This window comes from Peromyscus eremicus, chromosome 8a (genome assembly GCF_949786415.1).
Source record: "Peromyscus eremicus chromosome 8a, PerEre_H2_v1, whole genome shotgun sequence".
Lineage (NCBI taxonomy): Eukaryota > Metazoa > Chordata > Mammalia > Rodentia > Cricetidae > Peromyscus > Peromyscus eremicus.
Genome location: NC_081423.1, coordinates 80,478,670 through 80,550,758, shown reverse-complemented (window position 1 = coordinate 80,550,758; position 72,089 = coordinate 80,478,670). Strand labels below are relative to the sequence as shown.

Genomic DNA, 72,089 nt, shown 5'->3' with positions numbered 1-72,089 from the left:
CTCGATGTCCCTCTGCATCCCAGTCCTCTCGATGTCCCTCTGCATCCCCAGTCCTCTCGATGTCTCCTCTGCATCCCCAGTCCTCTCAATGTCTCCTCTGCATCCCAGTCCTCTCGGTGTCTCCTCTGCATGCCCAGTCCTCTCGATGTCCCTCTGCATCCCCAGTCCTCTCGATGTCCCTCTGCATCCCCAGTCCTCTCGATGTCCCTCTGCATCCCCAGTCCTCTCTATGTCTCCTCTGCATCCCCAGTCCTCTCTGTCTTCTCTGCATCCCCAGTCCTCTCGGTGTCTCCTCTGCATCCCAGTCCTCTCGATGTCTCCTCTGCATCCCCAGTCCTCTCGATGTCTCCTCTGCATCCCCAGTCCTCTCGATGTCTCCTCTGCATCCCCAGTCCTCTCGGTGTCTCCTCTGCATCCCCAGTCCTCTCGGTGTCTCCTCTGCATCCCCAGTCCTCTCGATGTCCCTCTGCATCCCCAGTCCTCTCGGTGTCTCCTCTGCATCCCAGTCAAAGAGAGTGAAAGAGAGCTAGGCGCAGTGGCTCGTGACCCTAATTTTAGAAATTGACAAGTGGACGCAAGAGGATCAGGAGTTCAAGGCCAGCTTCATCAGCTACATGATGAGTGAGAGGCCAGCCTGGGCTACACGAGACCCTGTCTCAAAAAAGCCAAACCAAGCAAGCACACAAAAGGAATGTTTTCTAGGAGCTTTAGCTAAGAGCCCAAAGCTTACCAGTTGGTCCACTGTTGTGCCTCAGCTAGTGTAAGCGTGTTAGGCCGTGTACCCAGTCAGAGTACAGGGCAGCCATTTGCTGGGACAAGAGGAGATAGTCTGAGGTCAGGATAACCAGTGTGTTTAGGCTCATGCAAAGCCACAGAAGCACTACAGATTGAGTACTGTGTGCCAGGCCTGTGCAGGGGCTAGGTATGTTTGCACCAAAGTTGGAAGCCAGAAACTATTCTTGTTACCATTTAAACTGGGTGTAGAAGGCTTATATAACAAGATCACCCAGACAAAAATTAACGGGAGGAATTTGCGTTCCTTTCAACCTTCTCTCTTCCTTTTGTGTTTCTATCCCCACCTCGTGTGTGTGTGTGTGTGTGTGTGTGTGTGTGTGTGTGTGTGTGTGTGTATGTGTGTGTACAATCAACCTCAGGTGTCATTCCTCAGTGACTCCCACCTTTGTTTGATTGGCCTGGAACTTTGCCAAGCAGTCTAGACTAGGCAGCCAGCAAGCTTCCTGGGACCTGCTGTTTCTGCCTCCCGTCTTTCCATCCCTGAGATCACAAGCACACAAACCGAACTCAGGTCCTCATGCTTAAGTGCTTTACCCACTGGTCCTCATTTTCCTTTCTGGGGTACTGGAGATTGAACCCGGGGCCATGAATATGAGACTAGTTTACCACACCCCTAGACCTGAGAGAGGGAAGTTGAATCCAGTTCTGTTCTGTTCTTAAAAAAAAAAAATCTGTGCTTGAAAAAAAATTAACTTTCTAAAATTTAATTTTCTAACCTACACAAAGGCCCCATGAGCTGGTGCCATGAATGAATCTACCCATCAACAAGGACAGTAACCATCAACAGGGGCTGTCATAGCTCTACCCACCTACCCTCTGTCACCAGGTTGATACACGTCTTAGACACCATGCTGTTTCATCTGTAAATAGCTTGGCACTCACCTCCGAAGGATAAGAACGCTCTTCAACCTCTCAGAATTATGACCAGGTATGAAAGTTTACCAAGAAAAGGTCCTATTGTTCTTTGAAACAGAAAGATTGCTCAATGTATGTCATCAGCGGGGAGTAAGGCAATCCCTCAGCTCGGTGGCATGTTAGCACAATGTGGTGGCACAGCCAGGGTCTGCCCAGTTCAGGAATGGCCGCCTGGCGGCCGCTGTTCTCCTAGCCATACACAACAGCTCTCTTCCTCTCATTATCCCCAGGCAATATGGACCCGTCCACAAAGGAAAGCGAAGGAGAGACGTCTATCATCGATCCAGCTCTTTCCAGCTCAGAGGGAATCTTTTCCACTGATGGTTGTGAGACTGTCTTAGGTGTGCATGGAATAACACCGACATCGACCGAATACACCTACTATGTGTCAGATACTGAGCTAGGCATTTCCATGTGCGCCAGCAATGTAACACTTGGGTTTTCAATGTTGATTCAATTTTTTCATGGTTCGAGTTTCCATTTGACTAGGAATTTCAGCCTACATTGAAATGCCACAGAAGGCAATAAACCACTTTGGGGCTGAAACCCTTAATCAGTGTTAAAGAAAGTGTGGGCATGGATGCGCATGCATCTAAACCATGAAAGTCATCCTGGACAGTATGACTCTATCAGGTCTGGGATACGGTTCCTGTCCCGTATTGCCCTACCTCACCACAGTAGAAAGCGTCCCAAATTCAAGTTTACGGTCACCTCCCACTTCCATGCTTCAGCGCTTGTCCTAAAGAGTTTGGGGGTCAGCCGGGCGGTGGTGGCGCACGCCTTTAATCCCAGCACTCGGGAGGCAGAGCCAGGCGGATCTCTGTGAGTTCGAGGCCAGCCTGGACTACCAAGTGAGTTCCAGGAAAGGCGCAAAGCTACACAGAGAAACCCTGTCTCGAAAAACCAAAAAAAAAAAAAAAAAAAAAAAAAAAAAAAAAAAAAAAAAAAAAAAGAGTTTGGGGGTCAGACAGGGGAAATGAAACAAAATACAGCCATCACTTGATGTCCACAGGGAATAGAACACAAGGAGTACCAAAGTCTGAGAATACCCAAATCTCTTGTATAGAACGGCAGAGTATGTGCATGTAGTCCAGGCATGCCCTGCCATCGCTAATTTACTATAGAATGCCCAACACAGCATATATGTTCTATAGTGTTTGTACTTTTTAGGGAATCATGGCAAGAAAGTTCATGCATGCTCATTTCTTAATACTTGCAATTGGTTTAGTTGTATAGTGGCTGGAGAGATGATTCAGTGGTTAAAAGCACTTATTATTCTTCTAGAGGACCAAGGTTTGATTCCCAGCATCTCGAAACCATTTTTTTTTGGGGGGTGGGGTGTTCGAGACAGGGTTTCTTTGTGTAGTTTTGGTGCCTGTCCTGGATCTCGCTCTGTAGACCAGGATGGCTTTGAACTCACTGAGATCCACCTGGCTCTGCCTCCCAAGTGCTGGGATTAAAGGCGTGCACCACCACCACCCTGCCTCACAAACATTTTTAACTCCAGTTCCAGGGGACCTGACACCCTCTTCTGGCCTCCAACAGCACCAGGCACACACATGGTGTACATACCTACTAGCAGGCAAAACATTCACACACTAATACACCTTTTAGTAAAAGCTTTAAAAAAATCATGGATGTGGAATCCATGGATATGTAGCCAGTTTTACATGTAGATCTGGCTGGGCATGGTGGTGCACACCTTTAACCCAGTTCTTGGTAGACAGAGGCAAGTGGATCTCTGTGAGTTCAAGGCTAGCCTGGTCTCCAGAGTGAATTCCAGGCCAGCCAGGGCTACACAAAGAGATTGTTTCCAAAAAGGGAGGGAGGGAGGGAGGGAGAAAAAGTAGGTCTACAAAGCAGAGGGTACCAACGGGCATGGCAGATGTGGAAGTCAGGGGAGGCAAGAGGGATGCGCCACAGTAGTGGTGTGGGAGGCAGGAACCGAGAGGACGCTGGAGAGGGCGGCAGGGGACCCTGGATATTTCCCAGGACTGTGCATTCACTCCACAGGCATGCACAGAGCTTTGTGTCACACACTTGACGGCTCTCCAGCTCCTGACAGGCTCTCCAGCTCCTGACAGTCACACTGGTGAAGGTCTTTACTGAGGGCGGCTGGCTTTGCTCTTATCTGTATTCTTTCACAAGCCTAGGGTGCTCTGGGCCATCGGTCTCCTTCAGCGGGGCTCCTGTTGGTAGCGAAGAAACCGTGGGGCATGCTGCACCTTTCTGTGCCTCTAGAAGAGGGTTTGCCCATCATAGGTTTTCTGTTGTTGAGAAAGAAAAAGGAAGTCCTGTTGGCCAGAAGGATCACATCTGCTGGGGACAGACCCACATGTTAACAGCTGTGGGGGCTCTGAGAAAAAGATGCAGGGATGGGAACAAGGTGTTTTCAGAGCTCTGGAGGGCGGGCTGTGGTGGAGGGCGGGCTGCGGTGGAGGGCCGGCTATGATGAGGAGTGAGGGGAGAAACTAGGTATATTAGCTCTGGTGAAGCAGGCTGAGGCACTTTATGAAGATCTGAACAAGCATGCTGAGGCCTTGCTCTGAAGAAGGGTCCTGGCAGAATTGTCACAGGATCTACGGAATGTTTCTCTGGTACAACAGAGAACATGAATTGGGACAGAGGAAGAGTGGAGGCCAGGGAGAGCAGGCAGGAGGCCCCGAGGATCCTCTACTGTAACTGTCCCTTGCTTCTCTCTGGCCCACTGGAGAGTGAGCCTAGACATAAGCCCCTTCCTGACTCTCAGCATCCTGGGAACAGCCATGCAGGACACCGGTTTCTTATTTCCCGGTGCTTGGCACAGAGTATGTGCTCAGTACATATTTGTTATGGAGGGCTGTGGAGGTGGTTTGGAGGAGAGATGATGAAGGCCCTCTGCAGGACACTGGGAAGTCAAAACGGGCAGTCTAAGATGCTCTAATGCGACCACCTACTTGTCAAGAGACTGAATACACAACAAGAGCATCTGATGGCTAAGGAACGACAGAGCCGTTCACGAAGTAACAGAAGCAGGAGCGGAAATGGATGCATGGGAAAAGACAGCAACAGGATGCTTCTAGGTTGGGACAAGGCCACTAAAAATATCTGTCCAGCAGCTGGACACACAGAACTCCAGATCCACTAACCTTATGGCCTGAGAGGGGTCCCAGCTTTATTTCTATTATTGTAATAAAACATTCTAACAACAATCAATTTAAGAAAGAAAAGGCTTATTCTACTTATCATTACAGGTTATAGTCCATTATTTCAGAGAACTCAAGACAGGAACTTAAAGTATCACATCCATAGTCAGCAAAGAAGAGAATAAGCTGGCTGTCATCCATCTTTATTCTGTCTTATATAGTTCAGGACCCTCTGAGTAGGGAATGATGTCTCCCCTAGTGGGCTGCATCTTCCAACCTCAATTAATAATCAAGGCAACTCTCCAACCCGATCTAGATAATTCTCCAATAAGATCTCTTTCCAGAAAGGCTGGAGAGATGGCTCAGTGGTTAAGAGCCTGTATTATTCTTGCAGAGGACTTGAGTTACGTTCCCAGAACCCATGTTTTTAAAAAGAAATGTTTAACTAGATTCATTCTAAGGGCTGGAGAGATGGCTTGGGGGGTTAAGAGCCCTGGTTGCTCTTCCAGAGGTCCTGAGTTCAATTCCCAGCAACCACATGGTGGCTCACAACCATCTATATTAGGATATTCTGGGATGCAGGTATACATGCAGAGCACTTACACACAAAATATAAATAAAAAAAGTGAAAAGATTCATTCTAAGATGGATCAAGGTTATGTCAAGTTGATAGTTAAAACCAGAGCAGGAGGCGTATGCAAAGAGTTGCTAGTGGTTGTCTTGGGAGAGGGTGAGGCCACGGGGGGAGGGGGGGGGTGGCGGGAGGGAGAAAAAAGGCAAGAGGCCCTGGGTAGAGCCTTGAGCCAGCATTGATGAGAAAAGAACAAACAACTCACTGTTAGGGAAAGAAAAGGAGAATCAGGCAACTGCAGAGTCAGAGCAGACAGGGAGGAGTGGCCCAGATCAGGAGATGACCCCAGGATGCCCCAGAGATCTCCAGTGAGCAAACCTGGGCTTCCTGCCACCCAGCAGCAACAAGAGAGTTCTCAGAGGGCACTGTGATTAGGCTGTGGGAGGGCAGGATCCAGATTGTGTTGGTCAAGAAAGAAGCGGGTGTGAGGACTGCCAGGGGAGCCAGGGGAGCCAGGGGAGCCCTCTGAGAAGGGGTCTGGCAGGATGAGGAAAAGAAAAGAAAGTCCCGCTTCAGATGGAGGTGGGGCTGGGGAGGCCTGTGTCCGGAGCGGAGCGGGAGAGAAGGGGAGAGGTGAGGTGGTGTTGGAAGGGGGAGAGGGGCATCTGATGGTGTGGAGATCCCGAGGGATCTGAAAGGCAAGAGAGTGCACAGTCAGGCTTATGATAGCTCAGCGCACGCACGCCTAGCTTGTGTCAGAACCTGGATTTCATCCCCACAACCACAACAGAGTAAAAGCATGTAGACCAAAGGAACACTTCATAGTAGACATAGTCCTTATATTTGAGAAGCTGTGGAGAGCAAGCTGACAGAGCATTACTGGTTTCTCTTCAATAAGGGCATATTGTTTCTACTAAAATGCAAGAGAGTTAAGTGGATCCCCCGAGATCACACAGCCTATCAGTAGAAGAACTTGGGATCACAGAATCAGTTAAGAGAAGTTCATAGGCTAGAGACAGAGCTCATTTGGTAGATGCTTGCCTAGCATGCGTGAAGGCCTGGTTCAACCTCCAGCAGTGTATGAACTGGGCATGGTGGCTCAAAATCCCAGCACATGAGAGACAGAGGCAAGAGGATTAGAAATTCAAAGTTATCCTCGGCTACGTACTGAGTTAGAGCCTAGCCTGGTCTACATGAAACCTGTCTGATAAAGAGAAACGTGTAAGGTACCAAAGACCCAAAGAGAGCAGGAAGTGGACAAGCTCACAGGCTCACAACCATTATCAGTAAGACTGAGCTCCACCCTAACTAACGAATAAGCTCCACAGCTGCTCAGAGGGTATGCCCAAGTTCAGCCAGGGAAAGGGAGAGGATGCAAGAGCCGGAGGAGTTCAAGAGGAGGTGACCTTTGACCCAAGCCTGAAGAGACCAGAAGGAAAAAGTTGGCTGAGGAGTGAGTGACATTCCCAACAAATAAGACTAGTAGACACAAGCCTGAGCCTCTGGGAACTGTGACCAATTCCCTCTTCCGGAGCACAGGGTAGGTGTGGCTGGGTACAGGAGAGCAGTGTGCCAAGATCGAGGTGGAGGAAAATGGCACACTGTGCTGAAGAATTGCAATGTTTTTCCCTTGATCAAGCAAAGAAAAAGTATCCGATTTGCATTCTAGGGCAATAGCCTTGGAGGTCTCCTGGGGGCAGCATGGAGATTAGATGAATGGAGAACTATGGGAAGCCAAGGAGCCAGGGACAGTATGTTATGGTAGCCTAGGCAAGAAAGGATGGACAGAGGCAATGGCATTTGTAATACAATAGAGACTGAATATATATATATATATATATATATATATATATATATATATATATATATATATATATGTTTATGTACATACATAGTAAGTACGTGTGTGTGTGTATCTATACATATACACAGTGTGATGGCTTGAATGAGATGTCCCCCATTGTCTCAGGCATTTGAGTACTCAGATCCCACTTGATGGCATTGTTTGGGTAGGTTTAGGAGGTGTGGCCTCGCTGCAGGAAGTATGTCATGGGGAGGAGGTGGCACTTGAGGTTTCAAAGCTTTGTGCCATCCTCAGTTCACTCTGCTTCCTGCTTGGGGCTCAAGATGTGAGCCCTCAGCTTCCAGGTCTAGCCACCATGCCTCCACTCTGCCATGGTGGACTCTTACGCCTCCAGAACTAAATGCCTCTATAAGTTGCCTTGGTTATGGTGTTTTAGAAATAAAGCAATAGAAAAGTAACTAATGCACACAGATACTCGCATATATAAACATACACATATGTGTACGTACAAATACATACACGTGAAGACAGTACTGAGCAGCCTCAGAGGCGTCTAAGCTGATGTAGATGGTAGGTTCACTCCTGTAGTCTCAGCAATCGAGAGTTGAAGCAAAAGGATTACACTGTGTTCAAGGCCAATGCAGGCTACAGAATGAGATCCTGTTTCAAAACAGACAGACAGACAGACAACATGATTACTAGGTCTGGTTTGAACAGAAGCAGAATGGGGAAGTGGATCCTACAGGGTGGGGAATTGGGAAGAAATCAATCCAGGATGCTTTGGTTGAGAAACCTTTGGGTGTCCAGTAGGAAGTGTTAGGCAAACAGGTGGATGTGAGGGTCTGGAACTCCAGGGAAAAGTAGAGCTGCACGGGAGAACCTATCATAAGGTAGAGATTGGAGCCACTTGTGGGCTGAAGATAGCAAAGCCCCGCCCCCTTCTGAGCAGTGGTGGCATTTATGGAGTAGATGGAAGAGAAGAGCCGGGAGAAGGGGAAGCTGAGAAGTAGGAGAAGGAAAGGAGAAAAGGATTCCTCTATCAAACATACAGAGACCCAGGGTCACATGAGAAGGTGCTACTGAGAAGGAGACGGGATAGGGGGGCGGGGGCGGGGGGGCGCTGACTTGCTTCCTTTGGGAAGAACAGCTTTCCTAGTAAAGGGGTAAAGGAGGCCCTTTTGCACTAAGAATGGAAGAGCAATAGAGTCCCTCCCCTCCCCTCCCCTCCCCCCTTCTCCCTTCCCCTCCTCCTCTCCCCCCTCCCCTCCTCTCCTCCCTTCCTCTCCCCCCTCCCTTCCCCTCCTCCTCCCCTCCTCTGTGCTGTGTTGCTTGACTCTGGCTACAGTAAGCAGTACGTTCACAGAAACTACAGCATGGTATTTAACAAAGGCACTGAGTCAGACGTTCCAATGTTTCCATTGTGTACTTCAAACTAGACAGGCTACAGACAGAGATCATCCAATACGATCATGCTGTCCTTAAGAACGTTCCTCTGATAATCATTAAACTGTTCTGTTTACCAGAAATGTTCACAGGGAAAATAAACAACGGGGCCATTTAGGAGAATTTCAAAATTGAAGTTTAAACCGTAAGAGAAAACAAGAACAGGAAAAAATTTTTTAACTGAGTGAATGTTGCAGACCTCAGCTGCCCTTGAGTATTTTTCTCCGGCTAACATTACATAATTCTTCATCAGCTATCGGTATCAGATGCTAAAATTCAGTGTGCATGTCACACTTAAGGGACAGAATACTGAAAAAAAACAAAAACAATATAACCAGGCAGTGGTGGCGCACGCCTTTAAGGATGGCCTTGAAGTCACAGAAATCCACCTGCCTCTGCCTGCTACCCAAGTGCTAGGATTAAAGGTACGCACCACCACTACCTGGCTCAAAAAAAAATTTTTTTTTAAGTAGTGACTTTTTTAAGATTTTTTTGAATTCTATTTTATGTGCGTTGATGTGAAGGTGTCAGGTCCCTTGGAACTGGAGTTACAGACAGTTGTGAGCTGCCATGTGGGTGCTGGGAATTGAACCTGGGTCCTCTGGGAGAGTAGTCAGTGCTCTTAACCTCTGAATCATCTCTCCAACCCCTCAAAAAACTTTTTTTAAAAAATTAAAAAAAAAAAAAAAAAAAACAACTACAGGAGACATGGCTCAGCAGTTTAGAGCAGTGGCCGTTCTTCCAGAGGACCCACTTTCAATTCCCAGCACCCACATGGCAGCTCACAACTGTCTGTAACTCCAGTTCCAGAGGATCCGACACCCTCACACAGACCCACATGGAGGCAAAACACCAACGCACTCTGAAAAAAATAAAAATCTACCTACAAAAACTAAAATAAATAGAGGATTATGGTATGTTCACATATATCAAGACTGATGTTTGTAAAAAAAAATGCCACATCTCTCAATTTGAATCAATACAATCTCAGTAACAGAAAAAAGCTGTAAAGAATATGAGAAGCTTATTCAAAAAACATAGTAGATCAAAGGCCAGGAATAACAAAGACAAAAAACAAACCAAAAAACCAAGACTTCCCTCCCAGATCCAGCCTTTCCAGAGGCAACAGTGTCTAAAGCAGTGTGACACCAGAGCAGGGACAGAAAAACAGCCATGACAGACAGTGCTCCATGGCCACCCGAGTCTCCCAGATAAGTGGGGCAGACAGGGGACATTTTTTACACAGGAAAATAAAATAAAAATTGGTACCCTACTTCTCACTATTCTCTTCCAAGTGAGTCCAAGAGACTGAAAGGTGAAAGGAATAACCAGAATGATTTTCAAGATTCATTTTTATTTATATGTATGTGCGTGTCCATGTGTAGTGTGTATGGCACCTGTATGTGGGTGTGTAAGGAGGCCAGAAGAGGGCGTTGGATCCCCTAGAGTTAGAGGTGGTTGTGAGCACTAGGAACCAAACTTGGGTCCTCTGGAAGAGAAGTGTGCACCGTTAACCACTGAGCCATCTCTCCAGCCCATAAGGATTTTAGAAGAGAATGTTTTCATGACCTCAGAGGAAAAGAGGGTTTCTTAAAAATTACCAGCTCACTGGTTGTCTCAATCAGGGGCAATTTGGTTCCTACCTCAAAGGAATATCTGCCCGTATTGGGAGGCAGTTTAGGTTGTTACAATTTGGCCCAATGTGTGCTTTTGGTATTAAGTAGAGAGACTGAGCTCTATAAGCTTCCTGCAATCCACAGGACACTCATTCCTACACACACCAGAGAGATATTCCCACACATGTCAGTATTACAGGACTGAGATGTTCTACCCCACTAGCCTTCGTGAGCGTCCATTCCTCAAAACACACCTCTAAGAAACTACAGAGTAGGGCTGGCTCAGTGGGTAATGTACTAGCTGCTCAAGCCTGACGACCTGAGTTCAGTGCCCAGCACCCACAGAAAAAGCTAGGCATGGTGATCACGCCTATAACCCCAGCACTGGGGAGGCAGAGACAGGCAGATCCCTTGGGCTCTGTAGGGAGTCATCTTCACCTAATGAGAGATCCGTAGGTCAGTGTGAGACTCCCAATGCCAAACAAACAAACACCCTCCAAGACGGACAGTGACTGAGGATCCCGACTTTGATTTCTGACACCCCTACCCCACTCCCCTATCCCCAAGGAGGGAGGGAGGAGGGAGAGAGAGAGAGAGAATAAAAAGTTATCGCAGAGAAAGTACCTTACACAGAAAGCAGAAGGATCTAGGCTCAAATCTAGCAAGGCTTTATCTAAAAAAAAAAGGGGGGGGCTGGAGAGATGGCTCAGAGGTTAAGAACACCGACTGCTCTTCCAGAGGTCCTGAGTTCAAGTCCCAGTACCCACATGGTGGCTCACAACTACTTGTAATGAGATCTGGCACCCTCTTCTGTATACATAATAAATAAATAAATCTTAAAAAAAAAAATAGTATTAAGCCAGGCAGTGGTGACAGACCCCTTTAGTCCCAGCATTTAGTGGAGAGAGGGCTCCATGGTTAAGAGCATTTGCTGCTCTTCCAAAGGACCCAAGTTCAATTCCCAGCACCCACATCAGGCAACTCACAACTGTCTGTAAGTCCGACACTAGAGAATCCAACACCCTTTTCTGGTCCTCAAGGCCACTTACACACATGTGGAACACACTAACACAGATGCACACACATACATGCAAAAAAAATTCTTTAAAAAGCAAACAAAAAGAGACAGCTAAGAATAGTCTATAGGAGGTCTGGGTCGTCATCATCATCATAATCATCATCATCATCGTGTATATATGTGCGCTCACGCTTGCTCACATAGACTTGTGTGCTATGGTGTGTATGTGGAAGTCAGGGGACAACATTTTAAAAGTTGCCACAGGGCTGAACACTTAAAAGTAGTTGAAATGATGAGTTTTATGTTGTGTGTACTTTCCCACTATAAAAATGGTTAATATAAAACCGCAGACAACAATCGTCTCTGGGATGGAGGGAGGAGATGCATCTGGTGATACATCCTCCCGTGACTTCCCAGATGTGCTGCTGTTCGCTTTCTTGGCTGGCCACTAACTCATTCCTGTTCATTTTATCGCTGTTTTTAAAGTTGTTCTTTTCTGGGACAAAGCCGTGTGGCCCAGGCTGGCCTGGAACTCCTGGAATTCCCCACCCCTTCCCCATTCCTGCCTGGAATTGGGAGATTACCGGCTTGCAACACCACGGCCAGCTTTTGCACATACATTTTCCTGTATTGTTCAGTACACATGCTGTACTACTGTTGCTAATTTTGTTTCATTCTGTGCTTTTGTTGTTTTTTTGAGGGAGGGTTTCACTGTGTAGCCCAAGCTGGCCTTGAACTCACAGAGATCTGCCTGCTTCTGCCTCCCAAGTACTGGAGTTAAAGGTGTATGCCACTGTGCCCAGCCTGTTGCCATTTTATTATTATTATTATTATTATTTATTTTATGTGTGGTTTGCTGGCCTTTATGTCTGTGCACCCCATATGTCCTTGGTGCTTTAGGGGGCCCAGAAGAGGGTGTCAGATCTCCCAGGACTGGGGTTACAAACTCACCCAATGATCTCGGTCCTACCAAGTTCCTAAGTAAACATGGTAGCCAGAAAAGACATTTTCTCTTATTTTCTTTTCTTTTCTTTTCTTTTTTTTTAAGATTTATTTATTATGTATACAGTGTTCTGCCTGCATGCCAGAAGAGGGCACCAGATCTCCAGGTGGTTGTGAACCACCATGTGGTTGCTGGGAATTGAACTCAGAACCTCTTGGAAGAGCAGCCAGTGCTCTTAACCTCTGAGCCTTCTCTCCAGCCCCAGAAAAGACATTTTCAATACTATGAGTCAAAAGCTCTATATATATTAGACTAACTCTTCTTTACACGATCCCCTGGCCAAAGGAGAACCCATCCTCCTTTTGAGTTCTGTCAGTCTCTCGAAGACTCCCGAGTACCTACAAACTGAGCTGCTCTGTCTTCTGGTTGCATTCAACCCATTTAACAAATGCCTCTGGTTTTTTGGGTTTGGTTTTGGTTTTTTTCCACAATGCATAAAATACAGTCACATAAAAATTGCCTGTCATCTTTCACAAGGAAGACATTTCTAGGCTAAAGTACCAGATATCTCTTCTCTTATATTAGAAAGTACGCAAGGCCTGTTATCTTGGGAGCTCACAGGGATGTTTGGCTGACCCACATAGTCACAGAGAGTCTCAATTGAGATCTTCGGGCTTTGGTATAGCTTAGTGGTACTTTAATGAACTCAGGCAAGACCCTGAGTTCTTTCCCAACACAAACACAGTAAAAAACCCTTTAGATAACTGGCCTCACACCCAGTCAGACTACAATACAGTGAAAAAGACACCAAAATAAGCTGAAACAAAGACATTTGTTATACAGATTTAAGGACATGTGCAAATACTGGACCCTACACTTCCTGTTGTGTTCTATGGGTTAATGGCTGACAAATTGAACAAACAAATGCAGAACACTAGGTAAATTTTAATTTCAGGTTTTAAAAAAAGTATAATGTATGTGGGTGTTGGTGGCACACACCTTTAATCCCAGCACTTGGGAGGCAGAGGCAGGCAGATTTCTGTGAGTTCAAGGCCAGCCTGGTCTACAAAGTGAGTTCCAGGACAGCCAGAGCTATAAACTGAGGCCCTGTCTTGAAAGGAAAAAAATAATTAATTAATTTTAAAAGTATAATTTAAAGATGAGACTCAAAAAGGAAAAAAAGTCAGGAGGCTGAAGCAAGAGGATTAATTTGAGTTCAAAGCACGTCTGGCTGTAGAGTAGCATTCTGTACTCATTTTCAAAAAACAAGAGCAACCAAACAAAACAGGGCTAGAGAGAGGGCTCAACAGTGAAGAGTCCTCGCTGCTGTAAGATGAGGACTGGAGTTTGGATCCCAGCACCCACATGAGGGCCTCCCAAAGCTTGTAACTCCAGCTCCAGAGGACCTAGCACCCTCTTCTGGTCTCCTCAGGCACCTGCACACACACACACACACACACACACACACACACACACACACACACACTTTGAAAATAAACTAAAAAACAATAAAGATTAAAAATTGACTGCAGCTCCCTGGTAGCATGCTTATCTAGCATGCTCAAGGCCCTGGGCTCTTTCCAGGACTGGATTCATTGCGAAGTTCCAGCCAGTGAGAGATGCTGTCTCAAAACAAACAAAGGTAGATGAGTTGTAGGCTAGCCAGGGCTTCCCGTTAAGACCTCATATCAAAAACAACTGAAACTAAAACAAACAGAAGCAAAGAAAGCTAGGCAATCTCTCTCTGTGGCTGTTTCCTCCATAAACTGAGGATGCTGTGTGTCTGAGTCAACGCAGAGGTTGCCAATTTTCTGCCTTTTAGATTCCACCCGCTCTGGAGAACATTATTTCTTACACAGCTCTCTTCTGCCACCTGCTGGACATGATGCCACATACAGTTCCCAACCTGTTTTCAGTAACAACGGTCCCTGTGGCTTGTTTACTAAAGGTTTCAGCCAATTCATGAGAAATATCATTTTCTGGGTTTTCCATTTTTAAGAGTTTCTAGTTTGTAATTCATTTCAAATGAGTCAAGCCTGAACTTTGCCCATCTGGAAATTAGTATTTTAGCAGTTTTTCCCATGTTGGAGTGTTTTTCAAATTGTCTGGCGTCTTGCAGTGACTATCCTGCCAAGTTGACTCAGAGAATTTGCTTTGATAATTTACGAGAACAGAAGAACACTGTTTAAAGTTTATGTTGTATTTTTCACATAGGGTTTCATAATATAGACCAGGCTGGCCTTAAACTCACAGCAATTCTCCTGCCCCAGCCTCTCAAGCAATGGAATTACTGGCAAACAACACCACACCTGGCTTTAAATTATCTTTGAAAGATTTCTGAAGATGGGTCTGGCGGTATAGCCTGTGACTCTAGCATTTAGGAAGTGGAGGAAAGAGGATCAGGAGTTGCCTGCTAGCAACTTATATCAATTATGAATTGCATGGCTATGGTCTATGGCTCCATTTTCTTGCTATCTAGCTCTTATAACTAAACTCAGTCCATTTCTATTTATCTATATATCACCACATGTTCCATGGCTTTACCTGTGTGCCATGACATGCTCCTTCCTGGATGGTGGGATGGTGTCTCCTCTGCCCCTGCCTTTCTTCTTCCTGTCTCTGTCCTGGATTTCCTGCCTGCCTCTAAGCTGCCTTGCCGCAGGCCAAACAGCTTTATTTATCAACCAATCAGAGCAATACATATTCACAGCATACAGAAAGATATCCCACAGCAGCTCTGTAGACCAGGTTGACCTCGAACTCATAGAGGTCCACCTGCCTCTGCCTCATGAGTGCTAGGACTAAAGGTGTGTGCCATCACTGCCTGGCCTTTCTCTTATTTTTCAAAAATTATTTTTCCATTTCCCCAGGAGGCTGAGGCAGGGAAATCTGGAGCTTGAAACCAACCTGGGCTACATAGGAAGACTGTCTTAGAACACAAGGGGCAGAGGAAAGAAAGGAAGAATGAAAGAAAGAAAGGCTAAATTGTCTTCCCAAGTGGTTGAACTACTTGTATGTCCACAGCACCAAATGACCCTTCCCCACTCTTTGCACACCCTCTGGTCATTTGTGTTATCGGTGTTAGGGATTTGGCCAGTCTAATAGGTGAAAACTGTATCTCATTGTAGTTTAAATTTTGTGTTGCCCCCCCCCAACGTGTGTGTGTGTGTGTGTGTGTGTGTGTGTGTGTGTGTGTGTGGTGTATTTTTGTTGGTGGAATGTATCCGTGTCGAATGTTGACACTGGGTATTTTTTCTCCACCTCTCTCCATCTTTGTTTTTTGAGACAGGGTCTCTCAGTGAGCCTGAAGCTCATGTGTTGGACTAGGCCGTGTGGACAACGAACTTCAGGGACTCACTGAAAGGATGAAAAGGGTTGAGGCGTGTGGCGCTGGTTGAGGCGTGTGGTGCTGGTTACCGCATGGAAAGGTCACAGTCATGACAGAACCCAGTGTCAGTTTTCAGAGTTTTATTGGGAGGGAAAGGTGGGGAGGGGAAAGAGGAGAGCCAGGCCTGGAGAAAGTGATGGTGGGAGCGAGGAGCAGAGCAGAGAGAGAGAGAGGATGGGGTCTGCGTCAGGCTTTTAAGGCAGTACATAGTCACCAGCTCACACTGATGATGTAGGACACAAGACCCTGAACTGCGCATGTGCAGGAGTGAGGGCAGGATCCTCTCACCTTTCCCCAAACCCCCACGCCCAGCACTGAGGACACAGTGCACTGCATGACCAGGCTTCTCACATGGATTCTGGGGATCCCAACTCAGGCCCTCATGCTTGTGAAACAGGCACCTTAAATTTTCAATATTTATAACATGATATATGTTCATTTGGAACCTCCAGCTCGCTCCTGTACAGTCTGAGAAACCCCATTTCCATCTCTTCAAACCCTGCCCACTCAGAAAATCTCCAAAACAAAGGGAAGGCACCAAAAAGCCCAGTTCCCCTGTAGTTTCCAGTAGTCCATGTCCCTGCCTAAAGCATTCGGCTTTTGACCATACTTGGGCACAAACCTAGCTTGTGAAAGACACAATGTCACCCCTTGCCTACAAGCTATACAATCTCCCTGCTTTAGTTTGGGAGCATGGCTTCTCCAGTCTCGATCTCTGGGACTGGAGAACCCATCCAGGAGTTCCTTTGCTCAAATAAACCTGTTCTTATACTTTTTTCAGTTCGGCTTGATCTGGCTTACTGCGTCAGCAGAGAAACCTATTATTGGAGGACAGAAAACCTATTAATATAGAACATTTTTTCAAGTTTATGTGCCATTTGTGTATCTTCTTTAATGAGGTAGGTGTCTGTTCAGATCTTGTTATTTTTTTTTTCAATTGTACTGGTCATTTTATGAAGGTTGTTTTTTGTTATTGTTTTTTAATTTTTTATTTATTTATATTTCATGAACGAGTGCTCTGCTTGCCAGCAGAGGGCATCAGATCCTATTACGGATGGTTGTGAGCCACCTTGTGGTTATTGGTTATTGAACTCAGGACCTCTTGAAGAGCAGCCGGTGCTCTTAACCACTGAGTCATCTTTTCAGTGCCTATTGCTGTTGTTTTGTGTGTGTGTGTGCCCTATATGTACATATGTTATATATACAAATGTGTGCTCTGTGCACACACATGTGGAAACCAGAGGTCAAGGTCAGATATCCTCTATTGCTTTCCACCTTATTTTCTGAGACAGAGTCTCTCAGAGAGCCTGGAACTCACCATTTGGGCTAGACTGGATGGCCAGCTAGCCCCCAGGATTTGCCTATCTCTGCCCATTGGCTCTGGGGTTTCATAGTGCGTTGCTATTGTTTGAATTCCTGACCACTCCCTTAGCTACATGATCACACGTGCACTGTTCAGTAGCCAGGCAAGATGTTTAGCCATTCCAGGGCTTTACATCCTACGTAATCCATGCACTGCATGGTCATGTGATTTGTGCTCAGTGTGATCACATGATCTATGCACATGCGTGGCATAGCTATGTGAGCCCATATGTGCATGTGCCGGGGAATCCATAAAAAGCGGGTCACAGACTCCTCCCCCCACTTCCTCTCTCTCCCTGCACAATCTTCCATAGGCCTAAGCACATTCCCCTCTGTTCCTTCCCCTAATAAACTCTTATAGTGGATTTTGTTGTGTCTTGTGGCTTTTCTCGCACAGTAAACAGAACCGCTTAATGAATAACACAGCGCTGCATGATAATAACTAACAGCCACAGCTAGCTCTTTACGTGGGTGCTGGCGCCCAAACTCAGGTTCTCATGTTTACATAGCAAGTGTTTTACCCCTTCATCCATCTCCCCAGACTCTTGGGAGTTTGTTGGTTTGCTTGTTTGGGAACAATCTTACGTAGCCAACTATATTTTTTGAGATATAGTCCTCTACACACCACCCTTGAACTCATTATGTAACAGACTCTGACCTTGAACTTCTAACAGGTATGCACCACCTTTCCCTGACAGATTACTCATTTCCTTATTGTAAAAGGATTGTTTTGTTTGTTTGTTTGTTTGTTGTTGTTGTTGTTGTTTTAAGATAGGTCTTTTATTCATCCCACCCTGACTGTAAATTCACTACATAGTAAAGAATGATTTTTGTTTGTTTGTTTGTTTGTTTGTTTTGTTTTTTGTTTTTTCGAGACAGGGTTTCTCTGTGGTTTTTTCGTACCTATTCTGGATCTTGCTCTGTAGACCAGGCTGGCCTCGAACTCACAGAGATCTACCTGCCTCTGCCTGTTAAGAATGATTTTGCCCTCCTGACCCACATTCCAAATGCCACTGCCACACCCAGCTAGTTGTCCCTAAGGCTTTTTATCTTGTTTCATTTTGTTGTTTTGTTTTTTGAGATATAGTCCTCTACACACCACATCCAGTTCCTAAATTTTAAAACAAACTCCTGCCTGGAGCAGTGGCACATGCCTGTAATCCCAATACTTTGGAGAGAGAGAAGGGTGGACCTTGTGAGCCAGCACAGGTTTACATAGTGAGTTCCAGGCCAGCTAAGGCTACATAATGAGACCCTGTCTCCAAGAACAAATGAAATAACCAACAAACAAAAACACATTCTTTCCAGAATTCCCACCGTAGCATTAATATATAAGATGAATGAATGCGTGCATAAATGAATGAGTGGACTTTCTGAACGGAGTTCTTGAATTCCCATTACCTCAAGATACAAACCCTATATTTTTCTAAAAATGTGTGTTGGGAAGGGAGCTCTTTTGAAAGAAAGCCAGGAAAAGACCTTGGGAAAGCAGGCCACACCCAGTGCCCACTCAGTGCCGTGCTCTTTGTCCCACTGCCCCGTGAATTCCCAGACAGCTGTCACTGACCCCCATATTTTAATACTTTCATTTCTTGCAGTTTATGATGACATTCATTTAAAAATATTCCAAAATACTTTCCTACGCTTCCCTATCTCTTCCATTTGTGGTAATGTACAACAGAACATAGTTTAAATACTTTTCCTAGTAGATAAAACATTATGGGCTTGGGAGCAAGTTTAGAAAACTCAGACATGAAGCATAGAAAAACATAAATTTCTCTTAATCTTTTGTTTTGTTTTGTTTTGTTTTTCTGAGACAGGGTTTCTCTATGTAGCCCTGGCTGTCCTGGAACTGGCTCTGTAGACCAGGCTGGTTTTGAATTCACAGAGATACCCCCCTCCCCCACCTCTGCCTCCAAGTACTGGGATTACCAGCACATTACAACTATAAAATAATATGTACAGTGTTATACTGCACGGCATAATTCTATACATATTATTTTATAGTTTCCTTTTTTAAAATACCATTTTCCATCCAAATTTAAAGTGCTCAAATTGGCTGAAAGCGTTGGGAAAGACATTTACATTCTTAGAATTTGGTGATCTCATCTGAAAAAATAAAGACTTTCTATCTACCATAAAGCCATTTTTTTTTTTCTTGGATTGGGTGCTCTGTCTGCACGTATGCCTGCAGGCCAGAAGAGAGCATCAGATCCCATGATAGATAGTAGTGAGCCACCATGTGATTCTAGGAATTGAACTCAGGACCTCTGGAAGAGCAGCCAGTGCTCTTAACCGCTGAGCCATCTCTCCAGCTCCCCCGTAAAGCCATTTTTATACCAAAACCTATTTCAGGATGAAAGCTATTCACCACTCTAAGGCTCTGTATGAAACAGTCCCCTGGACCACACACTCTTGGCTTATATATGTTTTTATTTTTACTGTTGTTATTGTTGTTTGTTTGGTGCTACATATTGCTAAAGCCACTGCAAACCAAAAATATAACTGCAAGGCTGGAGAGATGGTTCAGTAGTTTAGAGCACTGGCTGCTCTTCCAGAGGACCTGGGTTCAATTCCCCACACTCACATAGCAGCTCACAGCTGTCCATAACTCCAGTCCCAAGGGATCCAACATCATCTTTGGTCCATGTGGGCACCAGGCATGTATGTGGTGCACAGGCATACACACAGGCAAAACATCTGTACACATAAAAATAAATAATTTCACTACATAGTAAAATTTTTTAATTTTTAAAAATTTTTGAATTTTTTTTGTTTTGTTTTTGTTTTTGTTTTTCGAGACAGGGTTTCTCTGTGTAGCTTTGCACCTCTCCTGGAACTCACTTGGTAGCCCAGGCTGGCCTCAAACTCACAGAGATCCGCCTGGCTCTGCCTCCCGAGTGCTGGGATTAAAGGCGTGCGCCACCACCGCCCGGCTCCTTTTTTTTTTTTTTTTTTTTAATTCAGTATTTATTTGCAAGTATAAAAAACCCAAGCAAATACAGTTCACATCCCCTCTGGCCTTCTACAACTTCATACACATCCTGGGGTCAGGCTTTTCCTATCTCTGCTCCCTCCTCTGGTTCAGGCAGACATTTCTATTTTAGACTAACTCTTCTTTCCCTTCTTTTTATTATTTTAGTCTCCTGATTTCTCTCTTGCTTTTCAGACAGCATGAAAACTTTCACCAAGTCTTTCTTGTGATTTCTTTTAGTGGTTTAGAATATTGTATAGGTACAATACTTTGAACAAAAGTAAAAATATGTATAAATATATATAATAGCAAAAATAACCTTAAATTTGTATCAATATATGAAAATCCATACCAATGTGAAATACTTGAGACTAGTAGTAGTTTTTTTTCTTACCCTGACCAATATAATAATGTGTAACCAACCCCCTTAAATGATGACAAATATTTATAACCCATCAAATCTGAATGACCAAAAACTATCTATCTTGAAAAATTTGAGATAATGACCAAGTCCTGAGAAAACTACTTGTGACATTTGTCATCCAGTCTCAGGACTGTCTTCATGTAGAGGGATCAGCATACACATCATCTGTCCTGTGGCCTTGGCTTTTTTTTTTTTTTTTTTTTTTTTTTTTGGTTTTTCGAGACAGGGTTTCTCTGTGTAGCTTTGCACCTTTCCTGGAACTCACTCTGTAGCCCAGGCTGGCCTCCAACTCACAGAGATCCACTTGCCTCTGCCTCCCAAGTGCTGGGATTAAAGGCGTGCGCCACCACCACCCGGCTCTGTAGTCTTGGCTTTTTCCCTCATGTCTGTAACCAAGATCTTTAGGAGGTCCCCTCTGCCCCCAGTCAAATCTGATCTTTAATTTTGAAGGAAACCATATATTTTCTCCCCTGTGGAAACACAAGCATAATTTTTCCAAATTATGAATAAAATTAAATGAATATATAAAATTTTATGAATTTTATTCTGAAGCCAAGACATCTTAAAGTATACAGGCTAGTTTAATTCAGCAGTTTCTTAGGCAGTGTCAGGACAGGAAAGGGTCAATGAAGCATGAGCAGAACTAGTCAGATATCAAGGTAATAACCTGAAAGATCAGAGAAGCTGAAGAGAAGCAGCCACCAGTGACTTCCTACCTCTTCAGATCCTCCCACCAAAAAAGCCCAAGATCCTGTCTCCACCTGGCCTTATCACTTCCTCTCCCTGCCTCCCAAGTGCTGGGATTAAAGTCATGAGCCACCACCATCCAGCCTCTACGGTTAGCTAGTCCTCTATGATTAACTAGTTAAGCTAGCTCCGTCCTCTGATCTCCAGGCAAGTTTTATTTGTCAGAACACAAACAAAATATCACACAACAAGTTAAGGTGGGAGAGTAGCAGCAGCAAGGACCTTGGTGGAGGGAGGTGTTATCATAAGGTTATAAACCGTATCAACAGTGAAGAATTTGGCTTAGGAAGAGAGGGGGGAGTGGCTGCATGAGCAGAACAGCAGCTGGTGGCCACACAGTGCTGAGTGCTTAGATGGGGACTAGTGGCTAGTGGAGAAGGAAAGAATTTGCAATAGTCACCAATAATTCAGAATTGGGCTTTTTGGAGCCTTTCCTTTGTTTGGAAACTCTCTGAGTGGGCAGGGTTTGGAGAGAGAGACAGACAGACAGACAGAGAGACAGACAGACAGACAGAGAGGAATGGGGTTTCCAGGACCATGCAGGGGCGAGCTGGAGGCTCCAACCCAACAGGTTCATCAAGCTAGACTTAGTTGGTATCTGTACTTTGGTCTGTCATGGATTTTAAAAATATTTCTTTAAGGGCTGGAGAGATGGCTCAGCGGTTAAGAGCACTGGCTGCTCTTCCAGAGGACCTAAGTTCAATTCCCAGCACCCACATGGTGGCTCACAACCATCTGTAATGAGATCTGGTGCCCTCTTCTGGCCTGCAGACATACAGAACATTGTATATATAATAAATAAATAAATCTTTAAAAAAATATTTCTTTAAATGCAAAATAGAGAGAGAAGGTAAGACGCTGACATTTTTTAAAAAGCTTTTCGGTTAACTGCTGAGCTAGGGAACCTTCTTCCACAAGCAGTAGCCTTAAAGGATATTCTAGGGTGTCAAAATATGGAGTTGGAAGAGAGAGCTTCCCAAGTGGAGACCTTGGCTTGAACAGTACAGCAAGGAGACAGCCAGGAATCCAGTTTAGAGGAAAATAGGAAGAGTCTGGGGAAAAAAGGCAGAAGACCTCAAATGCAGCCACTCAGAGGCAGACCTTGGAGATCAAGCTGTATTTAATTAGAGACAGTCAGAAAACACTGAGCCAGAAGCCATGGGAATAATACAACCTATTATTCTATACCTATAATTTTCATTAAAATCTTTATCAATAAGCTTAATAAATGAACAAATATTTGAAATTGGCTAGTTCAGACCCCATCAGCTTTTTTTTTTCATTTTTTGATTGTTGTTTGTTTTTGTTAGTAATGGGGCTTGAAGCAAGAGCATTATACATGCTAGGTAAGTACTGTATCATGAGCTACATCAGCCTTTGTTTGTTTTGTTTTTCAAGACAGGGTTTCTCTGGGTAGTCCTGGCTGTCCTGGAACTCGATATGTAGACTAGCCTGGCCTCAAATTCATAGAGACCTGCTTCTGCCTCCCAAGTACTGAGATTAAAGGCGTGTGCCACCACCTGGCTACACCAGCCTTTTCTTCCTTCCTTCCTTCCTTCCTTTTCTTTTCTTTCTTTTTCTTTTTTTTCTTTTCTTTTCTTTTTTTTTACTTTGAGACAGAGTCTTACCAACTTTCTTAGACTGGCCTTGACCTCACCCTGTATCTTCTAGAGAGGCCCTTGAACTTGATCCATTCTTCAGTTGATGGGCATCTAGGTTGTTTCCAGGTTCTGGCTATTACGAATAATACTGCTATGAACATAGTGGAGCATGTATCTTTGTGGTATGATTGAGCATTTCTTGGGTATATGCCCAAGAGTAGTATGGCAGAGTCTTCAGTTAGATTGATTCCCAATTTTCTGAAAAACCGCCATACTGAACTTGAGATCTCCTGCCTCTGCCTCCCATGTACATGGAATGACAGACTTGAACCCATGCCTTCCTTCAGGTAATATTTCATCTGCTGTTTATAAATATCAAAATTAAACTACAGGGGCTGGAGAGATGGCTCAGTGGTTAAGGGCCCTGGCTGTTCTTCCAGAGGTCCTGAGTTCAATTCCCAGAAACCACATGGTGGCTCACAACCATCTGTAATGAGATCTGGTGCTCTCTTATGGGGTACAGGCAGAACACTGTATACATAATAAATAAACCTTTAAAAAAAACTAAGCTAGCCAGGCAGTGGTGGCACATGCCTTTAATCCCAGCACTCAGGAGGCAGAGGCAAGCGGATCTCTGTGAGTTCGAGGCCAGCCTGATCTACAGAGCGAGTCCCAGGACAGGCTCCAAAGCTACACAGAGAAACCTTGTCTGGAAAAAACCTAAATAAATAAATAAATAAATAAATAAATAAATAAATATAAAATAAAAACCTGGAGCCTGATATTGGGGTAAACTCTGAAAGATCAGAGAGACAAAGGAACAAGCCACTGCCACATCTCACCTCGCCAACTCCACAAATCCTCTGACTGAAATCCTCTGAGTCCTCACCCGAAAGGCTCCAGCCCCAAAAGACTCTAGCTGAAAGGGATGCTTCTGTGGCACAGCCTTTAGTTCCTGTCTCCTCAAGCCTTATATACCTTTCTCTGCCCAGCCATCACTTCCTGTCTCAACCTTCCTAATGCTGTGATTAAAGGTGTGTGACTTCCAAATACTGAGATTAAAAGTGTGTGCCACCACTGCCTGCCTTCTATGTTTAATCTAGTGGCTTGTTCTGTTCTCTGATCTTCAGGCAAATTTTATTAGGGTACACAATATATCACCACAAGTTCCCATAGCACTTTGGATAAAATCTGAATCTTTACCATTCATGATCTTTATATTCACTGTGTATTCCTATCAGACAAGAGAAAAATAATTGGCTTCAAAATAATGCAAAGTCAGAATTGACAAATGGAGTTGGCAAGATGACTAGTTGGTAATGCACTTGTTGCCAAGCCTGATGACCTGTGTTTCATCCCAAGAACCCACATGATAGAAAAAGAGAAGCAGGCCCAGGGCATGGTGGCACGTGCCTTTGATCCCAGCACTCCCAGCACTCAGGAGGCAGAGGCAGGTGGATCTCTGTGAGTTTGATGCCAGCCTGGTCTACAGAGCAAGTCCCAGGACGTACAGAGCTGTTACACAGATGTCTTAGGATTTCTATTGCTGTGAAGAGACACCATGACCATGGCAACTCTTATAAAGGAAAATATTTAATTGGGGTGACTCACTTACAATTCAGAGGTTCAATCCATTATCATCATGGTGGGACATGGTGGCATGCAGACAGACATGGTGCTGGACAGATAGCTGTAACGGTAACGCCCGCGTTACTGTCACCCGTTCACCATGTCCGAGCGAGGGGCTGTGGATTAAAAAATAAGGGACAAGAGACAGCGGGTCATTTGCCTCAGCAGAATGCCGAATGCCAAATGCCGTTTATTGAAAGAGGGAGGAAACCTTAAATACAGGCTTACAGCACAATGGTGGATCCCCGGAGGGCAGAAGTTTGCTACTGAATGTTCTACATTCTTGCATCTAAGCTGTTAATGCTCAATATGCAGGATACACAAACAAGGAACTTCCTTAAAGCATTCAGGAGGGTGGATACCGGCAAGGAATTAGCATAGGGAGGACATCTGGTCAAGGTCAGCAAGCAGGCAACGGCTTTACTCAATATGGGAGGAGACCAGGGCCCTACAGGTCCCCCCTTTTTACTAAAAAATGAGCTTCTGACTTAGGTTGCGTGGGACGTCAGCAGGTCACCTTACCCGTCATGGAGACACCTGCCCAGGCCCCGCAAGTGCTCTGTCTTAGGTTGGTGAGCGCCCCCCAAGCATTACCCGTCTCTGAATACTCATTATCATACAGGCTCAACCACGTGAGCTATAGAGTAAACTGTTGCCAAAGATCTCAAAGTGGCGCTGGGCTTGCAATCTGTGCGACCCAGAAAAGACCAACAGTAGTCCTAACCCACCCATAGCCAGGAGGCTAAAGGCGATTGAGCCATTCCCTTCTTAAACGAGCCTTACTGCAAATTGGAGTCCTTGTAAGGTGGTATCCCATACACAAATGGAACTTGAGTTTAAATAATTTTTGCAACTTTCAAAGCCAATTTAAATGTATATAACTGTTGAATTAAATTTATCATGCCCAATAGAATGAAAGATTAACTAACTGTGGTAGCTACTTTTGCTGCCAGGGTCTCCATTGTGCTAGCTGTAGAACCCAATTATGAAATAGCCATCCCAGAAATAGTAGCAGCAGTGGCCACCACCGCTGTAACAGCAACAATGGCAACATCGATGTCCGTGTCTCTTCTGAAGCGTGTGAGCATCATCTGTGTCTAACTGTCACGGTCCACTGGCATGGACGCAGATCCAGGAACACGAACCACCAAGGCCCATTTTTCTTCATCCCAGCACTACTTAGGCTGGCAGGTCTGCAAAAGAACAACTAAGAACCATAAAGAAAACAAAAACAAAAACAGCAAACAAGGAGCAGAACTAATGGTCTCATAAATGGCTACATTCAGGCTCACAAATTTTAAGATGTCTACAAAAGAGGCTAGATGAATTTCAGGAGGCCAATAAATGTTGCACAGAGCCATTCCTGAAAAGTAGGTACTACACCAGCTTGAAGAGGGTTGCAAAATGTGAAAAGGCTTAGCTGGCATGCTACTGTTAACAAATAGAGGTCAGTGACCTTCATGGTTATCCTTAATCTCCAAGGTGTGACACATTCTCAACATTTTTGAAAAAAGGTTACCATACATTACCTTCTGAAGAATCCAACCACATGGCTACACTTCCTAGGCTTACAATAATGTTTGCCAAGGCTGGCCGTATTGGGCTCTCAATCCCCATTGGCATCAGAAGGGGAGAGTTTTTTACGAAGGCCCAATAGGTCTCTGCCATGTCGGGATTTAGCAGCAGCCACAGGGCGCACACAGTGCTCAGGAACCCGAAGAGGAATTTCATTGTCCTGTGGAAAGATACAAACAGATCCCCGGGCCCACACCAACACCAGATCGGGTCCCCTCCAAGTGCCAGTAGAAAGGTCCTTCCATCGCACCAGAGGATGATTTGCAACAGGAGCCCTCCAGTGCTTATCTGCAGCGGATACTCCAGCAGAATCCACCGATAAAAAATTTAAAATATATAAAACAAGGGAAAGAATAGAATGTGGAGAGGAGAGATGAGCCCCTAGCTCCCCCCTTTTTACTTTAGAAATATATGTTTTTAAGGTACGATGGCAGCGTTCTACTATAGCCTGTCCTTGAGGATTATAAGGAATACCAGTCTTATTAACAATAGAAAAGTCTTGGCAGAATTTTGAAAATCCCGTACTGCTGTAGGCGGGACCATTATCAGTCTTTATGCATTTTGGCACGCCCATGTAAGCAAAAGCATGAAGGCAATGATTCTTTACATCCTTAACCATTTCCCCTGAATGGGCAGAAGCAAAAATTAGAGAAGAATATGTATCAATAGACATATGGACATATTGTAATTTTCCAAAGGAAGGTACGTGTGTGACGTCCATCTGCCACACATGATTAGGTAAAAGTCCTCGGGGATTAACTCCCAAATGAGGAACAGGTAAAAATTCAACACAAATAGGACATGATTTAACTATCTGGATGGCTTGTTCCCGGGTTATGCCTGTATGATGACGAAGAGATCCAGCATTAAGATGATAACGTTGATGCAACTGAGTAGCCTTATCAAAGGCAGAACAAACTAATGTGACAGCCACACGAGTAATGGCGTCAGCCCTCTGATTACCTTCACTTAGAGGTCCAGGCAATTGAGTGTGAGCTCTAATATGGCCCACATAAAGGTTATGTGAGCGGGACCATATGAGTCCTTGCACTTGCAATAAATATTCATGAATGGGAAAAATGGATGGTATGTAGGCTGTTGTCTCCAAAGGCATAATGGCATGTGCCACATATTGACTATCAGTATAAATATTTACACTCTCATCAGAAAACATCTGTAAAGCAAGCAACAGTCCCTGTACCTCCACCATCTGGGCAGAAGTGCCCTGAACTTTCATTCTCTTCACTATGTTACCAGAAATTACCACAGCAAAACCATGTGAAGTGCCATCAGTAAATACCACACGGGCCTGAGGAATAGGAGTCATCTGTACTATCTTGGGAAATATAACAGGATGCAATTTAAAAAAATGACACACATCATTGGAGGGGTAGTGAGTATCAAACCGACTCTGCATGGAGCATGTTAATATGGCCCAATCATTATCATTAGCTTGCAACCATGCTATTTGAGACTGGGTGTATGGGGTCACCACAATATCTGGCTCCTTACCAAAAGTTTGAACACTGATCTTGAGTCCCTTAAATATAATCTGAGCAATAGCCTGTGGATAAGGAGTGATGTTTTTTGCTGGAGAAGCTGGGGAATGTACCCATAGAATAGAACCTGTTTGCCAAAACGCTGCAGTAGGTGAATGAGAAAAACAAAATATTCATGACCTAAATAATGATAGGGAAAAAGATACCTGTACCTTTTCTGGGGCAATCTGTAAATTAGCCAGGCTAAGAACCTCTTGTAATTTAGAAAAGGCATCAAAAACAAGTTTTTTATCTTTAGCAGCCAATAAAATATCATCCATATGAGTCAATCACAATTAAATGCCAATGTTTAGGAATTGCCACAGGAACAGGCAAGCCAGGTTGTGTTGCTCCCATGAGAAGCATGGTTTTATTTACAGCTCTAAGATCCTGTAATAGCCGCCATTTTCCTGACTTCTTGTAGAGGCCAGTTGGGATCTCAGGATTCTTATGAAATTATAGATATGCCCAGCACCAGAATCCAGTAATCTTTTAATCTCAATCCCATATAATTTTATTTTTAATTTAGGCTGTTTATCATTGATAACTGTTTGTCAAAACACCTTTTTCCTATACTTTCAAAGCCTCCAGTTCTACATATAGGTGCCATTTTGCAATTAAAATATGAAAGCAATATTAATCGAGCAATTTTATCACCAGCTTCTATTTTCATGGTCCTTTTTACATATACCAATTATAAAAGCATTAAATACAGTCTCTACAGGATTAAGAGGTAACTTTAGGTAATACTTCTGAGTATTTTTATAAAATCTTAAAAAGAGGATCCTTTTTCATAGATTCCAAGTAACATTAATGTAAATTGCCAAATATTAACAATGTGGACCAAACAATTTACTTGTATTTTATTTACTGGAAAAATAATTTTGTAACCTCTTTATCAGTAAGAGATTATTATTTATGGGTTTATCTTAGCAACATTATTTAATAAGTTAACAACCCAATCCATTTCAGGTGTTATACTTCTATAGAATTCTAGAAAGCAACTTAAAGAGCAGAGCCAAATTTTCAGTAATGATCAACAGACAAGAGCATACCTAATATATAGTTCACAATTATGAATTCTGTTCCTTAGTTTATTTACCATGAGAATCCAAACATTTATTAAGACAATCAAAAGAACAGAACATCCTTTATACAATGAATAATTAATATCCCTGGAAATTCAACAGCATTGACTTAGCATTCCATGTCTGACCGAAACCATTTTTCACCAGAAGTTAGGCCCGTTTAAACTTTTAGGTGCTAGTCCCTCTCCTGGACTCTGCTGGCTTGGTCCATTCTGTTGGCCTTGTGGCTCCACCTCCTGCTTTGGCATACCTGCCCACCCACTGCTCCGGGCTATCTCACACACTGCTGCTGCAGCATGTGCCTTTGACCACAGCCATACTGGACATGCAACACACACACACACACACACACACATTTCTGTTTAAACTTTTAGCGTTAGTCCCTTCCTGGGCCTCTGCTCACTTGGAGCGAGCTGAAGCTGTGGCTTAGCTTTGGCTCCGTCCAGTGCCCAGGCTCTAGTGCTGGTGCCCGCCCGGGCCGCGCTCCATTGCAGCTCCACCTCCCACCGGCCTGTACCTGTCCGCCACTGCCGCCGCTGGGCGCGCGCCCCGCACACACAAACTCATGTTTAAACTTCCTACTCCCATGAAGGGACTACCTAATGAGTTATTCCCCCCATAAGGGAAAAACAGAAAAACATTTCCCACGAAGGGATCCTAAATATTGAATTATTCCCACTCTGAGGGAGAAATAAAAAGCATTTGAACCAAAATAAGCAAACAGACAGCAGAACTTCTAACCTCTGGGCTCTCTTGCTATTCAGCCAGCAGCAATGAGGCCTACCTGCCGATTCTTAGTAATTCAGATGCTGCACTGCAGAAAGAGCTCAGAGTTTCAGCTATCCTGAAAATTCTACAATTGGAAAAAGTCTTTTCTTCCTCCATTACCACTGGGAAGAGGCTTCTCTCTTTCCTTCATCCTTCCTCTACAGAGCCCCAATCTTTAGGCCTAGTTTCAAAATCTTTCCCCTTTTTACCGGGAAAATCCTTTTTTCTTGATTAAAATTTTTCTCCCTTTTCTAAGGGGAAATTTCCTTTCCTTCCCTCTTCTCTATTGGGAAGATTTCCTTTTTTATTTAAAATCTTTAGCTGTCTTGCCCTTTCTTAACTTCGGTGCCTTCCTGCTTCAACAGTCCAATCAACTGACTGTGAGCTAGCTGCACCCATTTCAATTCACCCTCATCTTTTCTTTTTTCTTTAAATTGCTGGCCAGCCTTACCTTTCGGGTGTCCATCAGCTTGTCCCTTCTTTCTCGGGTCTCGGTGAGACCTCCATTTGTAACGGTAACGCCCGCGTTACTGTCACCCGTTCACCATGTCCCAGCGAGGGGCTGTGGATTAAAAAATAAGGGACAAGAGACAGCGGGTCATTTGCCTCAGCAGAATGCCGAATGCCAAATGCCGTTTATTGAAAGAGGGAGGAAACCTTAAATACAGGCTTACAGCACAATGGTGGATCCCCGGAGGGCAGAAGTTTGCTACTGAATGTTCTACATTCTTGCATCTAAGCTGTTAATGCCCAATATGCAGGATACACAAACAAGGAACTTCCTTAAAGCATTCAGGAGGGTGGATACCGGCAAGGAATTAGCATAGGGAGGACATCTGGTCAAGGTCAGCAAGCAGGCAACGGCTTTACTCAATATGGGAGGAGACCAGGGCCCTACAGATAGCTGCTACATGTTGATAGGCAGGCAACAGGAAGTACACTGAGACACTGGGTGGTATCTTGAGCATATATGAGATCTCAAAGCCTGCCTCTACAGTGACACACTTCCAACAAGACCACACCTACTCCAACAAGGCCACACCTCCTAATAGTGCCACTCCCTTTGGGCTTATGAGGGTCAGTTACATTCAAACTACCACAACAGAGAAACCCTGCCTGGGGGAAGGCAGAGGGGGGTGAGGGAGGGAGGGGGAAGAGAGAGAGAGAGAGAGAGAGAGAGAGAGAGAGAGAGAGAGAGAGAGAGAGAGAGAGAGAGAACTAAGTGGAGCGGTAGGCATGTGACTCTCCCAAGTCTGAACTCTTCTTTCACACCTTCACGCCTCCCTGACCACAGTGGTCCACAACTTGGTGCTTAAAATGGTGGTGGCGCGGCCAGCGCGTCAAGCGCCTCGCTGTGAACACTACTCCAGAGGAGGAGGGCACTATGGGAGCCTCTTCGCGAAGGGGCGTGGCCTCCTGGGGTGTTTCCCGGGAAGGGGTGGAGTTTTCATGAGGGGAAGGCAGAGGAGCTTCTGGCTTCTGGCTCTCCGAAAGGGGGCGGAGCCTCCTCCCGCGGGGGCTCCTGGGAGGGCTCCGAGTATCGTGAGGAGAGAGGGCCGACGAGCCGGGGCTGCCGGCCATTCCTGAGGGGGCTGAGGAGCCTCCTCCCGCGGGGGCTCCTGGGAGGGCTCCGAGTTCCGTGAGGGGCGGGCCGAGGAGCCCAAGCTGCTTGGTATTCATGAGGGGGCGGAGCCTCCCCGCGGGGGCTCCTGGGAGAATTCTAAAATCGACTTGAGGCGCGGGGGGCGCCCGAGAGCCGAGGACGCAGCTCCGGAGCGGGGCGGAGCGGAGCGGAGCAGGAGGGAGGCTGCCGTCGTCTCTGGCGGGAAAAGCCTGAGGAGATTTCCTCTCTTAAGTGTTGTGAGATGTGAGGATGGGAGGTCGAGACGACTAAGTCCCACTGCCCCGTGATACTGTAGCCGGAAAACTGTCGAAATCTGTGGTAAAAAGTGTTCTCTCTTCCCCCCGCCCCGGTCCTTCCTTGTGGAAGTGATGCCGTGGTTTTCAGCACGTCCGGTTTGAGTTCCGTGTTGGCCCATTTCTTCCACGGGCCCCTCCTGACCTCTGTAGGGACGTTTAGGGCCGGCACCGGAACGTTACGCCCAATCCCGCTATTTTGCTGGTGTTTTCTCCCCTCCTCCGGAAGGGGACAGCGGGGCAGGGACGACGTCCAGGCCCTAGACCCTCCCACCATGGTGGGTGGGACGAGCTGGCCCGAAGGCTGAGGGAGGCAGGAGGTTCCCGAGTTCGACGCCAGCAGTCCCCAAGGGAAAAACTATCTTACTGTCATGTGGGTTTGGGAGCTTCGTGCCCTAGGGAGCGAGGAGGAAACCGGGAAGGGTTTGGTGGGCAGCGTTAGTACTTTCAGAAAAGCCTGCCCTCCTCCACCTCTAAACTCGGTCTGGGGGAGGAAAATACGAGATTGAAGGTTTGGGGTTTTCTTGTTTTTCGAGAAAGTGTTGCTCTGTGTAGCCCTGGCTGCCCTGAGACTCACTGTGTAGACCAGGCTGGCCTCGAACTCGGAGATCTGCCTGCCTCCGCCTCCTGAGTGCTGGGATTAAAGACATGTGCCACTACTGCCTGGTTGAGACTTAAGTTTTCAAATCACTGGGGCCAGTTATTTTTAGTCCTTCAGAGATTTAAATTAAAATTTATATATACACACGTATGTCTACACCCTTAGTGGATGATAAAGACCCTTGGGAGGAGGTGGTCAATGAGTGTTTGAAGGGTCCACAAACCCCACCCTAGCCTTACTAGGGTAGAAGTTCCTGGAAGAAGAGGCACAAATCAGAAACTAGGTCAAATTTATATTTTATTATAGTGAAAATACTTTAAAATTCTGTTAAAAGTTAAAAATTAATCTGGGCAGTGGTGACACACGTCTTTCATCCCAGCACTCGGGAGGCAGAGGCAGGTGGATCTCTGTTTGAGGCTGGTCTGGTCTACAGAGTAAAATCGAGGTAAGCTGTGGCTACCTAGGGAAACTCTGTCTCAACAAACAAAACAAACCAAAAAGTTAAATTTAAAAACAACTTTGTTGATTAATTCAGTCAGAATTCTTCCTCTTGGAATTTCATGAAGATGCTAAAATACATATTCTTGTAGAAAAACATGTATTGGCGTATAATTAAATTGTAATAAGATTACAATATAGTATGAATACTTACCTTTAAAAAATAAATACATAAATTATTAAATTTTCATTTTCACAATAATATAAACACCAAATGCAGTCTTTCATTTAGCTATATTTTATAAGCATTGGACATATTGTGTGACTTTAGTTATTATTTCTACAATTACTAATTTAAAATTTCACTGAAGGTGAAGCAAAATATAGTTATAGTCCTTTTGTTGTTGTTCTGTTTTTTTGAGACAGGATTTCTCTTCGAAGCTCTGCCTGTCCTGGAACTGGCTCTGTAGACCAGGCTGGCCTCAAACTCAGAGACACTCCTCTGCCTCTGCCTCCCAAGTGCTGGGATTAAAGGAGAGTGCCACCACTGCCCGCTTTGCTGTTCTAGTCTTCATGGAGGTTCAGATAATGTTTTTAACTGAGAAGTAAAGTTCTTTGTCGTGTTTTCAAATGTGTAACTAATTTTGACTTGATGTAAACTGAGAATTAACATTACAAGATAGTAAGTATGGGTGTGGTTCTTAGTTGTTTGTATAGAAGGGAGAAACTATATTTTGCTCAATATGGTGACTCTTTGACAGAATGTCTCAGTTGTTGCTTCAGGCTCCTTCAGAGAACTTAAATTGGAGTTATACACATATTTACCAAACAATTTTCTAACTAGAACAATGGAATGACACAAAAGCACTGTATGATGCTTACTTTGCCTTTAAAGTGTTATTGTTTTGTATAAGCAAATAATCAGTGATTTTAATATCATATTTAACAAATTCCCTTTAAGAAAGGACTGTAAAATCAAATTGCATATGCCTTTCCTAAGACTTATTTGTAACTGTTACTAACAAAAACTGGAAAGGAGGGAAATGTATTATTCATCTCCTATGTAACCTTATAACTTTAAGCAAGATGCAGTTGTAACATACCTTTTATCCCAGTACTTGGAAGACTGAAGCAGGAATATATCAAGTTTGAGACCAGCCACAGCAATAAACTCTATTCCCAAATCTCCTTAAAAAATATTTGATTTGAGCCGGGTGGTGGCACTCACCTTTAATCCCAGGAGGCAGAGGCAGGCAGATCTCTCTGAGTTCAAGGCCAGCCTGGGCTACAGAATGAGTTCCAGGAAAGGTGCCAAAGCTACACAGAGGAACCCTATCCCCAAAAAATAAAAATAAAAATAATTGATTTGAATAGAAATTTCCAAAACTTCAATGTCACTGCTTATTTGTGTATTCAGCACACAATCTGTAATAGTATCACTGCCAGTTTTAATCTGTTAGAGGTGATACATTCAAATTGCTCTAAATATCTCTTTTTCTTTGTTTTCATTGTTTGTAACAGAAGACTGTAAGTACTCAGTTTTAATGAAACATAAAAATATTCCTACAAATATTTAAAGCTACATTAATACTTTGGTATTTTTAGTCTACTAAAATTGTAAAAGTAAGCCAGGCCTGATGGCACATACCTTTAATCCCAGCACTCAGGAGGCAGAGACAGGTGGATGTCTGTGAGGTCAAGGCCAGCCTGATCTACTCAGAGGGTTACAGGACAGCCAGTGCTAAGAGAGAGAGAGACCCTCTCTGAAAAAAAAAAAATAAATGAAATATACTGATGACAGATGTTGCATTATAGGGCTTTGTTTGTTGTTTTAATTTTGTAAGGCTGAGATTAAACCCAGGGGCTGAAATACTCAGTGATTACTCTGTCAGTGAGCTGCACTCCATCCCTCATAGGTATTGAGTATATTTTATGCTGTAATGTATTTTGTGTCAATTTTTTTTCTCTTTCCTCCTCCACCATGTTCCTTCATAATTATCAAAATTCATATTGGACAGTGAATTCAGGTTGCAAGAGGATTTATTTTATATTAGTCTATAAGTCTGCCCACAAGTTAAACTATATTAAATCTTTTACCACTTTCCTATTTTGCTTTTTTCTTTTCTTAGAATATGTTTCATCCAACTACATGTTTCATTTCTTTCTTTTTTTGTTTGTTTTTCACACAGGGTCTCAACAACCCTGCCTGGCCTTGAATTTGTGATCCTTTAGCTTCCGCCTCTGGAATTACAAACATGTGCCCCCACACCTAGTTTTAAATGCTTATTTTCTTACTAAAAGTCTTATTCTACTTAAAAATAGATAGGATGCCAAAAGATGTTAAGGATTTAGGAAGTTTTTCAAATAGTGCTGAGATGGATAAGTAGACTCCTGATGGGTGTACCATAATTACACATCATAGTAAATATTTTGTAATGTGGAAAGACAGGTGTTGCCCATCAAAGTGTGCACCTTAGGCTGGGACTGTATCTCACTTGGTGGAGTGTTTATCTGGCATGCCTGAGGCCCAGGGTTTGATCAGCAACACAAGAAGGAAAAAGAACAGAAAGTGTGACTCCTAACTTAAAAAAAAACAACTTCATTGCCTTAATCTTTTTCTTTGTGTCTTGTGCTTTATTTTTCTAACCAGGATAAATCCATGGGATAAGAAAAGATGGCCTCCAGAGTAAATACCAGTTTCACTTTGATACCCAACCAGAAATGTAAACAACGTACTAACCATCAACCCAGCTATTTTTGCAACACCCCAGATTTAGATCCTCAACTCTTATCTACGCTTGGAAATTTTAAGGTCTTACCATTGGAAATATTCCACATAATTTTAAGATATTTGTCAGGTGAGGTTTGTGGGATAGAAGTATGTTATTTAAGATATTAGAATATTATAATTTTCCCCAAGTATTAGTTTGCTCTCTTTATTCAGCTATGTTAGTACCATTCAGGAATGTTGATAACATTCATAAAGAGTTTATTTTCTTTCTTTCTTTTTTTTATAATTTATTTAACCTTATTTTTTGTGCATTGAGAGTGTCAGGTCCCCTGGAACTGGAGTTAGAGACAGTTATGAGCTGCCATGTGGGTGCTGGGAATTGAACCCAGGTCACCCAGAAGAACAGCCAGTGCTCTTAACCTCTGAGCCATTTCTACAGCCCGAGTTTATTTTCTAAGGGTCCTCCAACCACTTCTCTGTATTTTAGCTAAGATTGAGTGTAAAGTTCCATTCTTGCTCCCTCTCCTCTGTCTCTTTTTTCAACAGAATAGTTTACTTAGGAGACTACAAAACCCAGCTGGCTTGGCATTACCATGAGGACTGCCCACAATAATGTTCAAATTTTGTAAAGAAATTGTAGGCAGGATACAGCACACACCTATAATTTCAGCACCAAGGATGCTAAGGCAAGATCACAAATATCAGGCCAGCCTGGGCTACATAACAAGATCCTGTCAAAAAAACAAAAACAAAGAAAAACCTTGCTGGGCATGGTGGTACATGCCTTAAATCCCAGCACTTGGGAGGCAAAAGCAAGAGTATCTCTTTGACTTCCAGGCTAACCTGGTCTACATAGCAAGCTTCAGGACAGACAAGACTGCATAGAGTGATCCAGCCTCAAAAAAAAAAAAAAAAAAAAAAAAAAATCAACAGCCAGCACTTAAATGAAGCATTTAAAGGCAGAGGCAAGCCTGGTATACAGAGCGAGTTCCAGGGCTACACAGAGAGACTCTGTTTCAAGAAAAGACAACAAAATCCACCACCAAAACCCAGAACAACTACTACCACCTCTAAATTATCTGAATAGTAATAATATGGTAGCTTGATTGTTATTTCCCACCATGTTTCTATTGAGAACTAGATTTAAGACAGTATTAAGATCTTTTTAAGCACTAGGTTTGTTTATTGTTTTTGTTTTTTTGAAAGAGGCTTTCACTCATAGCCCAGGCTGTCCTAGAACTTACTCTGGCTTCCAACACCTGAAAATTTGCCTTTCTCAGCCTCTCAAGTGCTGAAACTACAGCTGTGAGTCAACACATCTGTCACTAGGTTTATGTAATTTGTAAGTTAATAGACTATACTAATGGTGATGATTTTATATTTAAGTCATTTGTATTATTAGTGAGTTAACATAAGTTAATAGAGTATACTAACTGATTTAAATCATGTGCACCCATATTTTATATGTTTATTTCTTTGTTTTGCTCTTGTTTTAAATTTACTTATTTTTTTGATAGTGAAGGATATTGGCATGTTAAGCATGGTATCCAAAACAGTCAGCCAGCACATCATTAATTATATCTCAACCTCATCTGGAAGTAGAAGACTTTTAATACAGAACTTTCATAACCTTGATCTGTCTGGCACAAAAGAAGAGACTCGTCTACTAGATCACTACAGAGCTCTAGGTAATTTATGAAATGCAAACTGCAACAAGAATCACCCTAACTATATTTTGTTATATAATTCTGTAAGGTAGTGACTTGTAGAATATTTCCTGGAGATTTTCTTTTTTTCTATGGTATTTTTATTTTCAGTGTAAAGATCTTAACAGTAGTCCTATATACTTTAAAGATGAAAGCTGAACACTTGTAATCCTAGCATTTGAAAACCAAAACCAGAGAATCATAATTTGAGCCCAGCCTGTACCTCATAGTGAGTTCCTGAGTTCTAGGTCAACCTGGACAAAGGTGTGACTCCACACCAAAAAACTTTATAGGACTGAGGATGTGGCTTAGTTGGGCCAGTGCTTGCCCAGCATTCGTGAATCCCTGGGTTTCATCCCTAGCACCAAATGAACTGGGTGTTTATGGCACTTGCCTGTAATTCCAGTACTCAAGAAGTGGAAGCAAGAGGATCAGAAGTTCAAGGCCATAGTGAGTTTATAGTCACCTTCATGAAACCTCTTCCTGGGGAGAAGGGACAGATACTTATATATCTTTCTTGACCAGCCATCACTTCCTGGGATTGAAGCTGTGTGTGTGTGTGTGTGTGTGTGTGTGTGTGTGTGTGTGTGTGCGCGCGCGCGCGCTTCCCAGTACTGGGATTAAAGGTGTGTCTGTTTCTCTCCTAGACTGAATCAATCTCATGTAGTTCAATGTGGCTTTGAACTCACAGAGATCCAGACAGATCCCTGCCTCCTGAGTGCTAGGATTAAAGATGTGTGCCACCACTGCCTGGCTTCTATGTTTAATCTATTGACTGGCTCTGTCCTCTGATCCTCAGGCAAGCTTTATTTGATGTTCCAGTCTTAGATGGTCTTTTAATAAAAAACTCAAACCAGGTATCAGGGTGAAAGCTGAAAGATGAGAGAAGCAGAACAGCCAACCACTAGTTCTTATCTTCACGAAATCCTCAGTCTAAAGAGAGTGAGTTCCTGTTTCCTCATGCCTTATATACCTTTCTCTGCCCTGCCATATTACTTCCTGGGATTAAAGTCACGTGTGCTTCCCAAGCAAAGGCATGAGATCTCAATTGCTGGGATTAAAGGTGTGTACCACCACTGCCTGACCTCTGTCTAATCTAGCTGACTTTGTCCTCTGATCATCAGGCAAGTTTATTAGGGTACAAAATATATCCACAATTTGATGCACACTATATCACCACAAGTGGTGGCTCATGACTTTGATCCCAGTACTTGGGAGACAGAGGCAGATGGATCTCTGAGTTTGAGACCAGCCTGGTCTACAGAGCAAGTTCCAGGACAGCCAGGGCTACACAGAGAAACCCTGTCTCGAAAAACAAAACAAAACAAAAAAAAGTTTAAATCGCCGGGCGGTGGTGGCGCACGCCTTTAATCCCAGCACTCGGGAGGCAGAGGCAGGCGGATCTCTGTGAGTTCGAGGCCAGCCTGGGCTACCAAGTGAGTCCCAGGAAAGGAGCAAAGCTACACAGAGAAACCCTGTCTCAAAAACAAACAAACAAACAAAAAAGTATAAATTTAGACATGTTACTGGAAAATCATTCTCTTATCAAAATCTGTGATCTTTTTTAAGTATTCTACATATTTACTAATAAGTCATTATATTATACTGTAATTAAATTTACCTTATCAAAGGAAATACCGTATCCTTTTTTTTCTCTTGATATAAAATAATTTGTATCTTTTATTCCATTCATTGATTTCATTTTCCCTAGAGTGCTGAAATAAAATTCTAATTTCAGTTTGACTAATGAAACCAATTTAACTATGAAACTAAAATATAATTAACCAAATCATGGCGATAAAACCAAATATCAGGATGCTATTGGGATTTAAATAAAGATATGATAGTAAGTTGAGTGAATCTTGTCTTTTAGAAACACAAGAATGCCTAGCTTTAAAAAAAAAGAGAAGTAATATGTAAATTCCTCAATAACAGCTTGTGGTTTAGGCCTGTAGTAACAGTTAATTGGGGGGCTAAAGCAAGAGGACTATGAATTCAAGGTCTGCCTGTACTGTAGAGTTCAAAGCCAACCTGAGCCATTTAGAGAGACTCATTGGCAGAGCATGCCCTAGCATGCATGAGATGAGAACCTAAATTCAGTCTACAATGCACAAAAAAAGAAAAAGAAAAAAAGGAGGGAAGAAAAGAAGGAAAGAAAATAGTCTGGGGCTGGAGAGATGGTTCAGAAGTTAAGAGCACTGGCTGTTCTTCTGGGTGACCTGGGTTCAATTCCCAGCACCCACATGGCAGCTCACAACTGTCTGTAACTCCAGTTCCAGGGGATCCAGCACCCTCTTCTGACTGCCTCAGGTATATATATATATATATATATATATATATATATATATATATATATATATATATATATATAAAATGTATGTATGTATGTATGTATATACACACACACACATACATGGAGGGAAAACATATAAACAAATAAATAAGTCTTTTTTTTAAAAAATGAAAACAGTGTTGTTGGTTTTAATGTTTTGAAGTAGATTTGATAAAGCCTGGAACGAATGGGGCAAGTATTGGATGATTTTCTTTTGGATTCAGTCCAAACGAATTTTTATTTTCCTAATCAAATCTTAGCTGCTTAAGCAAACCCAATGACATTGTCTGGGAATTAAATTCAGTGGTAGAGTACTTGCCTACCTACTGGCCCAAGCTTATTAATCACAACACTGTGGAAGTGAAGGCCATAGAATGAGAAATTCAAGGCCAGTTTCAGCTACATAGTGAGTATGAGACCAGCCTTGGCTACCTGAGATGGTCTCAAACAAATAAATAAAAAAGGTCCAAGGTTCCATGTTCAGCACTACATTAAAAACAAAAAACAATAATTATATGGGTAATTCAATTAAAAATATATAAAGGTTGATCTTAATACCTAATCTTCAAAAAATGTTTGATTAATATATTAGCTTTAATTTTCCATTCAGTTTTTTGTAGATACATGCTTTGTGATTGGTTCTTTTGGTAAATGTTTGACACACTCAACATTCTCCCATGCTTTCCTTCCTATCTGATCTGTTCCTGTTTTTAGATATTAAAGTAACATTTTTCAGAATCTTAACTTTGAAGATTATAAATTTAATTTGCATTTCCTACTGAACAGAACAGATGGCCAGTGTAGAAAGAATACTGCATCTGACATTATTTTCCTGGGAGAACTTAAAAGAAATTGGTCTCTGAAAAAGAGTACCTGTGTTTAGAAAAAAAAGTCAGCTAAACAAGAGGGTTTTATGGTAAACTGCAACCCTTAAAAATAGGAGATTTCCAGTAAAAAAGGCAATTATAGCTTGCAGTCCCAGCTATGATATAACATGAGACACAATGCCAAAACATGAAAGGAAAAGAACTCAGACTAAAGCCAGACTCTGAAAATAACTTCCTATAAGAAAAATAAGGAGGGTTTATGTTTAAAATTCAATTCTGGTCATGTGTTACCCAAACATAGCAACTTCTAAAAATAAACTTGATTCCTATAGATCTTCAGGGTTATATAATCATTTTATTATGTAAAGAGTAAATGTAGAGAAGTGGTGATTATATTATATAAAGAGTAAAAACTGGAGAAAGTGGTGATATTCAAGTGTATCTTTCCCTACCACACACACCATTTTTAGTGAATGCCATTTGTCCTTACAGGAATGTTAACAATGTATTGCCATTTTAGGAAAGCAGAATACTTAGGGGAAATAAATCATACACTTCCTCCAGTATAGTTCAAATAACATCTTACTGAGAAATTGGAAGGTTTTTTTTTTTTTTCAATGTCATGACACAGAATCCTACACATTAACATACACGCTCTGTAAACTCTCTTAGAGGAGAGAGAGTTCAGTGGCTAGGAGTGAGTACTTGCTGCTCTTGCAGAGAACTAGGAGGTTTGGTTTCCAGCACCTACATGGTGGTTCACAACTGTCTATAACTCTAGTTCCAGGTGATCCAATGCCCTGTGCACATAACACATGCTGGTGAAACACTCATACACATAAAAGTCATACACATAAAGCCAAGTGTGGTGGTGCAGACCTTTAATCCCAGCACTCAGATGCAAAGGCAGGCAAATCTCTATGAGTTCAAGGCTAACTTGATCTACATAGCTAGTTCCAGGAGACAAGGTTGCATAGAGAAACTCTGTCTCAAAAAAAGAAAAAAAAGAAAAGAAAAAAGAAAGAAGAGAAAAAATAGTACAAGTCTTTTGCTGTAGGATGTCTTTCTGTATGCTGTGAATATGTGTTTCTCCCATTGGCTAATAAATAAAGCTGTTTTAGCCTATGACAAGAAAATTTACAGCCAGGTGGGAATTCCAAGAGAGATAGAGAGAGAAAGATGGAGACATGATCCTGCCACTGAGGAAGGAAGATGTGAAAGTTCCAGTAAGGCATGGATCCACGTGGCAAGCCTTAGATAAATAGGAATTGGTTTGAATTAAGTTTAAAGAGCTAGCTAATATAAGCTGGAGCCATATGCCATACAGCTGATAATTAATATAAGCCTCTGAATGATTATTTATTAAGCCACTGGGATGTCAGGGCCAGGCAGGACACAGGAAAACTTCCAGCTACAGTCTTTGGAGAGAGACAGGTATTTAATCCAATATGTGAGCAAATTTATAAAAAATATAATTTATGTGAGCAGAACTAACTTCTAACCTCTGAAATTTTAAACACTTAATGACATTTTTAAAAAAAATTTTTTTTGAGACAGAGTCCCTATATAGCCCTAGCTGGCCTGGAACTCAGTATGTAGACCAGGCTGTCCTCAAACACAGAGATCCACCTGCCTTTGCCTCCCAAGTTCTGGGATCAAAGGCATGCATCACTACTCCTGAATGGCTTTTTTTTATTATTATTATTTTGTGTGTGTATGGGTGTTTCTGCCAGAATATGTGGCTGTGTACCACATGCATGAAGTGCTCTTAGAGACCAAAAGAGGGCATCATATCCACTGGAACTGGAGTTACAGTTTGTGAGCTGCCATGTGGGTGCTAAGGATTGAACCCTGGTCCTCTGGAAAAATAGTCAGTGCTCTTAACCACTGAGCCATCACTCCAGTCCCATGACTTTAAATTTTTATTTTTTATTATTTTTTCCCCTCTTTTGGTTTCTCAAAACAGAGTTTTTCTGTGTAACCTTGGCTGTCCTGGAACTAGCTCTATAGACTAGGCTGGCCTTGAACTCAGAGATCTCTCTGCCTCTGCCTCTCTCCCAAGTACTGGGATTAAAGGTGTGTGTCACCACCACCCAGCTAAATTTTTTTATTTGGATAAAGAAGTACAAAATCTTCCTATTCTTCCTATATTTTACACAATTTTTATAATGTTTTCCTTTGTTGGTATAACGTTAATCCCAAGAGATACTAGAATCTATTTCCTACAGAATAAAGATAAAGTTTGCCTAGTATATCTTTTTGCCTTATTATTGTATCTTTTTAAATCAAGTACTCTGATATGTGTCATATATTATCTGTATCACAAGTTTTTGGCTTTTACCAAAGCTAGATGGACATCAACACCACTTGGTGACTGTCATGCACTATATATTACTTTTAATTCTTCCTCCAAAATATTTGTATAAAAACTAGATCATAGTCCACAGTGATACAGCATACTTAATTTTAAGGGAATACTGTACTGTGCTGTTGTGGAATATTACTTTAACTGTGTAAAGATGTGTTACATTTGTTTGTGCTGCATTTGTTTAACTATGTAAAGATATATTGCTGTTTCACCTTGCCTGCCTAAGGCACCTGATTGGTCTAATAAAAATCTGAATAGCCAATAGCTAGGCGGTAGACGGATAGGTGGTGCTAACAGGCAGAGAAAATAATAGGAGGAGGAATCTAAGGGATGGGGGTGCGGGACACAAGGCAGAAAGAGAGGGAGATGCCCAGGGCCAGCCCAGCAGCTACCAGCCAGCCAGACATGGAAGAAGCAGGAAAGTAGGACATACAGAATAAAAGAAAGGTAAAATCCCCGAGGCAAAGTGTAGATGAAAAGAAACGAGTTAAAATAGGTTATAAGAGCTAGTGGGACAAGCATAAGATAAGGCCAAGCATTTATAACTAATAATAAGTCTCCATGTCATGATTTTGCAACTAGTGGTCCGAGAAAGCCTGCTACACTATGCTATTGATAAGTTTATTTAATTTCATTGTCATTTTATGTCTCTTTCCTTTCTCAGGTCTACTGTTTAAAAGATGCACCTTGCTGCTTCCCACCAAGGACAGACTAAAGTACATTCACAAGATCCTCTCAGAAGTAAGATCATATGCCAGAATTAGTTCATGTTCTTGATTCCCAGTGAAGATAATTTATCACTAATGTCATATAGTCTTCATAAGCCTATCTTTTAAATTTTCTATATGTATGAATGTTTTGCCTGTATGTATGCATATGCATCATGTGTGTGCCTGGTGCCCATGGAAGCCAAAAGAAGGCATCCTATCCCCTGACACTGGATCTACAGGCAGTTGTGAGTCGATACTGGGAGTCAGACCTGGATCCTCTGCAAGGAAAGCAAGTGCTATCTCTCCAGCCCCAAATCTATCGTTTAAAAACAGGATTTATTTTACTTTTTAACTATGTGTATGTGTGTGTTTCTGTTTATGGGTGCCCATGGAAGACAAAAAAAGAGATCAGATTTATAAATTAAAGCTTATCATCGTTATATGCATTTAGGAAAAACATATGAAGAGATGGCTCAGTGGTTAAGAGCGCATAATATTCTTGCAGAGGACCCAGCTTTGATTCCCGGTACCTTAGTGGGATGACTCATAACCTTCTGTAACTCCACCTGTAGGTGATCACACACCTTTGGTCTCTGCAGGCACCCACAATACCTGCACACATACAGATAATTCAAAGTAAAGCTGGGCAGTGGTGGCACACGTCTTTAATCCCAGTACTCGGAAGGCAGAGGCAGGCAGATCTCTGAGTTCGAGGCCCGCCTGGTCTACAAAGCAAGTTCCAGGACAGCCATGGCTACACAGAAAAACACTGTCTCAAAAATCCAAAATCAATAAATTACAATATATTTTATACCATACAAAAATAATAAGGCAGTTAGCGGTTTTTTTGTAATATTTATTTTTATTTGTGGCAGGGTGTGTATACCATGGTGCACATCTCTACTTCCTTTTTTCGAAGGGGAATTTTTTTTTTTTTTTTGAGACAGGGTTTCTCTGTGTAGCAGTTCTGGCTGTCCTGGATCTCACTCTGTAGACCAGGCTGGCCTTGAACTCACAGAGATCCTCCTGCCTCTGCCTCCCGAGTGCTGGGATTAAAGTCATGAGCCACCACCACCCGGTTGGCAGTCCTCTTTTTCACGTGGGTTCCAGGATTGAATCCAGCCCTCACGTTTGTGACACACGCACTTTACCTGCTGAGTCATCGCTCTCACAGCTGCCCAAGCTGTTTAAAATGGTGACTTAGAGGCTGGGTGGTGGTGTACACCAGACCAGGCGGGTCTGTGAGTGAGTTCGAGGCCAGCCTGGTCTATAGAGCAAATTCTAGGACAGCTAGGGCTGCACAGAGAAACCCTGTCTCAAAAACAAAACAACAACATAAAAGTGGTGACTTAGGGGCTGGGGCTGTAGCTCAGTTAATAGATTGTCTGCTTATGATTTGTTCCCTAGCACCTCTTAAACTCAGCACAGGGGCACAGGCCTATAATCCAAGCACTAGGGAGACTGAGGCAGAAGCATCAGAAATTCAAGGTCCTGCTCCTCAGCTACATAATGAGTTCCAGATCATCTTGAGATAGGTGGTCCTGCCTCCAAAAAACAAAAACAAAAAGCTGGATGTGGTAGCACAGGCCTGCAATCCCAGCAATCAGGAGGCAGAGGCTGAGGATCAGGAAATCAAGGTTATACAGTCATTTCTGCTGTATAACCAGTTCAAGACCTTGTCTCAAAAATAAAACAAAGCAGTCCTTATGAGCCACCATGAAGTTGGCTGAGGAGTCAGAATGGTGCAGCTTTTCCTCTTCTGTCTTTCTTCCACAGCCTCAGCAGGCTTTTTCAGATCCCGTGGGCTCCCCCTCTTTTTTTTTCTCTAAAGTTGGCTCCTCTCCATTTGTTTGTCTACATGTGGCAGACCTCTGCCAGCTTAAATGGCATGGCCTTTCTTCATTCTCTCCTCCATTCTTCTCCTCAGCTGCTGAGATTTATAGCTTGCCTGCCCTGGGTGGTTTTCCTTTAAACGCTAATGAGATTCAAAAGAAAAAAATAATAATGATTTAGGTATTTTATTAAAATGAAATAATTTCTAAGTGTTAAAATCTTTTTATGTAAGTATACTAAACAATAAAGATTTGAGATTTTTAATTTGTTTTGCTGTGCTGGGGATGAAACTTGGGCCTCTTGTATGCTATATAACTATAACTGAGTTATACCCTTAGGCTGAAATTGTATGTGTGCTGAAATTGTGTGTGTGTGTGTGTGTGTGTGTGTGTGTGTGTACACACGTGCGTGCGTGCGTGCGTACCTATATGTGCATATCATGGCCACAAGCTGATGTCAGAAAACTCTACATTTTTGTTGTTGTTTCTGAGACTGGCCTCAAACACAGAGATGCACCTGCCTCTGCCTCCCAAGTGCTAGGATTAAAGGTGTGTGCCACCAAACCTGGCCCTCCACTATGAATATTTTGCCTGAGTGTATATATGTGCACTTTGCACATGCCTGGTGAGTGCAGAAGTCAGAAGAAGGCATAGGTTCCCCTGGAACTGGAGCTTATGAATGGTTGAGTCATCATGTGGGTTCTGGGATCTTAACACAGGTCCTCTACAAGAGCAGCAGGTACTCTAATCTGCCGAGCCATCCCTCCAGCCTCTCCACTTAATGTTTCTTTATTGTTTTGGGAGAGGAGTTTTTCTTTTTTTCTTTGGTTTTTGGTTTTTGGTTTGGGTTTTTGATTTCTGAGACAGGGTCTTTTTATGTAGTCTTAGGGAATCTGGAACTCTATGTAGACCAGGCTAGCCTCAAACTCATGGAGGTCAGGCTGTCTCTGCATCTTGAGTGCTGGGATTAAAGGTGTGCTCAACCACACTTGGCTTCACCTTATGTTTTAGAGACATAAGGAGCTCCAGCTTGCTGTTTCAGCTAGTCTGGCAGACGTGAGAGCCCTGGAGATCCACCTGTCCCTCTCCAAACCCATCCCCAGCACTGCGGTTACAGGCTCACCTTACCACACTCAGCTGTTTTTACATGGATGTTGGGGATTCTGCCTGCCTCTGCCTCACAAGAGCTAGGATTAGAGGTGTGCCCACCATGCCCAACACTAATTTTTTATTAATAATTTTTTAAATTAAAATATAATAATGCCGGGCGGTGGTGGTGCACGCCTTTAATCCCAGCACTCGGGAGGCAGAGCCAGGCGGATCTCTGTGAGTTCGAGGCCAGCCTGGTCTCCAAAGCGAGTTCCAGGAAAGGCACAAAGCTACACAGAGAAACCCTGTCTCGAAAAACCAAAAAAAAAAAAAAATATATATATATATATATATATATATATATATATATATATAATAATAATGTCATTTCTCCCTTTTTTCTCCCAACCCTTCATGTATACCCCCTTCTTTATCTCAAATTCATGCCTTCTTTTTCCTCTGTTATACACACACACACACACACACACACACACACACACACACACTCCTAAATATATAAATACAGCCTGCCCAGTCCATATACTGTTATTGTATAGACATTGTTTCAGGGCTGACTACTTGTTATGAGATAACCAGTTTGGTGCCTCTTCTCTGGGAAGACTATTTCTCCTGCTCTCAGCATTCCTTAGTTGCCCTTTTTGTCTAGGTTTGGGGTCCCAAGAGATTTCCCCCTTCCATGTCAGCGTGTCTATTAGTGTCTTCCTTGTTCAGGTCTCATTTAGGCAGCCATGCTGATGATTTCATGACTTCATGGGTATAGTTTTCCTAGTATTTCTAGGAAACACACTCTCACAGCAGACTTCCTGTTCCCCTGACTCTCACAGTCTTTCCATCCCTTCTCCCTACATGATCTCTTGTGTTGGAGATGTATCAGGTGGGGCTGGGCACCACAGAATCACTTGTTCCTCTGCATTTTGATCTTTTGAGGTTTTCTGCAATGGTCTCTGTTGCAGAGTTTCTTTAATGAGAGCTAGACCCTGTCTCAAAATGTCTCCAGTAGCCAGGCATAGTAGTGCATGCCTTTAATCTCAGCAGAGGGAGGTAGAGGCAGGCCTGGACAGCCAGAGCTACAAAGAGAAACAAACCCTGTCTCAAAACAACAACAACAACAACAACAACAACAACAACAACAACAACAAAAAGCTATCTCCAGTAAACCTGTAAACAACAACAACAACAACAACAACAAAAAGCTATCTCCAGTAAACCTGAATATCAAGTTATTTTATAGATCCACTAACAGTTGCTCTCTCTACAGGTTTCCTGTTTTAAATTCAGTGGCTGTTCGGCTCCTTTGCAATGTGTAGGATTACCATGTTATGGGATGTTTTTACAGGTACATTGTTTAATGAATGATTTTGAATGTTAACAAGTAGAGTATGGAATTCCTGTGTACATTAATAGACACTCTAGTAATCGTAAAGCAAAATAACGCTGTAAAAATTTGTTTAAGAATATGTTTGGTTTTCTAACTGGTGAGAAATGCTTAGCATTTATTTACTCTACATAAAGGTACTTGAATTTTGTTTGTTTTTTGTGAGCTAGGGATTGAACCTAGGTCCTTAGGCATACTAGGTAAGCACTCTATCTCAGAGCTGCAACCCAAGCCCTTAGCCAACTTAAAAGACTAAAGGTAGTATATGTGTGCATGGGTTTATAATTTTATTTTATTTTATTTTTTGAGTCCAGGTCTCACTATGTAGTCATGGCTGTCTTGAAACTCATTATGTAAACCAAGATGGTCTCCAGCTCACAGAGATTTGCTGCCTCTGCTTCCCAAGTGCTAGGAATAAAGGAGTACACCACTATACCTGGCTTTCTTTTTTTAACAATTTATTTATCTTTATTTTATGTGCATTGGTGTTTTACCTGTATGTATGTCTGTGTGAGGGTGTCAGATCTTGGAGTTACAGAAAGGGTGCTGGGATTAAACCTGGGTCCTCTGGTAGAGCAGTTGGTGTTCTTAACCACTGAACCATCTCTCCAGCCCCTACACCTGGCTTTTTTATGATATTTTCAGTTTAAATTTGTGGACTAATTTCCTGAAATGTGACTTTAGAAATCAATTTATTATGTCAAGAATATCTACTAATCTCTTATAAAGAGAAAAAATGAAAAGTGTCATTTATTAAGCCTTATATATATGCCAGACACTGTCCTAAACAGTCTTCATGAATTATCTAATTTAAAACTTATAACCGGGGGCTGGAGAGATGGCTCAGCGGTTAAGAGCACTGACTGCTCTTCCAGAGGTCCTGAGTTCAATTCCCAGCAACCACATGGTGGCTCACAACCATCCTTAATGAGATCTGGTGCCCTCTTCTGGCCTGCAGTCATACATGCAGACAGAACACTGTATACATAATAAATAAAATAAAATCTTAAAAAAAAAAAAAAAAAAAAAAAACAACTTATAACCACCTTAGGCTCTTACCACATTCCTCAGGACTATACCTGAGAATCATATGCTGTATCCCGGCCTCCCAGCCACCAGCTCTTATGTACCCAGACTCTGGGACTTCCTACTAACAGTCTTCCAAAACAGATTTTTTACTTTTTTCCATTTGTTTTGTACTTCCTATCTTTGGATTAAGTGTTAAGATATGCATTCATGTAAAATTCCAAAGGAACAAAATATATAAAGTAAAAAGTCTCCCTCCCAGGCCTAGCTCCCATCTACTGATTTCTTTTCACCAGAAATAATCACTGCTTAGCAATGTCTCTCATTCTAGAAGGAATAAAGTTAAATTGTGGGGTACTGGGATTGAAGATTATTTTTTTTTAAATGTGTGTAGGTCTAGAGAGATACTCAGCGGTTGTGGGCACTGACTGCACTTCCAGAGGACCCAGGTTCAATTCCCAGCATGCATATAGTGACTCATACCCATCCAAACTCTAGTTGTAGGAGGTCCTACAGCCCTCTTCTGACCTTCTTGGGGATCAAGCACACACATGGTACACATACATATATGCAAGCAAAACATTTATACACATAAAATAAAATAAATCAAAAATGTTTTTAATTTGTATTTGTGTCAATGTCAGAGTAACAACTTGTAAGAACTGGTGCTCCTTCCACCCTGTGGGTTGGGTGTCACACCTTTACCTAATGAGCCGCCTCACTGTCTCAGAAGATTATTTTTTTAAACCACTGAAATCCAGTTAATTATCTTAAGGATTTATATAGGGGGCTAAGAGTGGTGGCACACTCCTTTAATCCCAGTGCTCTGGAGGCAGAGGCAAAGGCAGAGGCCAGCCTGGTCTACCTAATGACTTCTAGTCCAGCCAGAGTTGCAAAGTGAGACCTTGTCTGAAAAATAAATAAATAAATAAATAGATAGATAGATAGATAGATAGATAAATAAACTACATGAGTAATGAATTTATATAATTGTATGCTACTTAAATCTCCTTTTTATATGTTTGTACATTTTTATATATTCAAGACAGTTATTAAATTTTGTCTGTTTTTTTTCATTTATTTAAAAACAAACAAGTTATAGTCAATTATCACATTAAAATGAGATCATTATCATTTGTAAACAATATCAAAATGACAAGTGTAAAAGTCTTAGACAGTCTACTGTAAAACTAAGCCACAGAGGCTGAAAGATGGTCCAGTAGGTAAGATTACTTGATATGTTAAGTCTGAAGACCTAAATTCAAATCCTCAACACCCGAGTAAAAGGCTTCCATTGCCATGGTGACCTCTAATCCCATCCAAAGGGCTTACTGGCTGCCAGCATAGCCAAAAACTACAAGTTCTAAATTTGGTGAGAGAGTGTCCCAAAGGAATAGGAGCATGTAGAAGGCACACCCAACATCCCCTTATGTGTGTGTCCTCTGTGGTCACATACACTCTCTCATACACACATATACACAAAAATAAATTAATAATTGGTTAATTTAGTTTGATTTAATTTAAGTTTAAAAGCTGAGTCACAAAACCAGGACTAGAGTTCCATTACTTAGACTTGCTGCAGGCAGATCTCGGGTTTGAGACCACTCATAGTACAGTAGTGAGTGAGGTCCAAACTGAGAAGGCTATAAGAAGTGGTTCATCAGCTAAGAATACTTGATGCTCTTGCAGAACACCAAAGTTTGGTTCCTAGCACCGTAACAGGGCAGCTCACAATTGTCTGTAGCTACAACTCTCCTGGCTTCCATAAGCACCTTCACTCATGTGGCATAACCTCACAGAGACATATACTCAAAAATCAAAATAAATTTATAAAAACCTTAAAATTTGTTGAGTGTTGGTGGCACACAAACTAGGAAAGGCAGGCAGATCCCTGAGTTGGAGGCCAGCCTGGTCTACATAGTGAGTTCCAGAACAGCCAGGACTACACAGAGAAACCCTGTCTTGAAAAAAAAAAAAAGCAAAAACAAAACAAAACAAAAATAATAAAAACAAAATAAAAAAATGTGGTGGGGGGCAAGAGAGATGGCTCAGTGGTTAAGAACACTGACTACTCTTCTAGAGGACCCAGGTTCAATTCCCCAACTCATATGGCAGCTCACTAGGACCCGACACCCTCACATAGACATACATGCAAAACACCAATGCACATGAAATAAAAATAAATAAATTATTTAAAAAAAAAAAACACAAAAACAACTTTCTTCCTAACAAAAAAGAAGCAAGATTTTGGAGAATTTCTAGGTTGTGATTATATAGATTTCTTGTGAATTGAGGGTAAAAATTGCATATCACCTAGGTCATATACTACAAACAGCCTATTTTTTTTTCTTTTTTTTTTTTTTGGTTTTTCGAGACAGGGTTTCTCTGTGTAGCTTTGTGCCTCTCCTGGAACTCACTTGGTAGCCCAGGCTGGCCTCGAACTCACAGAGATTCGCCTGGCTCTGCCTCCCGAGTGCTGGGATTAAAGGCGTGCGCCACCACCGCCCGGCCAAACAGCCTATTTTTATTAGGAAGTAGTAGCTTACCCTTCCAATTTGTGTCTGAACTTGTGCAAATGTTTCTTCTGTTTTCCTCAGACCTTAACAGCTGGTTGGGATGAACTTGAGTGCCATCGTGTTTATAACTACTTATGTGAGTTGACTAATCTCTCCCGTAAGATGCAGACTGTTGTCTGTAACAAACCAGGTAAAGAGCTTCATTTCAAAGATAATAGTATAGAGATGAAATGTTAAGAAGAGGTAGAGTTCAAAAGTATACATAAAACAAGTTGTGGAGGGGCTGGAATGTAGCTCGCTTGGTAGTGGGTTCCATCCCAGCACCACAGAAACTAGGATACCATGTGGACGTGATCTGCTTCCTATTGGTAGTTTCTCTGGAGAAGCCTGACTATCATAGAAGGGACAAGGACAGACCCCAAATCCAAGATGGTGATTCTTCTGGGGAAAGTGATTGGAATTGGTAAACTAAAAATTCAACATTTGTAATACTTACTTATTTTAAAAACCCCGAAACAAGCACAGAAAGATGTAAAGCTTTGACTAAACTTGATTTGCATACTGTATTTGTTACTGTATTTTTACTTTTGTGTCACCTTGAAACATTTCACTATAAAAAAAAAAAAGTGATGAGCCAGGCAGTGGTGGTGGTGCACACCTTTAATCCCGGCACTCAGGGAGGCAGAGTCAATGAATCTCTGTGAGTTTGAGGCCAGGCTGGTCTACATACTGAGTTCCAGAATAGCCAGGGCTGCATGGAGAGATTCCGTCTCAAAAATAGTCAAACTTACTGTCCACTGTTTTAGCTAGACTTGAGCATATTGTTCTTTCTACTCACTGTGTCTCCAATGCCCTTTATGCAATTGTAGTATCCTCTGGGAACCTTTTTCATTTTCTCATTTTTCTTAAATACTTTCTTTCTGTCTCATGCTTTAAGACTCAATTTGGGGTCTGGAGATGTAGTTTAGATGGTGGTAGAATACTTTCCTAGGATGCCCCAACATTGAATAAAACTGATACAGTGACTCATGCCTGTCATCCCAGCACTTTGGAGTTGGAACCAGGCGGATCAGAGGCTCAGAGTCATCCTTAGCTATATACTGAGTCCAAGGCCAGCCTGGGAAACACAAAACCCTATTTGAAAGATAAGTAATTAATTAAATAAACTTAAGAAAATCAGGCCTAGCTCATACCTCTGATCTCAGCACTTAGAAGAGAAGGCAAGAAGATTAGAAGTTCCAGGCTAGTCTCGGCTATATACAAAATTTGTAGCCATTTTGGGCTATATCAGAACCAGTCACAAAAAGCTAAAATTGTGGCTGTTTACTTGATAGATAAAGATGCTTGAACCTGAGTTCCTTAGGATTCACATGGGGGAGCAGAGAACTGACTTCCACATGCATGCTATGGCACGTATACACACATACATGTAGGCACACACAAAATTTAAAAATGTAATAATTTTTTAAAACTGCACACATGTGGTACACAGACATATATGAGTCAATTGAAAAATTATTAAGCCAAAAATATAAATAAATCATAACTCTTAAAAATTTGTGTGGAAGAAAGTGGAGTACCACTTTCAGTACAAAGTATGTGGATAATGTATGTCTGGTCTTTATATTTATTTCCAGGCTGGAGAGAGGGCTCAGCCATTAAAGGCTAGGCTCACAACCAAAAATGTATTTATTTCCTTTTAAATCCAAAATCTGGCTGAAGATGCATTTCATACCTGCCACCACATACATTGGGTGCAGTAACACACCTGTAACCCCAGCATTGAGGAGGTGAAGGCAGGAAGATCTGAAGTTTTGTATTAACCACAAAATGAGTTCAAGGCCAGTCTGGGATACATGAGACCCTGTCTAAATATGTAAATCTAAAACTACATAAGATTCTGGTAAAACTGAGCATGGATTTAATTTACCCATTATTCAAATTACTGAAGCTAAATAAGGAAAATAAGCACAGAAGATAGTCAAACTATAAAGTTAGGGCACCTTCTACTTCCTGGTGACTTCCTGTTTATACACTCAGTTTATGATCTCTCTTTAACCATGGTGGTTAATACCTGGCTCTGATCATTATCCAGTATGCAACTTACCTTTCTAGAAAAATTATTTACAACCTTTTCTTTATAGGAAGTTCCCGAAAACTAGAGTTAAGGATTAGACTATTCTGTAGGAATGTCCTACTTGATCACTGGACACAACGAAGTGATTCTGCATTTTGGTTGACACGAATATTAAAACCATGGCCAATGGTGAATCAGGCAAGATTGCTATATATTATCTTTGGACCAACAGCTCCTCAAGATGGTAAGCACCATTTCTTTTTTGAGGGATGTGTGTTATATACCTGGTTAATTACTTTTGCTTTAGAAAAGCTTTTTAAAAACCTTACTGCCAGGAGGTGGTGGCACTTGCCTTTAATCCCAGCACTTGGGAGGCAGAGGCAGGTGGATCTCTGTGAGTTCGAGGCTAGCCTGGTCTACAAAGTGAGTTCCAGGACATCCAGGGCTACACAGAGAAACCCTGTCTCAAAAAAAAAAAAAAAAGACACATGAGTGTCCAGTCACAAGGGTAAACCACACATGGCAAAAACATGTTTTTCATAGAGGCATATAAACAACTATTGTTAATTGTAATAATAATCTGAAATAAACTCACTCCTGTCTGTTACACCTGGGAAGAGCATGAAAACACATTCAATTCAAAATTTCATGATTTTGAAGAAACTGAGACACTTGGATTGTTTTCTTGGAGTTTTCTCACAAGCACTCAGAATTCTCCTTACGTGACTCCGTTCTTGGACTGTATTCTGATACATAGAGTTCCAGACCTGTCAGAGATATATAGTAAGTGTCTTAGTTAGGGTTCTTTAGCTGTGAAGAGACACTGTGACCATGGCAACTCTTATAAAGGAAAACATTTAACTGGGGCTGGCTTACAGTTCAGAGGTTTAGTCCATTATCATGGCAGGTGGCATGCAGGCAGAGACAGTGCTGGAGAAGGAGCTGAGAGTTCTACATCTTGATCCTCAGGCAGCAGGAAGTGAACTGTGTCGCACACGGGCATAGCTTGAGCATATAAGACCTCAAAGCCTGCCTCCACAGTGACACACTTCCTCCAACATGGCCACACCTCTTAATAGTGCCACTACCTATGGGCATTCAAACAACACATGAGTGTCTGGGGGCTATACCTTTCAAACCACCACAGTAAGACTTTGTCTCAAAAATAAATAAATACCATCTATTTATTTATTTTATGTGTGTGTATGTGCATGTGTGTAATGTTGCATGTCTATGGAAGTCATAGGACAACTTACAGGAACCACTTCTCATTGTATACTGTGGGGTTCTGGGATGGACTTCAGGTCATCATGTTGACAGCAAGCACCTTTACACCTTTATCTACTGAGCCATGTTGAAGGTCCAAGGAAGGCCTTTTGTCTTTACTCAGGTCCATCATTGCTAGTGTTTAAAGTGTGCTTTCACAGTTTCAAAAACATACTGCATTAACTTGTGCATACCCTGAGCTTCAAGACAGAAATTGTTCTGCTCTGAGTCAGAACCAGGTATATTCCTGTTTTCTCTCTCTCTCTCTCTCTCTCTTTCTCTCTCTCTCTCTCTCTCTCTCTCTCTCTCTCTCTCTCTCTCTCTCTCTCTCTCTCTCTCTCTTTTGCTTTTTGAGACAGGGTTTCTCTGTAGCCCCAGCTGTCCTGGAACTGCTCTGGAGACTAGGCTGGCCTTGAACTCACAGAGATCTGCCTGCCTCTTCCTCCTAAGTCCTGGGATTAAAGGCATAGGCCACTACTGCCTGGCTCCTGTCATCTCTTATTTACCTAAAAGTGCTGCTTTCCCATCTTAAACGTGAATGTAACTTGAGGTTATGTTTGCTGCTGGAGGGAACTGATGATGCTGAGAAACAAAACAGAGGCCCAAATTGATGATTTACTTAGTTTTAGGTTTTCAGATTCATAATCTGACTTTTTTTTTTTTTTTTGGTTTTTCGAGACAGGGTTTCTCTGTGTAGTTTTGTGCCTTTCCTGGGACTCACTTGGTAGACCAGGCTGGCCTCGAACTCACAGAGATCCGCCTGGCTCTGCCTCCCGAGTGCTGGGATTAAAGGTGTGCGCCACCACCGCCCGACTAATCTGACTTTTTAAAAAGCTTGTTACCCAAATTGTGCTTGGATTAATGTTAAAAATGATCTTCCATTTCCTTATTCCACTTTTATCAGTACATAACCAATTTTAATGCATATTGGCTAGCAGCCAGGAGTTTTATTTTGAAATTAAAATGTTGTTGTGTAAAAGCCACAGAGAAGACTGGCAATAAACAAATAGAAAGTGATTGAGCTGCTCTGTTGTGATGCAAATGTTTGAAAGATGCTAATAGAAGCAAGCTCCTTTCCAGAAGGATGCCAGTAGATTTTACTTGATTTTAGTGAAATTATAGCAGTTGACATTCCAATCTGTATTACAGAGTAGTGTCATCTCTGGGGGAGAGTTCAGTGGGTAATGTGCTCGCTGTGCAAACATGGAGAGCTGACTTTGACCCCCAACACCCAGGTAAAAAGCTGGGTGTAGTGGCTTTGTACTTGTAATCCCAACACTGAGGATGTAGCAATGGGCATTTCCCTCAGGCTGCCAGCCATCTTAGTCTGATAAGTGAGCCCTAGGTCCCAGTGAAAGACTCTGTCTCAAAAATAAATCATAATAAAAAAATAAAAAAGTAAATGATGCCTGAGGAATGACACCCTGGCTTCCACATGCATGCACATTCACGCAGGAAAAGGATAATACAGATAGTAAATAGATAGAAGCACTGTTCTTTTTATGAAGAGAGTTGGGACTTATTAAAGATATGTTAATATAAAGGGCTGGAGAGACGGCTCAGTGGTTAAGAACACTGACTGCTCTTCCAGAAGGCCTAGGTTTGGTTCCCAGCACCCACATGGTAACTAACAATCATCTGTAACTCCCATCCCAGGTGATCCAACGCTCTCTTCTGACTTTTGCTGGCACCAGGCATGCACATGTGGCATAGACATGTATGCAAGCAAACACTCATACTCATAAAATAATATAAAACAAAACCTAAAAAAACAACAACCTGCGCCAAGCGGTGGTGGCACATACCTTTAATCCCAGCACTCAGGAGGCAGAGCCAGGTGGATCTCTGTGAGTTCAAGGCCAGCCTGGGCTACAGAGTGAGTTCCAGGACAGGTGCAAAGCTACACAGATAAACCCTGTCTCGAAAACAAAACAAAACAAAAAACAAACAAACAAAAACGCTATAATATATGTAGCATGAATCTTAGAGAGTCTTATTAATAAAATCAAACCCGGGGCCAGTTATTGGGGTGAAATGCTGGATGGTCAGAGAGACAGAACAAGCCACAGCTAACTTCACCTGGTCAACTTCTCAGCTGATCTTGTTTCCTCAGACTGGAAGCCTCTGTGTCCTCATATCCGAATGGCTCTCAGCTGAACTGCTGCTCGAAAGCCTGAATGCTTAACCAGCCAAATGCTTCTAGTTTCTGGTCCTCACGCCTTATATATCTTTCTGCTTTCGACCATCACTCCCTGGGATTAAAGGCTCAGTTTTTGAGATTAAAGGCGTGAGTCACCATGCTTGGGTGTATCCTTGAACACATGGATTTCTGCCTCTGGGAATGCTAGGATTAAAGGCGTGTGCTATCACTGCCTATCTTAAGTATCTAGTGGCTTTTCTGTTCTCTGACCCTAGATAAGTTTATTAAGGTACACAATATTTTGGGGAGTACAGTACCACCACATTGTAATACCTAGTAACAAAAAAATTAACTTAAAAAATATGTTAATATAGGCTTAAGCAGAGACTTAAGAGAACTCTTTCTTAGGAGAAAGTAACACAGCAATTTATGGGTGTGGGCTTCTCAAAGAAGAATTGTTGAAAGGAAGACCTACCAAAGCATGGGTACAAGCATCTCAGGGGAGAGTCACAAAAGCAATATTCTTCATGTTCAAACTACTTTAGTTACTTGGTTTAGATATTATTGCTGTGTTTCATCACAGTTAATGAGAAACTCAAATTTATAATGATATCAGAATTGACATTTTAATGATGACTGTAGCTTATATAAGTAATGGGATTGTATAATCCTTTCCATTCTAAACAAATCCTGAAGTCTTTATCACAAACAATCTGTTCTGTCATAGCCTACTTTTTGTTTCAATCCAGGGCAGGTGATTTGGCAGGAAATGGTAGAAGGACCCACAGACGAATCCAGTTTGAAAGGTTTGGCTAATGCCATTAAGTTACTCTATGACACAAGTACCAAGGAGTGGACGGCAGATGATGTTATCAGTCTTGTAGATGAGCTATCAGGTAAAGTGTGTATTTACTAATATAGAGTAATAGAAATTTAGTGTTAGAATACAGCTATAAAGTTATACAGACAATTCTCTAAGTAACAAAGAGTGTATTAGAAATCACTAATTGCTCAATATGTAGTTTTAAGTATGTCTTGTTACTGCTCCAAAACATGTTTAGCTTTGTGTATGTGCTCGTATGTATGTGGAGTATGTAAATACATGTGGTGTAAGAATGTGTTTATCAGCCAGGCGGTGGTGGCGCACGCCTTTAATCCCAGCACTCGGGAGGCAGAGCCAGGCGGATCTCTGTGAGTTCGAGGCCAGCCTGGGCTACCAAGTGAGTTCCAGGAAAGGCACAAAGCTACACAGAGAAACCCTGTCTCGAAAAACCGGAAAAAAAAGAATGTGTTTATCTCAATTTCCAATGTTTTAAGTTAAATTTGTTCTTTGACAATTTCATGCATTTATATAATGCATTCTGATTACTCTTGCTTTTTACCCTCTCTTAGCTCCCTCCCACTCCTATAAACTCCCCTCCTCCTCTCTATAAGACTTTCTCTCTGTCATGTCTTTTCATTTTGTTTTGTGACTCACTGAAGTTTAACCAGGATGTTTGCTGTGGAATAATCCTCTTGTACACTGTAAAGATTTGTCACTGAACTGGTTTAATAAAACACTGATTGGCCAGTAGCCAGGCAGGAAGTATAGGCGGGGCGACCAAACTTAGGATGATAGGAAAGAGAAGGGTGGAGTCAGGAGTCACCAGCCAGATGGAGAGCAAGTTGGACACCCAAAATGGGATAGAGGTAAAGGCCACGAGCCCAGGGCAGTACATGGATTAATAGAAATGGGTTAAGTTATAAGAGCTAGTTAGTAATAAGCCTGAGCTATTGGCTGAGAATTTGTAGCTAAATAAGTCTTTGTGTGTTTATTTGGGACCAGGTGGTCGGGACAGGAAACATCCGACTACAGCTGTCCACGCGACCACGGGTGTAGAACTGTCCCTGGCAACCTGGTAGACTCACCGTGGGTACACAATTGAGTACAGTGGCTCCAGCTCATAGCATCCATCAGTAGCCAGCAGTTCCCCAGGAGGGATTCAATTCCCAGTTTTACATAATATTATTAGGTCACTTCATAGTTTAATGAGTTTGCTTACTCTCATTTTACAAGTTCTCACACATACATACTCTTCTGACGTTTACAAGGCCTTTATCCTTACTTATGATGTCACTTTGCCTGCTGATGTATGTGTAGAACTACTTTGACTAAACTATCAGCACAGTGGTAAAGCACCATGACATGGGGTGGTCCCTGTCTCTGATTGGTCTCTGAGGACAGCCTAGTCTATAGAGTGAGTTCCTAGACAGCCAGGAATACACAGAAAAACCCTGTCTCAAAAAGAAAAGAAAGAACAAACCTAAAACATTGTTTCTGAGTATTTCCCTTGGCACTAATTACATTTCCAGTAAAGTAATATAATATTTACTTTACTGGATGTTTACTACAGCAATTGTGTAATTTCTCATTAAATACTGTTCTTCCTTTAATAAAAGTGGTTCCCCGGGAGTGGCTTCTGGAGAATAATGCACGCCTCCTAATCCTGAGTGGGAACAACATCTGCTTCACTTTCATGGCCAGTAAAGCTGTGAACGGACGGGCCATTGAGCTTGCGAGGCTCATAGTCTTTTTGGCTTTGGTAAGTAAACTAAATTTTTCTCTAGCAAGTTATTTAGCATTCACTTGACCCAGCAATAGAGCTGCTTCCCTGGTGCTTACAAAGCCCCAGGTTTGTTTATATAGCCCAGGCTGGCCCCAAACTCTCTATGTAGGCAAAGGTGACCTTGAATTTGAGTGCTGGGATTACAGGCATGTGCCATCACACTCCATTTTATTCACTTACTAAGCATTTCCCATTTGCAGACTCAGTGGGTATCCTATGCAATAAACTATGCTACATCATGAGCCTACCCTATGTAATAAAATATGCTACATCATAAGCCTGCCCTATGTAATAAACTATGCTATATCATAAGCCTGCCCTATGTAATAAACTATGCTACATCATGAGCCTGCCCTATGTAATAAACTGTGCTAAATCATAAGCTGTCATTGTCACTACCACTTTAAGCTTTACAGCTTTCTTCACATGAAGACTGATAATAGTGCTTTGTGCATCTGAATCAGGTGTGTGAGAAAGAGCTATATTGCATGGACTGGACAGTTAGAATGATGCAAAAAGTCTGCAAAGTCTTCAGCACTGCAGCAGAGAGAAAGAGCTTCCTGCAGAGCGTGGCAAATGCTTTTGCCTGTGTCACCATGGAAATGCTGCAGCCTATTATGTCTGGTAAGTAAGAGTGTAGACAGTTCATAGGAGTGAGTGATAGTGCCTTCAGGTCTCAGCCTCAGATGCAGCTAACTGGGCTTGGTGGTGCACACCTATAGTCCCAGTACTCAAGCCTGAGCAGGTGAGCTGAAGTTTCAGCCAGCCTGGGCTACATAGTAAAACTCTGGGAGCTGGGAGTTTGATTGTGGTTTTTTGAGACAGAGTCTCTCTCTCTCTATGTAAACCTAACTGGCCTGGAACTCTCTATGTAGACCAGGCTAGCCTTGAACTCACAGAGAGCCAACTACCTCTGCCTTCCAAATGCTGAGACTAAAGGCATACGTTACCACACAGGGCCTTATGTAGGTTTTAACAGATACTAATTTAGTTTACTAGGTGGCCAACATGATAATTAACCCTGCTGGGTTTTTTTTTTATTTTATTTATTTTTTACTCATTTTTTTATTTCAGTGCACTGGTGTTTTGCTTGCATGTATGTCTATATGAGGGTCTCAGATTCCCTGGAACTGGAGTTACAGACAGCTGCCATGTGGGTGCTGGGAATTGAACCCAGGTCCTCTGGTAGAGCAGTCAGTGCTCTTTACCACTGAGCCATCTCTCCAGCCCCAACCCTGCTGTTTTTTAAAAAAGCTTTGTTTGGAACTCACAGAGATCCACCTGCCTCTGCCTCCCAACTGCTGGGATTAAAGGTGTACACCACTGCCACCTGGCTTTTGCTATTATTTTATTTTGCCTGCATGTATGTCTGTGCACTATGTGCATGCCTGATACCTGCAGAGGTCAGAAGAGGATGTTAGATTCCTTAGAACTGGAGTTACAGATGATTGTGAGCCACCACGTGGGTGCTTAGAATCGAACCAGGGTCCTCTGCAAAAAGGAATTGGCTGGTGCTCTTAACCAATAAGCCATCTCTCCAGCTCCTAATTAGCCCTGTTTTATAGATGAGAAAAAGAAAACATAGAAATAACCTGACTTGCCCAAGGTCATAAATTAAAAGATACTAAAGCTTAGACCAGTGTCCTTTCCTGTTTTCTATCTAGTGTCCAATTTCGTGGCTTTAGTGGTTAATGCCTGGCTTAGTAAAGATCATCAACAAAAATTCTTCTCTTTAAATATTATTATAAACACATAGAACATCTTACATTCCTAAGCCATGTGTTAAAATGTTTAACTTTTCCCTCTCCCTGCTATCTGTTCCTGTGTATGTGTCACAGGAGAGCGTGATGACGATGACAGAGGCTTCCTGAATTTGTTCCATCTTCTGCATGCTCAGGCGAACTTCCATAAGGAGGTGCTGTATTTGACCATGAATGCCTCCTCTTCCTAAGTCAAGAAGCTTGTCACTTAAAGATTGTGTCTCCAGACTAGTGCTTAGGAGAGTGGCACTTTTTCACATCCAAGGGTAGCACCTGTTGGACTTTTGATAATCTAATTACCAGAAACTCCAGCTGCACAGGATTTTAGCTGTAACTGTTTCATTCTGATTAATGTAAAATAACAGGCAAATCCAAGAATGTGTTGTTACTTTTCTGGAAAACAAGCTCTGCCTCTCCAGATCTTGGTAAACTCAACATCAAACCAAAGCAGAATGTTAACTGTCCAAGAATCTGCAGCCAGCTCAACCTGTTTGTGTGGCTCTTTGAAGCAAAAGCTAACTCGGCTTTATTAAGAACAGATTCACATTCATTAACTCGTGCTATCTGTTCACTTTGCATCGGCTGGGCAAATATGGCCCAAATGTTTTGTGAGGATTTGTAATACTGTGTTTTAGAATGTGCATTATGTAAGTCACATTCCTTACCACCTTCTTAGCATATGGTTACAAAATAAATTTTATATTTCATTTATATTTTGTATGAATTAACAGAAAAAAATTCCAAAATAAGTATGTGTGGATACATATATATGTATCTTTTTATACATAGAGACACATATACATATATTTCCTGCAAGACAATCACACAAAAGGTCTACAAAGAGAGGAAGGTGTGTGTATGTGAGCTATATAGTCTTCAGATAATGGAATCATCTTGTAACTTCCCTGGGGATTAGAGCAGAGAATTGCAAGCAGGAGAAAAACATAATGAAAGTAAATAGCTCTTCTGCTGCCAAAACAATCTTCACAAGTGACTCCCCCTTCTTGGTAAGACATTCCCTTGCCCCAGAAAGTCGGGTTTGATGATGGGAACTGAAAGCACACATGGTTAGAGTAGCCAAAGAGAGAAGATGGGGCAGGGGGAGAGAAAGTGTTTGTGGATCCCAAAGAACTCTAGGCCCATTTAGTAGACCTACCACCCACCTTCACCTCTACTTCCTATGAAGGTAGTATAATGCAAGGGGCCTCTGGAGCCCTGGCTTTCTCTTCTTGAAGCCTTCCCTCCAGGCAAATACAGGGCTTTGTACATGCTAAGCATGCACTTTACCACTGAGCTGGATCCCTAGCCCACTATCACCTTCCCACTGGACTTTTCAGGGGCTGTCCTCTTTTCCTCAGAACACTGGGAGATAAGGAAATTATCTTCGGTGGCAGGGTGTAAAGAAAATCCATAGATTTTTAGCAAAAGGGCTCTGAACATTGGATAGGACTGAGGAGTAGTGAAAATTGTGGAGAAATAAGAATTGTGATAACACCTTCAATGTGGAAGGATCAAAATTAATTGCCTTTTTGTTGTCCAATTATAATTCTACTAGTGGGAAGATTTTTTTTCCCCCTCCGGAGTTTATTTGAAGATTTAGGGGGGAAAACATTCTTTTTGTTTTGTTTTATTTTGTTTTTTTCGAGACAGGGTTTCTCTGTGTAGCTTTGCGCCTTTCCTGGAACTCGCTTTGGAGACCAGGCTGGCCTTGGCTTTTATAAACCTTATTCATTTTCTTCAGCTCAATTGAAGAAATGATCTTCAATTAGCCTGGGCAGCCTATGGTAACAGCAAGTACCAGAATGCAAAGTAACACCTCAGAGCATTGATTTTTTTTCCTATGTCTCTGATTTCCCATAGCCACTTTGGAAAAATTACTATTTTTACCTCTCAAAACACTAGTGATTTCAAGTTGACATTAGCTACCACATCCAGCTCTGAAGATTTTGATAAATAGATAACTTCATTTTATAGGGCTAAGAGTACTACTGTCTGCTCTTACAGAGAACTTGGGTTCAGTCCCCAGCACCCACATAGCAACTTAAAACAATCTGTAACTCCAGTTCCAGGGGAATCTCATGCCTTCTTCTGGCCTATGCAGGCATACATATGGTGAATATCCATCCATCCATTTATCCATCTATCTATCCATCCATCCATCCAGACAAAACACCCACACAAATAGAGTAAATATAAATTTTTTTCTAAAAGATAATTTTATTTTCTTAGAGAAATGTGTCATTATGAAGTTTGTTTTAATTCCTTGAATTACATAAGTCTCCACAAAAGTTATTTTTAGAAATTTTATCAAAGAAGCATGTTTTAATGAAAACAATTTATTTTCTGTACTGGAAATTTAACTTAGAGCTAGATAAGCTAACTCACACTAGATAAGCATTCTACTACTGAACTGTAATCCTGGATAATTTAAAGTTTCTTTTATTGGAATCTGTGACTCTTTGCACCTTTGTTGGCATAACTCACTGCTATAAATTCTTTCAAATTCACATAATTTTGTTAATCTTGATTATTATCCTCTCTTGTCCAGAATTTGGATCAGAAAAAAATTTAGCCTAAGACTGCAGTATATATCCTTTTTTCCTTCCTTCCTTCCTTCCTTCCTTCCTTCCTTCCTTCCTTCCTTCCTTCCTTCCCTGTTTGTTTGTTTTGTTTTGTTTTGTTATTTATTTTTCAAGACAGGGTTTCTCAAGACAGGGTTTCTCTAGGTAGCCCTATCTGTTCTGAAACTCTGTCTGTAGATCAGGCTCGCCTCGAACTCACAGAGATCCACCTGCCTGAGTGCTGGGATTAAAGTCGAGTGCCGCCACTGCCTGGCTTCTTTTTTTCTATCTTTAAATAGTAAATTGACAAGTTTTCCATTTAAATGTTAATAGATAAAATAAATTTGGAAACAAATCTGTGGTTGCTATAATTCAGTGATCCAGTTGATTTTGCTGAGTACATTTGTCATAAAAAATAAAGTGATTTTGAGTTTTAAAGAGGGACATTAACTTGAAGGAAGCATTTATTCGATGGTTTAAGTAACAGGCAGTCTGATTAACCACAAAAAATGGACCATTTGAAAATGAGTAGACTGAAACACTAGAACTGACTAGCCTAGAACTAACTAGAACAGTCACAAAAACTGCGAATTTTCCACCAGCCAGACAATTTCTCCTGTCTGTCCAAACCAGATCAGTCTCCATGATCACTGGAGATCCAGAACCCCAGGATGTCTTTTCCCTTGGCCTCCTTTGGCTTCGGTTTATAGGGTAGGCTTTCCTTCTCCATCACTACATTGCTTGTGTTGTTGTTTCTGTACACATAGCATAACATGTTACTACTTACTTTAGAAACTGAAGTTTCTATCTTATAATGACTATCTTAACCATGTGAAGCCATAGATTTCTCTCACACTGTTGTAGATAATGCCTTCTGTCTCCTCAGTCAGTAAGTAGCAGTTCATGAGTTCCAGAGGCAAAGTTCAGCATTGCTCATCAGCAACTGCTTGTAAGTTCCTTCTCCTAGGCTACTCTGTTTGCACTTGCAGGACTTTATTGTAGGGTAACTGCTCACCTTTGGAGAGCAGAGCCAGCATGAGGTGCCCAGGAGGTGTAATGGCAGAACCATTTTATATCTAAGAAATAAACACTATCCTCTTTGTGGGATTATTGTCAAGGTCAGCATCCTTATGTAAGTAGTACTCAATCACATGATTGCAGATTTGTATATGCCTTTGACAGCCTCTGTGCTTACTGGAAACCTTATTAGCACTCCACTAGCAGTGTGCACTGTTATCTCAAAAGCATTGTGTTGTGCTAAACATTTTTGATACCTAATATTGTATTTGTTAAACTTTATTTAATTTCTTATTCATCTTAATAAAATTAAGTTTAAAGTGGGAATATTTCGAATATGTTTAGAGTTTGTTATTATTTCAGCCATTAACTTTCTTGAATGTACTTCTCTTTCTTTAAACTGTTAATTTTTTTTTCTCCTTTTTTACACAGGGTCTAACTATGTAGCTCTGGCTGGCTGGGAACTATGTAGACTAGGCTGGCCTCAAACTCACAGAGATCCACCTCTGCCTCCTGAATACCGAAACTGAAGATTTGTGCCACCATGCCTGGATAAGCTATCAATTAAGCTCTACAGTGATTTTAAAAACAGAATTGTTAGAGCTGGTTGCATGCCTATAATCCCAACACTTGGGAGTAGGGGCAAGGGCAGAAAAATTGCTGCTAATTTGAAGTGAGCCTGTTATACATATCAAGTTCCAAGCCAGTCAGAACTGCATACACAGCAAGACTTTGTCTCAAAGCAACACAAAAGTAAGCACTCAGTTTCCAAACACGGGGATGGGGACTGAAGGCAGCACCTTGCACATGCTAGGCAAGCACTTCACCAGTAACCGCAGCCCAGGCCTGCACCTCTGTTTGTTCCATGCTGAGGATGAAGCTCCAGGCCTGAGGCATGCCAGAGATACACTCTACTACTAAGATACAGCACAGGCCCCAGGGAATTGTCTAAAAACTGTGTTACAGACATTTCTGATTTATCTATCTTATCCTTAATAGTGTAGCATCCAAAGATTAACTTCATTTACTAGCAACTACTCAAATTGAGTAGTAATCTGTAAGTAGAACAACATTGTACACTGTTCTCTTTAATTCAGAGACCTCTCCAAGCATTATTCCAATTGCTACTAAAATAAAGATGTTTTGATTATTAGTTTAACACCAGTTCCAAATCCCTAAATAAACAATTAAATATTGTGTGTTACTAGCAACTTCCTGAAACTACAAGATTTCAGTGTCTGTCTGTCTCTTCCGTTTCTCCTTCCCTTCAGTTGGGAAGGGGGCAGACGCAACCCAGGATATTGCCCAAGATAGCTAAGTGATCCTCATGTGTTTTTAGCTGGGCATGGTGGTGCAAGCCTTTAACTCCAGTACTTGGGAAGCAGAAGCAGGTGGATCTCTATGAGTTTGAGGCTAGCCTGGTCTACAAGTTCCAGGCTAGCCAAGGCTACACAGTAAAACCATGTTTTTTAAAAAAAAAAATATTAGCCGGGCGGTGGTGGTGGTGGTGGTGGTGGTGGTGGTGGTGGTGGTGGTGCACACCTTTAATCCCAGCACTCGGGAGGCAGAGCCAGGCGGATCTCTGTGAGTTCGAGGCCAGCCTGGGCTACCAAGTGAGTCCCAGGAAAGGCGCAAAGCTACACAGAGAAACCCTGTCTCGAAAAACCAAAAAAAAAAAAAAATATTAAGCCAGGTGGTGGTGGTGCACACCTTTAATCCCGGCACTCAGGAGGCAGAGGCAGGCAGATCTCTGAGTTCAAGGCCAACCTGGTCTACAGAGTGAGTTCCAGGACAGGCTCCAAAGCTACACAGAGAAACCCTGTCTCGAAAAAACCAACTACAAAATTCAGTGTTTTAATTGTGCTTCAGAATGCCGATATACATGTAGTTTAAATATGAAATAAAGTATTCTCCAGCTAGACACAGTAGTAGTTCATGCCTGTAATCCCAGTACTTGGGAGACTGAGGCAAGAGGATTGCTGCAAGTTCAAGGCCAGCCTAAGGTATGTAATGGATTCCAGGCCAGCTGGAATTATAAATAAATAAATAAATAAATAAATAAATAAATAAATAATTTTTTTCTAACTATTCGAGAGGCAAGAGGATCACTTGAACCCAGAAGCTTGAGACCAACCTGGACAGAGCTTGGATACAGTCTATACAGTCTAAAAAAATAAAATGTTATCTGGACAGTGGTGGCACATATCTTTAGTCCCAGCACTCATGAGGTAGAGGCAGGCGGATATCTGTGAGTTCCAGGACAGCCTGGTGAGCTCCAGAACAGCCAGGGTTGCACAGAGACCCTGTCTCAAAAAAACAAAAATAAAGAAAATGTTTTGGTTTGGTTTTTGAGACAAGGTCTCACTATGTGGCCTGGGAACTTGCTCTGTAGACCAGGCTGGCCTCAAACTCATAGACCATGCACTTGTCTCTACCTCCCAAGTGTTGGGATTAAAGGTATATGCCACTATGCTGGGCAAAATAAATTTATCAGAGCTGGAGAGATGGCTCAGCAATTAAAAGCAATGGCTGCTCTTACAGAGGACCGAGTTCTATTCCTAATACCCACTTGTTGGCTCACAATTGTCTGTAATTACATTTCCCGGAGATCTGACACTGTCTTCTGGCCTCTGCTCCATGGGCAACAGGCACCGTGTGGTACACAGATATACATGCAGGCAAAACACCCATATACATGAGATAATAATAAAAGAAAGTTTAAAAGTAAATAAGTTTATCAAAACAAAACAATACTAGCACTGAAGAGGTTGAAACAGGAAGATGAAGCCAGCCTGGCTATTTAGTGAGACAAGTAATACAACAGAAAGCTACTGTTATTTCTGAGTGTATTACTGCATGGATGTGTAGGCACAAAGTAACAATTCTCCAAAGTTTCTTTCTTTTCTTTCTTTTTGGTTTTTGGTTTTTGAAACAGAGTTTCTCTGTGTAACAGCACGTTGGCTGTCCTGGAACTTGCTTTGTAGACCAGCCTGGCCTTGAACTCTCAGAGACCCCCTTGCCTCTGACTCCCAAGAACTGGGATTTCACCATGCCTGGCCAAAGCTTATTTCTTAAAACTATGGAGCCAGCTGATGAGATAGTGCAGCAGTAAAGGTGCCTGTCTGCCATACTTGAAGGCCTGTTTGATCCTGTGGACCCACAGGTGTAAGGAGAGAACAGGCTCCCACATACAGGCTGTGGTACCCATGTACACACACACACACACACACACACACACACACACACACACACACAGAATGGTTTTTTTTTTTTTAATTATGATGTTGTATTTTATAAAAAGCATGTTTAAAAAGGCTAGTCTAAGGCCGGGCAGTGGGGGTGCACACCTTTAATCCCAGCACTCGTAAGGCAGAGGCAGGCGCATCTCTGTGAGTTGGAAACCAGCCTGGTCTACAGAGTGAGATCCAGGACAGGCACCAAAACTACACAAAGAAACCCTGTCTCAAAGGAAAAAAAAAAAAAAAAAAGGCTAGTCTGGGGCTGGAGAGATGATCCCATGGTTAAGGGCATCTACTGCTCTTGCAGAGGACCCAGATTCAGTCAGTTCCCAGCACCTACATGGTGGCTTACAGCCATCTCTACTCCGATTCCAGGGTATCTGATGCCCTCTTCTGACCTCCCTGGCCCCTGCAGGAACATGGTGCACAGACATAAACTCGGGTGTGCAACACATACATACAAGATAAAATAAAGAAAAAGTACAGGGTAATCTTTCTGTTTTTATGTTGTGCCCATGTCTAGCGGCTTACGGACCTGACGTACGACTGAGATCAGCCTCTGCCCTCTCACTGAATTACTGACAAGGTGTTCCAGTTCTATATGGGTACAGACTGAAGAACTTGCTTCATAAAACTTCAGAGTGAGCCTGATTAGAGACTACACCATAGAGATTGAGCCACCATAATTAACTCTGTACTTTGGATTCCTTTCAGTCTTGATACTTGCTTAGCTAAGGGTACAGAACTGCTGTCTTGGTAGAAAATTGTAGTTTGGGCCAAGCATGGTGGTTCAGGCCTGTAATCCCAGCTCTTGGGAAGCAGAGGCTGCTAGGACTTCAAGTGTGAAACCAGCCAGGGCTACATGAGAAGACACCCCCCCACACACACACAAACCCCTATCTCAAGAAAAAAAAACAGAGAAGGAAGGAGAAGGGAGGAAGGGAGGGAGGAAGGAAGGAAGGAAGGAAGGAAGGAAGGAAGGAAGGAAGGAAGGAAGGAATTGGAGTTTGAAATGGTCAGATTGTGCTGAAGTCAGAGAAATACTTGAGAGTGTAATGTGCCCCTGAAGATCACTCCTAATATATCAGTGTTTGAGGCCATGCTTTTTACATTAGTGAATTACTTAGGTCCACATTGTCACATAACATTTTATTTGTTAATGTGCTAACACCACAGGCAAATTAGCCCAAATAATATTTGCAGTAAATAAACATATTTTCTCCTCAAATTTATCTTGCAGTTGAATTTTCATTATTAGGTATTGTGTTAAGGTGGGCACACACCTTTTAATTTCAGCACCCAGGAGGCTGAGGCAGAAGGACTGAGTTTGAGGCCAGCCTGGGCTCCATAGCAAGACCCTGCCTGGAACAAAGCCATTTGGGGAAGGATGAGAGACTGTAGTAAATTACTAAAATTGTCTAGGGATTCTGCTCTTAGAGATATCATTTCCAAAGATTAGACAAGAGTTTTAGATTTTTTGTTTGTTTGTTTTTTTGTTTTTCAAGACGGGGTTTCTCTGTTTAACAGCCCTGGCTGTCCTAGAACTTGCTTTGTAGACCAGACTAGCCTTGAACTCACAGAAATCCGTCTGCCTCTGCTTCCCAAGTGCTAGGATTTAAGACAGGGTTTCTCTGTGTAACCTTGGCTGTCCTGGAACTCACTCGGTAGACCAGGCTGGCTTCAACTCAGAGGTCTGCCCACCTTTGCCTCCCGGGTGCTGGGACCAGAGCCATGCGGCACCTCCTCTGATTGTGAGTCTTAAAATTTTAACATGGGAAGGGATAGGACATCTTTTCCAGTCTAGGAACAAACTAAAGCCCTAAAGTTTAAATGTCGTACAGAAGGGCATTTATTCTGTTACCAAGACAACAGCATATCTTGTCTGCATTTTTGCCATTATTATTTGTAAGATGTGAGGGTCTTGGGCTTGAGTTAGTGGAGTGGTAGAGTGCTTGACTGGAATGGATGAGGCACTGGGTTCAAGCCTGAGCACTGCAAAAATAAAGAATATGAAGAGATGAGTTCTTCCTTAGCTGCCCAAGTAGTCCTCCTTTCTTACCTCGGGGACTACAGGTTCACCACCACATGCAGGCTTGTCCAGAAAGCCATTTAAGATGCAAATTTGTGACATACATTGCACAAACTTCAATCTCTCTCTCTCCTTCCCTCAATTTATTTATTTATATTGAGACAGGGTTTCTCTGTGTAACAGCTCTGGCTGTCCTGGAACTCACTCTGTAGCCCAGGCTGGCCTCAGACTCACAGAGATCTGCCTGCTTCTGCCTCCCAAGTGCTAGGATTAAGGGTGTGCACCACCACCGCCGGGCTATTTTTAAATTTTACGTACATTGGTGTTTTGCCTGCATGTATGTCTATATGAGGGTGTCAGATCTTAGAGTTACAGACGGTTGTGAGCTACCATGTGGTTGCTGGGGATTGAACCCCATTCCTCTGAAAGGGCATCCAGTGCTCTTAACCAAAGAGCCATCTCTCCAGCTGTGAGTCTGAGGCCAGCCTGGTCTACAGAGCCAGTTCTAGGACATCCAGAGCTACACAGAGGAAACCCTGTCTCAAGAACCCAAATAAATAAATATAGCAATTGAACAAAATAGCATTACAAAAAACTATTAATTCCTTCTTTTTCCTTGTTTATTTTTAAGCTAGAAAAGAAAATCAGTGTAGAACAGTTATGATGGTGTCTCTCTCCAAGGGAATAATAGACACCCCAGATTCAGGCCAAATCTACTCTGTATCCTAAAACATGTTTGTTTGTTTGTTCCCCAACCCTAACTGGTCAAAGAAATATGAAAACAGTTTTGTTTTGTTTTTTTAAAACAAAAGGAACATTTAACAATCAAAAAGTGTTTTAAAACCCCCCCTGCCTTAGGGGTAAACTTTATTTTCCTAAATTAATATAGACATTTTGTTTCAATGCTTTATAGGTAGGCACAAAGAATAAGAACTTCACAACCATATCTCTCATCAAATAAGAAGCTGGGGACAAATGGGATAAGGAGGGAAGAAATGATAAATTTTTAAGAATGCAAATGGAGGGTTTTTTGCGGGGAGGCTGCAGATCAAGGGAGTCCGCACAACTCAGACTGTACGGTCTATAAAGACATTGAAGAGACAGAAGACAAGCTGAATTTGCCCTTGAGTTCACAAGGGTATGCCTGCTCGTGAAACAGAAAGGAAAGAAAATGTTGGCATCGTGTGCAGTTGCATTTAGACCTAGGGAAAGGCTGCCCGTGTGAACGTTTGAGCAGTTCTCCACTGTGACTTTACTGATTCTACATTTCAACCTTCCACATTTTCAGTACACCCTGTCTACAGCTTAAACACATGCAGCAGCTGCCAGTGGCATCCTTGAACTCCTGATGTCCCCAGGAGTGCCTCTGCCTCACAGAGCCCCTGCTTGCCAAGGGTTAGCCGCATCCGGACACATTGGAAGAAGTCAGTTGGGCCTCCGGACTCCTGCTCTTGGGCAGAGCCCTCTTGCTGGACGGGACAATACCGGAGCTGTGGGAAACCCAGAAACAAAGTGCTCAGCTGGGAACTGCAGACAGGTACCTCTACTGGTCAGGAACTATGGAGAGATCTGAGAGGCCTCCCTACTCTTCCATGCCAAGTTCCAGAGCAGGGAAAAGTGGGCACCTCCCCCAGACCTTACCCCAAGTAAACTTCATTTGCTATTTTTCTCAAGTGGGAATGAGTTACTAGTGAGTTAATGAATGCAGTTGTGCCAGCAGTAGTGAATTAATGAATGCAGTTATGCTAGCAGTTTTGGAAACCACCCTGCCCCATACATAAGGATGTACTGTAGTCATCGCCAGTAGAAAACATACAACTTGGTTTTGCATCTACCTGGAAAAAGAAATTAGGATATGATAGTCCCTCGCCACCATCTACATCCCTCTCTCCCCTCCTACCTAAAGCCCAGTGCATTGTGAAGTTTATTTTTAAGGAATCACATTTTAAATTGGTTCCCAAAGAAACCTTGCCTTTCTTGTTCTTTTCAGATTGATCCAAGAAATGCTACGTCAATGTGTCTGAGAAATAGATACAAAAACAAGCTCTCTTTTCATTTTGTTTTTGAATCAATACCCGAATAATGACCCGAAGCAAAAATCCACCGGTGCGTCAGCAAGCAGGATGCTCGGCGCTTCAGCTCCATCCTTCCCCCTCGCAGCCCCTGCAGCTCCAGGCCACTAGAGCAGATAGATAATGTAGGACAGAACCACCAGGCCTATGATGGCAAAGAACATGAGGATGAAAATATCCAGCATGGCGCAATACTGAGCAGGGGAGTCGCCTGGATTCCGGGGAAATGCGAGCTGCAAGCGTGGAGGTCGGTCAGTGCAGAGAAATGGCTCCTATTCCCTCCCGCTTCCTGTTCCCTCCCCCTCCGGGGGACCTGAGGCTAAAGGATGCTGCAACTCCATCAGCAGCTTACTCTCCACCTCCATCATCACAGTCAGCCAATCACAAAGCCCACGGTGGGTAACCAGGGAACAGCTACTTTTAGACCAGGCAAAACCGGAGAGGTTCGATTTCTTCCCAGGAAGCCAGCCCCGCCCCTTTGTGTGGAACCGCTCTCTGTATTTAGATAC

The 72,089-nt window shown here is 42.4% G+C and overlaps 1 protein-coding gene across 2 annotated transcripts; it reads left to right on the top strand.

Moving 5' to 3' along the window:
- The first annotated feature begins 30,824 nt into the window (after positions 1 to 30,824).
- Positions 30,825 to 71,032, top strand: Fbxo47 (F-box protein 47). Of its 2 annotated transcripts, none has more exons than XM_059271661.1 (11): positions 30,825 to 31,266; positions 34,931 to 35,138; positions 36,529 to 36,699; positions 42,909 to 42,985; positions 47,155 to 47,232; positions 50,895 to 51,003; positions 52,958 to 53,134; positions 57,046 to 57,192; positions 58,736 to 58,878; positions 59,367 to 59,526; positions 60,741 to 64,569. In XM_059271661.1, exons 2-11 carry the CDS (start codon positions 34,955 to 34,957, stop codon positions 60,851 to 60,853), a joined length of 1,359 nt encoding a protein of 452 aa, XP_059127644.1. In that variant the 5' UTR covers positions 30,825 to 31,266; positions 34,931 to 34,954; the 3' UTR covers positions 60,854 to 64,569. The 2 variants fall into 2 exon arrangements, with proteins under 2 accessions (XP_059127644.1, XP_059127645.1); XM_059271662.1 differs by lacking the exon at positions 60,741 to 64,569 and adding an exon at positions 70,422 to 71,032 and having other exon boundaries at positions 30,827 to 31,266.
- Positions 71,033 to 72,089: the final 1,057 nt, after the last annotated feature.

Coding starts and splice junctions, on each gene's coding strand:
- Fbxo47 (XM_059271661.1), top strand. CDS start 34,955: ATGGCCTCCAGAGTAAATACCAGTTTCACTTTGATACCCAACCAGAAA. Junction 57,193..58,735: donor TCTTGTAGATGAGCTATCAG/GTAAAGTGTGTA, acceptor CTTTAATAAAAG/TGGTTCCCCGGGAGTGGCTT. Junction 59,527..60,740: donor GCTGCAGCCTATTATGTCTG/GTAAGTAAGAGT, acceptor TATGTGTCACAG/GAGAGCGTGATGACGATGAC.